Below are 61,428 nucleotides of genomic sequence, written 5' to 3'. Positions count from 1 at the left end.
GTACATTTTTATGAAAACGTGTCTATCTCTTAAACTTCAATCAGAAGTAAGCAGAAAAGTTGCCAGAGGAGGAGGAGAAGAAGATTACAAAGAGAAGAAAAAAAAAAAAAAAGACCTGAAATGCTTTCAACTGATGTGTAATCAGCTGCATCTATTCTAATGACCGCTAATTAAACTGTCTCTTGTAGGCTCCCAGAGAACCTCGCTTGCCCAAACAGGTAGACTATGAAATGAATATTATAAGACCTTCAGCGTTTAAACCGAGTTTCATTTTTACCATAACTCAGGGAGCCATTTGGAAAGGTTAGGCTATTTTCTTCTAGCAGGCGGCCTTCACAAGTGACCATTTAAAATACCCATGTGTTTTTAGCTGTATTTTTAAGGAAAAGCGAACGCTATGTCAAGAACATTTCCTCCTCCCTTTCATTCGTGATGCCCTCTTTGGTTGACATAAAGGGATTGTGATCAGCGGTTTGGGCCATTTATTTATTAGTTTGGCTAGCAAACATGTATGTGGTTAATAATAAAAACGAGAGTTAAAAATTCTTCAGTGTGCACCTTTACCCTGTCGCACATCTATGTGCAATGCCTAATTTAATTTTCTCAACAACGTATTGGTAAATATCTTTTACATGACGAAACTGAGGTTTATAGAGATTATGTAACTTCGCATGGTCAAAAAGCTAGTAAGAAGTGAAGCAGGATTCGAATCTGGGTGTGACTGACTACTGAGGGCTTATATTTGACCACTACTATGACTGACAAACCTCACGATAAACCAGGTGAGGAAGGTATAGTTCTGGCCTAGGAAGACCTCATTATTCAATGAGAGAGACAGATAAGCAAACAAATAATTGTAAGACAGTATGTCACCTTGACATAATAGGCATGCTCTGGGAACCTAGATAAAAAGAACTGCCTACTCAGATCGATTGCACTGGGGAGATTTTTCCAGAAGTGATATTTAAGGTGGGTGTTGATGGATGAGTAGGAGTTTGTCTGGAAGCAAAGGGCAGGGCATGAAGGGAAGAGCATATTGAGCAAGCTTTCTCTGACGCTACAGCCCATGCTTTAAACACTAGGCTAGACTAACTACCTCCATTCATGTCATAATTAGTCAGACGTTCACTGACTATTTTTCTTGTACACTCAGGTTTTTTGGGCGAGAAAAAACAGAAACTGGCTTCAGTTCATATCAATAACCAACCTCGAGAATTCAGGTCTTACAAATGCATGTTCTCCTTGTAGATTCTGCCCTGGGGATTTTGAAATGAGTCATTTAGCTGAACTGCGCCCAAGGAGACAAGAAAGATCTCACCGGCAAGGTGCACGGCTCACTGGGCACTTGCCTGAGTATCCCAGAAACTGCTCACACTGGGCTCCAAGCCCTAAGCTCCTCAGTGAGGTGTCCTGCAAACCCTCCAGACACAAAAAAGTTAGTAACCGGGATCGGTTGACAACAGGGTTGATGCAGAAATCTCAGAACAAGTGGTCAGTGGGAACATAGTGAAAATCACTTGTGTTCTGGACTTGTATTTGTCTGTAGCGAGAGGAAAATGATGGCAATGGGAACCACTTAAGCCTTGTCCCCCCAAGGGGGTGGTTTATTATAATCAAGTCTTTCTGTTCTATGAGAAATGAGCGTGTTTGCATTTCCACTGAGTCTCACCCATCACAGAGCAGAGCTAGGCTCATTACAGATGTTCCTGTACTAAGGGCCGTAATCAAAATGAAAGCCCTTATGTAAATCTTGAAGCGATTGGGCTGGAGATTCGAAAGTCAAACAGGGGCAACATAACTTCTAGCCCAGGTCCAGGAACACAGCTTGTATTCAAGAAGCGTCTGCTGAATGAAGTAAATAAATAACACATTAAATAAATAAAACATAAGGTAACTAGATTGATCTGATCCTCTTTCAGTGTGGACATTGTAATTAAATTAATGGGTGATTTCTGATTACAAAAGCAGAAGGAATCAAACATCTGGAACCAGAGGGACAGCCCGTAGGTACAGTGGCCGTGGTGGGAGCATGGAAGTATTTCCCGAGGGGTGGAGGGGGAGATGGCTCGATGAGGCAGGGGAGAGTGGGAGATCCTGGCTCATAATTAAGGAGTTGAGAGCAATGCGAACATTCTTGGGTTTCAGGTAGGGGGTGATTTACGGGACCACTGGCTGCTAGGTGGAGAACCAACAGACTGTGGGGAGCAGCAGTTGATGCCTGGAGAGCTGGTTGGGAGACGCCTTCAGGCCCCACTGAGTGACGATGGACTAGGAGGTGATGGAGGAGTTGGGGCGCGGATGGGGGTTCGGGAGTGGGCAGGTGGGACCCACAGGACCTAAGGACAAGGGAGGAATTGTCATTGACTCCTGGGATTTTCACCGGAGCAACTAATGGGTGATGGTGTCATGTACTGAGATGGAGAAGAGAAGGTGACAATGTCTGGAGAGAAAGATCAAGAGGCTGGTCATACACCCACTAATTTTTTTTTTTGATCACTTGAGTGACATCCAAATGGAGACTGCAAGCACTGAATATGAGGGTGTAGCCCAGGGAGAAGGTTTAGACTCCAGAGTGTGTGTGTGTGTGTGTGTGTGTGTATTGTATCAAGCAAAAATAGATTATACTATCATACTATACAGCAACCTGTTATTATGATCCAGAATACCACTTGCCCATATTCCTCTGACGACCTGTACAATTTTTCAATTCTTTTATTTTAATTTTTTTAATGTTTTTATTTATTTTTGAGACAGAGAGAGACAGAGCATGAGCGGGGGAGGGGCAGAGAGAGAGAGGGAGACATAGAATCCGAAGCAGTCTCCAGCCTCCGAGCTGTCAGCACAGAGCCTGACGCGGGGCTCGAACTCACAGACTGTGAGATCATGACCTGAGCCGAAGTCGGACGCCCAACTGACTGAGCCACCCAGGCTCCCCCTTTTTTTTTTTTAATTTTTAAAATGCTTTTATTAAATTCTTTTTAATAGCTACATAATATTCCACCATATGAATATACCACTGTTTCCTAATTTAAAATTTTAAATGATGACATATTTGAAAAACAGAAAAGTACAAAACATATAACAGATACCCATGCACCCATCAGCTAGGTTTAATAGATGTTAACCTTTTAAGACATATTAGTCTCAGATCCCTTCACTGGACTTAAAGAAATAAAATAGTTCAGATACAAGTAAACCCCCCGCCCCTCTGCCTCCTTTCCTTTATCCCTTCTCCAGAGCCAATTAACTGCCCCGATGTTGGTATATGGGATTTCTGGGCACATTTTGTGTACCTGCCAACATGTGTTTGCATCTGTAAATAATATATAATACAGTCTTATTTTAAAACTCACATAAGGGGCGCCTGGGTGGCGCAGTCGGTTAAGCGTCCGACTTCAGCCAGGTCACGATCTCGCGGCCCGTGAGTTCGAGCCCCGCGTCAGGCTCTGGGCTGATGGCTCGGAGCCTGGAGCCTGTTTCCGATTCTGTGTCTCCCTCTCTCTCTGCCCCTCCCCCGTTCATGCTCTGTCTCTCTCTGTCCCAAAAATAAATAAAAAACGTTGAAAAAAAAAAAAAAAAATTTTAAAACTCACATAAATTGTTTCATGGAGTTGTATATGCCCTTTTGCCATGGCACAGATCACTTAACATTATATGTATGATATTTATCCATCTTTAAAAAGTCCTCTATTAGTGGACACTTTAATTTTATTTTTCACCTGTGTTCCTCCAACACAAATGTAGGGTGGTTTACCTGGATACATAAGCCTGAAGCTCTTCAGCCAGGTGCCATCTGTGAACACTGGCGTGAAAACCACTGCCAAGGTATTTCTACTGAGCCTAGCCCTGGAGTGGCGGCCTTGGATATTAACCCGCGGTGCCCGCAGCGGGCCATGCAGAGCAGGAGTTATGTAACGTCACGTTCTGCGAAGAATGCACGCAAAGCTGCTTTGTCATCACGTCAGCTCAGAACAGGAGCAAAGCTGTTGAATGAGAGGCTCAGAGCACAGCCTGGGCTGTTTTCTGGGTTGGGCGTTGATGGAGCTGTTTGCTTCTCTTCATCTTGGCCCTTTTAAACCTTTCTTAATTGCTTGACTCTGGAGCTGACCAGCCAGTTCTTACATCAAACACTCCTCCTGCATCCATAGGGCTTCTCTCCTCCACCTCCTCCTCCTCCTTTTTTTTTTTTTTTTTAATATACACCCAGCACCTCCCAGCTTTAAAAAAAAAAAAAAAAAAACAAAACAAAAAAACAAAAAAACACTTCTGAATGTTTTCAGTCTCAAACAAAGCTTTATAGATTTCTTGGCAGGAAATCCTGAATGGAATTTGCCATTAAACTTTACTAAAGCAACTCTTTAAACAACATGTACGGAACAATCAAACACGTTTAAATGCCGGTCCCCAACAAAAGCATGCATTGTCCCTGGAGAGCCCCGAGTGGCACTAACCTGCTCAGAGTTGGAAGAGTTTACAGAAACGTAACCTATTTCATTTCACAGTTTGCCTGTTGTACGGAACTTTCCACACCCCATCAAAAGTAAGGCTTCCTGATAGCACATTTCAGAAACCTCAAGTAGCTCCTTAATGGGAGACTTCTGCTCCTCTTGGGGCAACGCGACAGCACTTTTCTCCCCCCCCAATTGAGACAGCTTTTTCATAATGACAAAGTCAAACAGAAAGTGTAATTTTGCTCCAACTCTCATTCTCCTCAGCTTCTGGCAAGTCTTAGCTAATATTTATTGAGCACTAATTATGTGCCATGGACTGCTATCTCAAGCATCACGACAACCCTGTGAGATAGGTATTGCCACCGTGTCCGCTTTCCAGGTAGGGGAACTGGGGCGTAGCAAAGTTCATGAACACATTCAGGGTCATAGGGCTTGTAAGAGAGGGAAGCACGATTTGAGCTCAAGGAGCTGGACTTCAAAGCTCATGGTCCCAAGTTGCTGGACTGATTTAACGCGTTCTAAAAAGGCTTCCAAATTTTCAATGAGGTGGGAAAGAGGGCTTACCCCTAAGGAGCACCCACTAGGGGCTAACATTGCACACATGCTCTCGTTTTTTTAAGTCTCTTCACACCTTTAAGAGTTCTGTTATCTTCCGTGGTTTATGCGCGTGGAGGTGGAGCCTCCAAGGGCTCTCACCTGCAGAGGACGGTGTCTGGCTTAGGACTGAACCCAGGTTCAGTAGAGAGAACTAGAACTGTCTGACCCTCTAGAAAACGACTGAGCATCTAGAAGGTCTTCAGTAATGCTTTAGATTTATGGGTCTTTGCCCTCTTTGGCTTCTTCTTTCTGATGCAAAGGGTACACATATGGTTCAGTGGGAGAACGTCTGACTCTTCGAGTTTACAAGTTTGTTTAAATAAAGCATTCATTTATGGCCCAGATATAAAAACCTGCAAATAAATCAAAATGTCTGGCCATCGAAGATAATAAACAAGAAAGCAGCTGGTGGAGAAGACCCTCTGTGACCCCCAGGAGTTCCCCCTGTGACCGTCTAGTCTTCAGTGCCATCGGAGGGACGCCCGGCATACGCATCGCTAATGTGAGTCAGATATCCACGCACACGCGAAACCATCCTCCTGTCGCCTTAACCTTGGGCCCCCAGGAGCTGGTGCTCTGCAGCATTTTCTCAGAAGTTCCCAAATGCACGAGTTCAGAGTCCTCCCCGTGGGTTGCTGGGTACGTGAGCCAAAGTTATGTAAGTTAACCAAACAGAAGAAAGAGACTGTGTGAGCCGAGGTGACGGAATGACACAACCGGTATGGGAGCCGCTGGCCTCAGGTGGCTGGTTGGGCTCCAGCGCAGGTGAGGGAGGCAGATCTCCACCTTTGTTTTCTTCAGGCTCCAGGGCAGTCACCAAGGGAACCTGGTCAAGGGGAACTCTGATCGAGCCAAGCTGTGGGGGAGGCCCTGACCCCTGGCAAGGTCCTGGTGAACTCTTGGAAGAGGAGGAGGAGGGGGGGGGGGGGAGGTCCCCTAGGCAGCGGGTGGGGCCACCAAAGAGGCCGCGGCCTCCTCTTTCCACACGCAGGGAGGACAGGTCCTGTGTTGTTGGAGTCTCCAGGGCTGGCGCGGCGGTCAGGAGGAGAGATGGGAAAGGAGGGGCAGGTGAAGGAAAGAATCTGTTCCAGCTCCGGAGCGGGCTAGGAAACATTGCTGGAAGTGCAAAGAGAGGGAGTTTGTGCAATCAAGACTGCTCTCGTCATGTTTCAGAGGTGTGGATGTCCGGAATAAAAACACTCAGAGGAAGAAGCGGCCCCGCGTAGTGTGTTTCACATTGCTGTGGAAACAAGCCCTCAACGGCTCCCACTGTCTTCACCCAAGAAGCGGACCTGGCAGCCAGAACGTCTTTTAGAGGCTACCGAACCCCAGAATACACTCGACATGCTTTTTCTGGCGTGTGGGCACTAGCCGCGAGTCCCGCTCCCGCTTTCCTTTACCCCCCCCCCCCCCACAAGAGCTGAATACAGACTACTCTTGAATTCCAGCACACAAGCCCTGTTGAGGGCGTTGAGCAGAGTGAGAGCCCCCATGGAAGGGGGGAGGCATTTGGACAGCACATAAAAGCTGAGCTGACCCAGTTCTAAGATTCTCATTTTGCCAAGTACAGACTCAAGTCTCCCTCTTCCCCAGCAGCCGCGTGGCACTCAAGACATAGATGTCTTAAAGCAACTGCCTCCGAGACCCTTTCAGTCCACAGGAGGTGAGATTTTTCTACTTCTAAAAATCTGACACACAAAGCCAAGCACACAAGTGCCCACTGAGTTATGAAGTCAAACGTTTCAGGATTCGAATAGGGCTGCCTAGGCCCCTTGTGGCTATTAGAGAAAACTCCCAATTCCTGTACAGAGAAAGGGAAGTTCATCTTGACCAGGGGTCTGGGAAGCATGCAGGCTCCAAGCAAGATGATGTCTTAGGAGAGAATGTTGGTGCTTGCTGGCCCCCAGGCTGTCTTTTTCAAGTGTTTATAGGGCTTTGAACCTCAGGAGAAGGAAGCCATTCAAGGGTGAGGCCAGGGTAGTTCTCATTTCTTTTTCCCTTGGTGGGGGTGGGGGGAGAGGGAAGAGGGGGCAGTGTTTTTACTGCTCTTTAAAAAGCAGTGCGAAGCCTGCTTGGGATTCTCTCTCTCTCCCTCTCTCTCTCTCTCTCTCTCTGCCCCTCCCCTGCTTGTTCTCTCTGTCTCTCTCAAAATAAATAAATAAACTTAAAAAAAAAATACTCTTGATTAGACATTCGGGAACACGTTTCATGGTTGCTATTTTCCAGAAAAGGCCAGGCCCACCACCTGAACCCACTGACCAACCTCAGCATGGCCACGAGCGAGGCGGTCAGCACTGTTGCCTCCTGACGTGGGCTAAAGGGACACACGGAGCACCACCTCACAGAACCATCGTCAAAAAACCCAAAGCAGTCAAATGTTGAATGCCAATTTCTACCTGGGGGTGGGAAGCGGGGTACGGGGGGGTAAGCAAAGTTAAATTTTACCACAAGGAGACAAATAGACTAGTTTAAAATGGGGGACGTTCTCAGGACAACGGATCTACTTCTTTCAAAGCGTTGGCATGAAACATCAAGGAGACACTTGGGAAAGAGAAACTCCCTAGCTTAAAAGGTTTAAGAGACATAACCACCAAATGCAGCGTGAGGGGCTGGAATTGTGATTCAAGCGTACCAATTGTTTAAAAATAAAAATTAATGGGGCGCCTGGGTGGCTTGGTCGGTTAAGCATCCGACTTCGGCTCAGGTCATGATCTCACGGTCCGTGAGTTCGAGCCCCGCGTCTGGCTCTGTGCTGACAGCTCAGAGCCTGGAGCCTGCTTCGGATTCTGTGTCTCCCTCTCTCTCTGCTCCTCCCCTGTTCATGCTCTGTCTCTCTCTGTCTCAAAAATAAATAAACGTTAAAAAAAATTAAAAATAAAAATTAAGAAGGAAAAAAGAAGACCGAGAAATTTGAATATGGATTTGGTGTTAGGTGATACCAGGAGATTGTTGTCAAGCTCATTGGTATATAAAGATGGTCCTGTGTCTAGATTGAAAAAACAAAACAAAGCCCAGTTTAAAAAAAAAAATACATACTGAGGTGGGGAGTGAAATAACAGGAAGTCAGGAATTGCATTAGAAAAAAAAAAAAAAGATGAAGCCAATGCAGCAAAATCTTGCTAATTGTCAGGTACATGGGTTCATTATACCGGTTTTTTCTACTAGGTTATTATACAATTATACCACTGTAATTGTATGTTCAAAATTTTTCATTAAAATGTTAAGAAATTAAAAAAAAAAAAATGGGGCAGAAACTCCTAAAGCAGAAGAGTCAGGTTTTCCCTTGATCTTGTTATTCTTCCTTTTCTAGCTGCGGTCAACTTGGGCAACGGAACTCTCTGGGGCCTTTTCAACCACGCCAGAACTGGACCGTGACCTTCACTGGCTCAATGACAATTTACTGTCTTTAGGATTTTCATTTATTCTCTTTACATACTGGGTCTGAAAACAACTAGAAGGAAGCCTTTAAGCCTTGAGTTGTGCTAGACACTTTCATAAGGTCGGGGCGGGGCAGGAGGAAGAGGGGAGGACGATCCTGGTGGGGGGAAGGGCAAGCAGACCCGCGAGGCTTGGTGCCCTTGTGAGGCTTACACGGGGTGCTCCAGGCAGCGTGTCAGGGACTGGCTTAGAAACCCGCGGGGTTGAGCACTGGGTGTTGTATGGAAACCAATTTGATAATAAATTTCATATATTGAAAAAAAAAAAGAAATGCAAAAAAAAACCCAAAACCACAAGAAACCCGCAGAGAAGAGGAGGGGAAAACAGCGCAAAAGACAAAAGCAAAACCAGGTAGCTGGGAGATGGTGGGAAGACACTGATGTTGGACTGAAGGGTTGGCTTGGACGACTTGACCTCTCTGGGCTTTAGGAACTTCACCGCCCCCCCCCCCCCCCCCCCCCCCCCCCGCCTCCCAGCGTGGCACCGGTAAAAATCCCTCCCCGACAGCTACTCAGGGAAGAGGAATCGGGTCTGAGTGTTTAGAAAGCAAATATTTATTGAGAATCTACTCTGTGCCAGGTGCTGTTATAGGTAACAGCAACACAGGGATTAATAAAATAAGAGTTTTGCCTTTGAGAAACTCTTATTTCCGCGTGTACTTGGCCATGCTGACGAAGTGAGTGAGGATATAGAAACGAACTAAAAAAACAAACGTGTTGAAAGCCTTCTGTGTGACGGTCACTTTGTCCTGTGTTCTGTTACCTCATTTTAACCTCGTGAGGACACTCCAAGGTGTTGTTCGCTTTACAAAGGAGGAAACTGGCCCAAAGACGCTCACCACGTTTGCCAAAACCACGCAGCTTGTACGGAGTTTAGGATGTGAAATCTCCCCAGACCTCCAATCCTCTCTCCTTCTCCACGGTTAGAAGCCAGCCATCTGGAGCGTTCTCATCTTTCCACAGCCAAACCGCAGACCTGTCTATACCAGCATCTAGCCTGTCCTTTCCCCTCTTGTTCAATGGAGAAAGCGTGCTTCTCGGTATCACACGGATTCTGGATCCCAGAACTTCTCTTGGATCTGTTTGTAGGTATGGATTATCTTCTTTCACTCCCACTACTCCACCTGGGGCTTTTCCACCAGATCCTTCCCATCAGCGCTCAACACTCAAGCCCCACATGCCTTTCTAGCTCTCGTGCCATCCCTCTGTTCCCTTCCACAGGGACGCTTCTTGAAAGAATTGTCTGCCACCACGGTGTCCTCTGTTTGCTTCCTCACTTCCGGTTCCTCTGACCCAGTCCCTTCCCCTTGCTGCCTGTATTTCTCCAGCAAAGCCGCTCCTGCCAAGTTCAAATGGCCCCGTGATTCCCAATCCATTCTTGTGTGCGTGTGTGTGTGTGTTTTCTTTCTATATTCTTAAAAATTGCTCTTTGTAGAGAGGGATCACACTGCTAAATGTTGTTGCTACCCAGGTAATTGTATCTTAAATTTAAAGAACACTGAACTTTTATTTTATTTATTTTATTTTTTATTTGTAAAGTTTATTTTTATTTATTTTGAGAGAGAGAGAGAGAGAGAGAGAGAGACCGGGGTAGGGGTGGAGAGCGAGGGAGACAGAATTCCCAAGCAGGCTCCATGCTGTTAGCACAGAGTCACATGCGGAGCTCAGACTCATGAACCGTGAGACTGTGACCTGAGCTGAAGTCTAGAGTCGGTCGCTTAACCAACTGAGCCACCCAGGTGTCCCAACACCAAACTTTTTAAAACCATGATTATTGAAAGATAATTCACATACTTGAAAATTCACCCATTTAAAGTGTACGATTCAATTGTTTTCAGGATATTCACAGAATATCCACCACAGCCTAGAGTTTAGACATTTTTGCTGCCCCCAGATAAACCCTTCAGCTATTAGTAAGGGCTCCCCCTCTCTCCCCTAGTCCTTGGCAACCACCAATCCACCTTCTGTCTCTAGAGATTTGCCTGTTCTTGACATTTCATGTAAATGGAATCATACAATAGGTGGTCTTTTATGACATGTTTCTTTTACTTAGCTTGACGTTTGCACTTGACATTTCATGTAAATGGAATCATACAATAGGTGGTCTTTTATGACATGTTTCTTTTACTTAGCTTGACGTTTGCAAGGGCCATCCGTGTTGCAGCCTGAATTGGTGTTTCATTCTCTCCCACTGTGTGGATACACCCCTTTTTGTTCATCTGTTCCTTAGTTCATGGACATTTGCTTACTGGTCACCCTTCAGCTATTATGAATAATGCTGCTATTGACATTTATGTAAAACTTTTGATATGGACATGGGCTTTCATTTCTTTCGGTCATACCTGTAAAAAGGGAATTGTTGAGTCACATCATAACTCAACCTTTGGAGAACTGCACGGCTGTTCTCCAAAGGAGCTGTGCCAGGTTGCATGTCACTGGCCATGTATGAGGGCTCCAATGTCTGCACATCTTCCCTAACACTTGTTATTGTCTGTCTTTAGTCTTTGGTCTTTAGCCATAGCTTTTCTTTGTCTATTATGATATTAGCATTTTTGAAGAATTCAGCCCCTCTTCCCTTGGTGTTACTTGGACAGTCTTCATTTTAGGTTTATCTGATGTTTCCTCATGAGTAGATTCTGGTGACACGTCACGGGCCAGAACACTGCATAGATAGTACTGTGTCCTTCTTAGGGTGTCACATCTGGAGGCTCATGATGTCCATCTGTACCTCTTGGTGGCGCTAATTTTGGTCATCCGGTTGAGGTGTTGTTCAGTTCTCCACTCTATAATTACTATTTGTTTTTCTTCTTTGCAACTAATGGACATGTGTGGGGAAACCCTTTAAGATCGCTCAGATATTCTGCTCTTAGTCAAAATTTCCCCTAGATTTTCCTTCCATCGATGGCTCTTGCCTAATTCTATCTTTATCAGGATGGTTGCCAAGTGAGCATTTTCCAGCTACTGTCCTCCCTCTATATTTAGCAGCTGGTTCTTGGCATTAGGTTGTAAGCTAGATTTCTCCCTTATCCATTGATTGATTGATTGATTGATTGTAAGAACATATGAATTTCTATTTTTCCTAATGCTTTATAATTCATTACTGTACTTCACTGATTTGGCCAGTGGGAGTTTCTCTACTCTGTCTCCTTTGTCCTTGTGACAAACCCCAATCCTTCTCTCTTTCTCAGCTCCATCGAGGCATAATTGACTAAATTGTAAGATATTTAAAGTGTACACCATGGTGATTTGCTAAACATATATACATCAGGAAAGGATTTCCAGCATCTGGTTAATTAATACATCCATCATGTCAGATGCTCATCCATCCGTATTTGTATGCTCTTTCTTCTCTTGTGAAAACCCTGGATCTGTACATCAATCCAACCCCTCACTTCTCAATCTTACAATCATATACACTAGTTTCAGAAGGGCTTCCCCTGTACCATTACAATAAACAAACCTACAAAAACGAGTTTGAGATTTGTTTATAATTCTTAAAATTCATAGAAGTGTGTAATGCGTATCATGAGAAATCTGAAAAATATCCTAGGGACTCAGAAACTTTCAATAAAAATCTCTTATAAGCCTGAAATACAAGCTCAGTTCTTGGATTGGAGTTGGATTTGGGGGTATTTTCTTTCTAAGGTGGAAAGGCAACTGTAATTTCCTGAGAGTAGCCTTTAATTGAAGACATGTTTGCAAATCCACTGTGTGATCCCAGAACTCATTCAAATAGGCGTTTGTGCTCAATATGTCTCAGGTTTGGCCTTGTCGGAGCATGCCAACAGACAGCAGAATCACCAGCTACATTTTGCTAAGAGAGATTGTGCCAAACTGATGCACTTGACCGCCCGAGGAAACAACTCCCTGCTCTTCCAGGTGAGACTGAAACCTGCTTACCTTCTTCTTTCTTCAAAAAATCCACAGAAGCATCAAAAATTGTCTTAAATTAGACCCAGGCCAATCTGGAGATAAGCTCCATCCCTGTCTACTCCCCCTCATTATTCCATAATCACCAGTTTGCATTTTTTGACTCACTTCCTTTATCATAAATCCCTCTACATTTGTTGACTTCTGGCCTCGACAACAGGAATGCTTACCAATGAAGAAAAGACTTAGTGCTGTGAACTAGAAGAGGAGACCCTCCCAATCTAGACAGTACAGATTGGAATGGAGTTGAGAGTTCAGGGGCCTAATAAGTTCCTTTCCTCCTTTCTCACCCATGTAATATACTAGTTGAGAGATAGGAGTCAAGCAGATGGAAATTGACATCTCTTTATTAATGATATATCTAGGTTGGACTATGTTGGTGGATGCTATATTGTACAACCAAAAACCCATTTCAGGAAGGAAGGACTCATTCCCCCAGCTGTACATCTTCCAGAAGATCAGCTGACGGCCCTCTTTGGGGATGGTCTTGGCTGAAGGAAACCATCTTGCCCAATCTCACCTTCCAGAGGCAGCCTATACCCAATGACTGGCCCAACTTCAGAATACCAGGACTTCACCCCACTGCAATTTGGGACAGGTCTGTAGGGTTGCTGAGGCTTCTGCTGGGACTGCATTGCTGCTCAACCTCTCCCTCTACCCAGTTTGCTTCCTCCTCCCACTGTCCAGAGGTATCAATCCCAAGAGCACTGCCTTGTCAATTTCCTATAGGCTAATCTCCAAATTTGTCTGCAGAAGAACCCAGCCTGGGATGCATGCAGTCAGGGAAAGCGTCCTGGAGGTTGCATTTGACTGAGCTGTAAGACTAAAAGTGAGACAGGCAAACCAAGAGTATGTGTGATTCATCCCAGGGAACAACATAGGTGAAGGCCAGAGAACTTAAAATCTTGTGTTCTGAGTCCCAACTTCCTTCCCTGTTCCATTTAGACCTACCCAGGGCCTGACATCATTTTGGTTGTATGCATTAATAAGGATGAGTGAGCTTTTTCCATGTATTTCAGATTGTGGATTGTACCTCTTTGTTTGTTACAACAGAAGCACAGAAACAAACAATGCCAAACAGGAATAATAATGGCTCCCATTTATTGAGCTCTTACTATGCTCTAAGCACTGTATTAAGCACTTGATACATATTCTCTTATTTAGTTCTCCTAAGATCCTCTAAGGCAAATACTATTATTGTTTCTAATTTTATGAATAAGAAAACTGAGGCTTAGCCAAGTTAAGAGACCTTCCTGTTCTCCAGCATCCAGTAGGACTCTTGGCCACCTACTATAGACTCCCTTAGACAGAGAACCATGAGGGAGCATATATGAGGATGGCAGAATCCACAGCGGGTTGTGACCTCTCTTGGATGTGCACAGAGGGCCTGGCCTGAGGGCAGGACCTGCCTCAGGCAGCTTGAGGCTGGGAGACCTGACCTTGTGTGGCTTCCACCTCTCCAGCTCAGGTGGAGGTGGGTAGTAAGCAGAACGGCCTCAGCAATGAGGAGAGAGCCATGGTTCTGAGGCTGTAGACAGTTGCCTCTGCTCAAACTAAGAGAAACTTGATAGACCAGTTTTTCTTGCCTTTGGAAAAGAAGGTGCCAGCATAAGGCCAGTGCTTAGGGATCATTCAGAGATGTTTTTTCAGGAAACAGAAGGGAGTGGGGCCAGCAAGGCATAAGGGGAGGCGTTTAAAAAAAGAAGGCCTGTGTGTAGGTTTCCCTTGCAGGTGGGGTTTCATTAACAAAAGGCACACCATGCCTCTTGGTTCTTTTGCTCAACCATCCAATCATGCATTTAACAATATCTATTGGGTGCCTACTATATGCCAGGCACTGTTCAAGGCACTCGGGCACAGCAGTGAACAAGACATTCAAGGTCCCAGCTCTTCTTGAGCTAATATGCTAGTGGGAGAAGATAGACCTACTCTAGTCTCCTAGCTGTCACTGGCCCTGTCAACTCCTGCTAAGCTTTTTTGGCCCGTTGCCTGCTCAAGGGATGGTACCTGGGCTTCTGCATGGTCATGGTCAAGGACGGGCAGGGTGTGGAAGTGTTGCTTGTCACCCCCACTACAACCTCCCTGTGGTAGGAAGGCTGGATTCCACATTATTCTCTTAATGGAAAGAGCTAATGCCAAAGCCATTAGCCTAGGCCTGTGGGTAAGAGGGCCCCAGGAGGCCAGCCCTAATCCCTCTGTGCCCCATCCCTGGCAAGAGGGGTGAGATGAGTCCAGATGGCCCTTACCCATGCATCAGGAGCTACTCTATGGCCAGTTCTCTAAAACCTAGGAGCCTGTTGGGTTGGCACCTATAATGAGTTGGGGCCTCCAGGCCCTGCTGCATGAAACCGAGTTCTTACTTCTCATCAAGGACTTTCTCTTGAGTGGGCAAGTCTGCTGAACTTGGGGCCCCTTTGTTTAAAGCAAGAACTACCACTGGAGAAACAGGTGTAGTGTAGAAAACAGCACTTGGTCTGAAGCAGGAGGAAAGCATGTTCTAATTCCAGGATTGCCACCTTTTAGCTGAGTGATTGGGCAAGTTGCTTGACTTCTCTCAATGAGCGTTTTGGAATATGTTATCATCCCTAACTCACAAGACTAAATAAGGTAATGGGTAAGAAAGGCTCAGGCTTGGAACACTTAGTAAACACTGGCTAGATATCAAATATTAATTGAATATGAAGTGATCTCAAATCAAAGTAGTAACTTTTTTGCTGAGCACTTGAGGGAATTGAAGGAAGTATAAAGCAACATGCCTGTCCCCAAGGAATTTTCCCTAGAGTTCAGTTGTAGTCTTGTAGAGTTCTCTGATGACAATATCGAGTGCTCAAAATTGCTAATAACTAGCATGTGGGTAAGTGTGCAAGTGTTACAAATGGGTTTCATCTACATATACAGAGAGAATTACAGACTAAGCAGGAAAAAACACCGAGGGAGCAAGTGGGCAGTTTTAAGTTCCCATACTGTATCTGGTAGGACACTTACTGGTGGGACGTAGGCACTATTCAAAGTAAAACCTTCTGAATAATGGGATGGGGGAGTGGAGGCACCCAGCCTGGGATTTGCCCTCTTCCAGGGAGTCTAACGGAGGGCTGGGTTCAGCACTGATGACAAGTGGACCTTCACTGACCCTTGGCAGTAGTCACCTGATCAAGTGGATTTTCACTGGAGAAGAACTACAGCTTACACATGAGTTTGTTGTCCAAATAGAAACAAAACCATAGATGGCCAGAGTTATGGAAGATGAAGACTCTGCAGGTGGAAGAACCCACAGCTCACTGATTATTATTGTTTCAGTCCTCGTACAATGAGAGGACAGGCCTTCGGGAGCCAGACGGGATCATGGTGGAACAGGGCCCAGTATAGCATGCAGGAGATCACGGAAGAATCACAAAGATAAGCAAGGAGAGGCATATAGAACAGAAACAGGGAAGAGGCTGTTCTTGTGGCTTGTCCTAGTGGGGAGGGACAGGTAGTGAACACCAGACCCATGTGGTTGTTTTAATTGTATACTTTATTTTCCTACTATAACTATATTTGTGCTTAACAGTTTTGTAATGTAATGTGTGTATAGTTTATCGTAGAGGGTGGGCTCAGTCATTTTAAACAAACCATTTTGCTGATATAACCTCCGTAGATATTGCCAAGGAGGGGAAGTGAATGGGCAGTTCCCATGTCCATGGCAGTCACCCGGTGCCCACCATGGGTACACTGGTTGAGCTATTCCTTAGAGGGTGGTTCTGACTGAGAAGGTTGAGTATGGGCACCTCTCTCTAAAATGGAGAACAGAATGATTGCTGGAGGAATCCACCATACTGGCCGCTCCTTAAATTTCCTCCTATATTTTCTGCACTTGTGAAAACTGTCATCAGCCATATTTGTGGGGGCTTCAGGAATGTGACCCACTCAACCCTGTATCCACTGGTTGCTTGGTTTTAGAAACATCGCTGAGATTTTTGACAAGTGATTTCATGGTTCCTTTATTCCTGTGTGTCAGAGACAGAATATTAACTTTACACTCTAACTCGGATGCACAGAGAAAATATACCTTATTTTTCTTATATCTAGGGTAGCCTTCCCCGCTTCAATCCCACAGCCAACTCATTAGCAAAGAGAAAATGTAAGTGTTCAAATTTAAGCATAACTCAATATTAAATCTGAAAGTTTATTTAGAGTAACCTCTTTGGGATAAAATTGCTCAGTCCCCCAGATATAATTCCTCCTCTGTCTTTTTTGCTCCCAAAGATGCGTCCACATGTGTACATGAGAGGTGGTGGTGGTTTATGTGACGTCACAGCCATAGGGAAGATTCAGGGTCTTTGTTCCTTCTCGTGTACTCCTCACCGTCCCTGGAAGTATGACTCCTGACCTGGCCTTGCTCAGTTCGGTTAGGGCCTTCAAGCACCCGCTGGCTGACTCCCCCTCACCTTGGCCCTCTTAAGCTTTGGCAACTCCTCTGAAGAGACTCCCATTTGGCTTTGGCTAGAGTGTTTCCCTCAGTAGCCTGGGTACTGAGATCCCTCATCCTTCCCATGGTGATCCTTCTGGAAAGTTCTTCCACTGGACTCTCAGGCATTTCTGAAACCTGTCTATGCCACACTAGGAACAAAGATGACTCAGGAAAGCTTGAGCCATACGGTCTGCCTCTGCCTGACTGTGCTGGAGTATCAGGGTGAGGAGGTGGTCCCCTCAGCTCAGTGTGGACAGCCTGGAAATTAGCCTCCTCCTCCCAGTCTTCAATGGCTTGCAGAACAGAGCCTCCGGCCTTCTTGGCTCTCTTAGACTTATCTAACCCATGGCCCTCCTAAGTTCACTGGGCAGTAACCAGCTAGAGCAAAAGCTTTGTTCTGCTACCTCCATATGCTTCTTCTGTCTCCTGCTATATCCTGGGCTAGAACGTGGAGGGCTTGTCTTTTGCTTCTATTCCATTTCTTCTTGCACAGAGTGCAATTTGTTCCTATAAGGGCAAGAGTATCTTCTCCATACCATGGAAGCGCTCTCTGAGCCGGGTCCTCCAGGCTTAGATGTTGATACCTAAGGAGAAAGACAAAAGAATTTGGAAAACCATCTCTCAAGACAGTAGCCTTGGGTGCAAAGCTATTATCCTGCTACCTAAATTGTGATTGCTGGAGCTGATTACTACCTTGGTAATTCTTTTTACGCTCTCTCTGTCACAATACCTAATCTTCTGGAAGCATTTGATAATAAAGGTCATGTACTTGGGGAGGTAAGAAAGAAGAACAATTTTAGAGATTTCAAAATGTGAGTTACCCTTCTTAGACCTGCTTCTCTGGAAAGGTCCTTCTACTTGGGCACACTGCAGTGGTGTGGGATGGAAATACCTCCAAGTGGAAAATGTCTTTGTCCCAGTCAGCCTGATAAATCTTGGTCCCAGCCAAAGACGGGATGACAGCAGCTGTAGCTGATGACAGAGGGAGATAAGAGTCCCTGAATTGAAAAACAAGAGGGGACAGTACCTCACCCAATGGGCATCTTGAAGGAGGGAAAAAAAAGAAGATACTTAAAGCATAGCACATAAAGAACTGAAATAGACTTCGTCAAATAAGAACTATTTGCTACTCTACTACTAAATAGCTACTAAATAGCCAGCCGACTGGCAGTCACCCTTCATTTAATAGATATATTTTAATAACATCTTAATTAGCACTTTCTTGTCTACCTCCCCCAACCTCAACCTTGTCTAAATAGTCATTTTCATGTATTTGAACTGTTTCCACTGCTCTGCCTTCCCAAGTGTCACCTGCATGAATGAGGCACCCTCTGTCCTCAAGGTGGAAAATTTAAGCACTAGCATATTGCCCCTTGTTATTCGTTAAGCTTTCTATGAGGAGCCTGGGTTTCTGCAGGGTCCTGGTTTCAGGAAAGCTCACAGTTCAGCAGGGTCATATAGTTCTTGCCCATTTTCTGTGTTGGGTAAATTTGCAACTGGCCGCTGGCAGAAGGCTCTGTCTGCTAGGACTATGCTCTCTTTCACAGGAGCATGTTAGGGGTCAACTTCAAGCACTATTAGCTAGGACTTACTCTCTTCATCTTCCCCATTTCCTCAGCAAGGTATCATCTTGACTGCTAGGTGCAGTACCATATATCTCCTGGAAACAGGGACACCTGAGACTTCAAACCTGTAAGGAGAGATCAAGCCTAATAGCTCAACACAAGTTTTCTGAAATCGCTGACGTAAATACATAAGGATCGCGTGCCTACTTTGTGCTCACACCATGCTCAGCACTGGAAACATAAGTGTGCAAGACAGACATCGTCTCCCCTCTCAATGGAGTTTATGGGCTGGTGGAGGAGACAGGCTTTGTTAAAATATTTGCTCAAACAAATACATAATTACAAGTGGTGATAAATGCTGTGGAAAAAAACGCAAAGTGCGGTGAGTGGAAAGAGCTGACCTAGCTTGAGGGAGGAGGTGGAATAGAAAAGTCTGTCTAAGGAGAATGAGTTTTCAACTGGGATCAAGAGGAGGACAGGCGTGGATAGGAGACCAGAGTCTGTGGACAGGATATACAAAAGACCTGAAGCAAAATGAGCGTGGCTGCTTTCAGGGACCAAATCACACCAGTGTTACAGATTAAATTGTGTCCCCTTCAAAAAAGATATATTGGGGGAAAAAAATACGTTGAGGTCCTAACCCCGGGTACCTCAGAATACGATCTTATTTAGAAATAGGGTTGTTGTGGTTGCAATTACTTAAGATGAGGTCCTACTGGAGACCAGTAGGCTTCTAATGCAATGTGCCATCCTTATAAGAAGGTGGCCACGCGAAGACAGAGACCTGGCGAGAATGCCATGGGACGATGGAAGATTGGAGCAACGCACCTACAAGCCAAGGAATGCCCACGATGCCTGCAAACCACCAAAAGCGAGGCGGAAGCAAGGAAGGCTTCCCTCACAGTTCTGGGGAGAAGCCTGGCCCTGCCAACACCTTGTGTTTGTAGCCTTCTAGCCAGAACTGTGAGACAATGAGTTTCTGTTGTTTAAGGCACTGGGTCTGTGGTACTTGGTTACAGCAGCCCCAGGGAACTTTCAGAGCGGGTGTGGCCGAGTTGTAAAACGGAGCGCAAGGGAGGAGTGTGAGATGAGAGGGGAAGAGTAGGAAGGGCCATAGATCTGTGCTCAGGATTCGGGGCTCTAGCCTCAAAGCAGTGGGGCAGCAGTGAGGAGTTTAACTGCTATCATTCAAGTCACAGTGCACACAGATCGCCGTGGTTGCGGGGTGCAAAACGACTGGAGACGGGATGAGGGGTGTTGTAGTTTGAGTTCTCCAGGAGGAGACACTGCGATAAAGCCTGAGCTGACAATGCCTCCGCTAACCTGCTGAAGAGCTCTGGAGCGAGGACCGTCAAAGTTGTGCTACCACCTCTCAAATGATCAGACATTCCGGCTTCCCAGGGTGGCCACCTGTACGGGATGCCCTGGGAAAGGCATGACCTGAGGCGAGGTGGCCCGTCAGCAGCGGAGGCAGCCTCGGCAGGAACAGTGAAGCTGTCTGCGGTCTACATGCCCCACGGCTGGTCAGTAAGTCCTTCCTTGAAGGGTTCTGGGCTGCTCATCTCCTCTTCTGCCACAAGACATCATGGGGACCCCAGAAATGAAGGGCTCCAGGGGAGAGGTGACAGTGGATTGAGCCGGTGTGGTGGCAGTGAAGAGAGAGAATGTGGCCTGGTTCCGAGATGGGTTAGTAGGTGAAATGCTACATATTGCAGAGATTGAGAGGATTGAGGCTTTAAGGGAAAAGGAGGCATCAAGAAGGGCTTCCAGGCATCTGCCTTTGCCCCACCGAATGGATGATTGGTGCCATTCACCAAGTTAAAGAGCTCTGGAGAAGATCGAATATGAGAAAGTAGAAGGTCGTGCTTTCAGATGTGAAATACTATTGGATGAACTGGATATACCGAGGAATAAAAACCCTGAGAGAAACACACACGCACGCACACGCACGCGTGCACGCACATTTTGGTTCCAAGAAGAGTCCTGTGTGCTCACCTCTCATTCTTGAAAATGCCATCTGTTGTTGTACCACTATGGATTTTACCCTTTTTGCTGGAACCTGAATCAGCATCCATAATTTACCTGATAAGCACGCTGAAAAGCTGTAGTGCAGAAAGATATGAAAAGGAACTCAGACATCTGAGGAGTGAGGATGGCCCCACACACTGCACAGGAAATAATTAGCCAACTCCTGAGCCAGCGGTACCACCCCACCGATGGTATCACTTGCTAATCCAGGACTGTAGTAACTCCAAGGGTGAGGCGGGTAGGTTTGAGAGGTGAGAGAGAGCGGCGACATGAAAGACTGAAGATTAATTTAAGACCGGGAAAGAGTTTTCACCAGAAAACCACTTTGCTAAGCAGAATCTGCGGACAAGTCCAAGCAGAACTTTCCATCCAATCGAAGTTCATCAGCTGAACTGGGCTCATAATTATGCTCCATCCCACCACCAGCTGGGGCTGCCTCCTGTACCGCCCCTTTGAGATGTCAAGTTTTCCGTGGATATGTTCATTGCCTTTGACTCAGTGAGTCCAAATTCTGAAGCTGATCCTAAAGAAAATAGCCAATAAAAGGAAGATGCTGTAGGCATGATGATGTTATCAGCACATTTTATGATAGCGATATATTAGAAAACTCCTTTCATGCCAAGAATGCATCTTCACTTCGTGAAAGGTGTTGACTGTGGTCATTATGAGGGCTGTGTTACAACAGGAGAAGATGCTCGCCTAGTCTCTTTGCTGAGCGGCCGCCCTTGGGAAGCACTGTGATACATCCGAACATAAAAGTAGGCTCTGATGTGGGGAGTAAACCACAAAGATGATACGTAGCCTCTAGGAGGTCACACAGTAAGAGGGAGAGCTGAGATTCTAACCCAGATCAGTCCTTCTACAAAGCCCGACTATCCAGCCACTCATACATTTAACCAACAAATATTTATTGAGTCTCTAATATGTGCCAAGAGCTGTGTGAGGCCATGCTGTTTTGGTGATATCATCTTCCCTGGAAAGAAAGGGAAAAGTGCAGCTTTTCATATGCAGATGCAACTTCTTGTCTGAGAACTGCAATGTTTTAGATGGTGTCTTATAGTTTTTAGAAACTCATAGTCTTTATCCTCCAACTGTTTATCACCTACCCATCTTCAAGACTTCTCTCAGACCCCTTTCCCCATTTCCTCCAGCCACAACAGCTCTCTCCCCGCACTGGGTCCCTTTACCACACAGTTCACACCTAACTAGATCTTGATGAATCCTGATGGCCAGCCCTGGAGATTTATTCTTTGGTATATACTGTCTTACTCTTTACTTAATAGATGCACATGTGTGTGCATGCTCTTCTGCGTGTGTGTGTGTGTGTGTGTGTGTGTGTGTGTGTGTGTTCTTTCCAATAAGGCTGTAAACAGCTCCATTAATTGAAAATTGTTGAGGCTGGGAGTTCTCTGATTCATAGGCTTCACGTGCTATTGCCTCACCAAAAAGATGGCCGTATTCAAACTAAATAATTTATGTCTTCTTTGCATATTTCAACCCAGCCACGTCAAGCCTGCAAAGACTTAAAAATTGACCCAGACATTTTAAAAACGTCTCACTTAATTATTTCAACAACCTATGAATATGTGTATCAGTAAGACTGTGCTTCGTTAAGCTGTAATAGCAAACAACCCCCTGATCTTCGTTGCTCAAAACAACAATAGGTTATTTTTATTTAGGTCGGTAGGGAATCTGTTGTACTTTAAACCCACTCAGAAGCCCGGATGATGAAGATTTCTGAAATGTTCCCAATCTTTATAGGGTGAGAGGAAGAAACAGGAGCAATTCTTGCACTAGCTTACAGGTTTCCATATTTTATTGGCCAAAGTCAATAGTATGGCCATGCCTAAAATCAAGGGAGAAGGGAAGTGTAGTCTCACCAAATACCCAAAGAAGAAATAGAAATATTTGGTGAAGAGCATTAATAATTACTATGTTTTTTTAGTATTACTATTACTATTTTTTTTTCCTTTTTAGTTTTTAAATACCACGAAACTCAGATGGGTTTAACAACAGGTCCAAGGTCATACATTTAACCACAGAAGAGCTAGGATTTGAACTGAAGTCCGTCTGATAGTGGAGACTACGCCTCTTTCGCTTATTTCAGAGCTGCTTTCCGGAAAGGATGCCTTGCACATTCTTTGGGTTCTGGCTGGCCTCACTTAAATTATTCTTCTCTGTAGGGCTCTTCATTGGCTACTTCAGGTGTATCCTCACCAAACATGATGTCTGTTTGCTCTTCTAGTAGTCGATTCATTGTTATTTCAATTTTTTTAGATTTTTTTAATGTTTATTTATTTTTGAGAGAAGAGAGCGAGGGAGGGACAGAGAGAGAGGATCTGAAGCGGGCTCTTGCTACCTTTTCTTTGACAGAGCAGATGTCAGTAATATCAAGGTGAATAATATTTAGTCCTAGCTTATAAGGGTTTCATCTTTAACTGGAACAATCGCTAAAGGTAGCAAATAATTCCCAAAGCAATGTGACAAGTACTATAATGAAGACCTGCCCAGTCTTTGGATACAGGCTGTCTCCCAAAGTGGAATTAGGAAAATGGAAATGGCACACGTGAGAGTCACCATCACTGGAAGTAACCCAGACCAAGTCTGCAAAGAAAAAGTTGCAGAGATTGTGGAACACGCCTGAGCCTGGCAAGCCTGGATTTTTTTGCAAATAAGAAAGCTCAAAGCTAAACAACAATAAACTGCAGCATGGGACAGGACTGCTAACAGAAAGTAGATTGTTTGATTGGGATTTCTGAGAGGGAGGTATCCCCGATGGAAGTTTATTACTTGAGATGTAGCACTGTCAAAGTCATAGAAAAATATAGCCTGGGGAAACTGAGGCTCAGGGAGAACCAGTGATGGGTCCCAGCTCACAGAAAAATGGTGATGTTGAGATTTCACCCCAAGGCTGTCTTCCCTAAAAGTTGAATGTCCACACGTGTTCCATGTTGCCACCTGCCACTAAGTGAACCACCCAAACCAGCGGCCTGCAAGCCAGAACGTTGACGGCACTTCCAGGGGCCCCGGGAAGACTTTAATCTTGGGTTCTCCCAACCCAGCTGCCACCTTTGATTATTTGAAGTAAAAATTATACCTGTATTGGTATCTTTCAAGCCACTGCTCTAAATCTCTGAAGATAAGCATTACAGATAAATGTATGCTGCTCTGTTTATCAGTCTTTTGAAATCTCCAGTTTAGGAATGAATATGTTGGGTTGTATGTCCCTTTCAGGCTCCACCCTACCCTCCTCTCAGCCCATAGGCTGCAGGGAGAGATGCTACATCCACTTACAAACAGGATGACAGAGTAGTTAATTCTTGCTAGAGCCATTTATTAATATAGCCATGGCTCCATTACAGTGTGAGTTTCTGGAGGTCAGTAGCCAAGTGTTGTGCCTTTAAAATTCCTCAGGCTTCTAGAAGAGTCAAGAGAGTTTTTTCATTTGTTTCATTTCTTAAATGCTGTCATATTATTAAAGTAATCTGGGTCAATGGAGAGTGACATGATCTTTTTGGCAGTTTATGGATAATTTCTAAGGAATCTTCCTACACTGTAGGAATCTTTCCTACATTGTAGAAAAAAGGAAATAAAATGGAGAAAGACTCCACTTTTGATCCAGATGGCATAATAATAGGGACTGGGGTTGAAATAACTAAGAAAAGACAAAATATAGAAAATAAAAGTTTTTAAGACACTGATAAGCAGGCAAAGAAAGACAGTGGTCCCGGAGATACAAGGAACAAACGTGGTGAGCCCTATGGTTGCCCAAAGTTACTGACCTGAGCTTCTAGGCCATTACTCAGGGAAGGGAACCCAAGCAAAGCCCAGCAGACTCCTTCAGTTGGGAGATGAAATTGAGAAAGCAGGGAGATCAAGGCAGCTAGAATATACATTGGGAAAAGTACCATAGAGGCGAGAGCTGCACGAAGAGAAAGACCCTTGGATCCGCAAAGAGGTCCTCTTGAGTTTTTAGCAGGGTATGATCAGCACATATGTGCAAGAGAACCACCAAAGGTCAGAGAAGGAAGCATTCAAAACGATTAAAGAGGGGCGCTTGGGAGGCTCAGTCAGTTAAGCATCCGACTTCAGCTCAGGTCATGATCTCATGGTTCATGGGTTCGAGCCCCACATCAGGCTCTGTGCTGACAGCTCAGATCCTGAAGCCTGATTCAGATTGTGTGTCTCCCTCACTCTCTTCCCCTCCCCTGCTCATGCTCACTCTCTCTCTCTCTCTCTCAAAATAAATATACCTTTAAAAAATCTATTAAAAAAAAGATTAAAGGAATAGTTCCTAATGCCCATCTAGGGACAGAAATAGTCCTGCTCCTATGAGCCACACAGGAAAAACTTGTAATTCATGGGGCATTGAATAGAATATTCTAGAAGGTCTTGCCTCAGTAGTGAAGAATAATTATCCCTAAACTGATTATTGCTCTGGACCATAAAATATCACTGGATATTTTATGAATCATAAAAGCAAACCCTGAGAGGATTGAACTGTTTCCAAGTAACCGTATCCTAAAACAAAGCTCAAAAATATTTACAGGAATATAAAAATATCCTGTCCCCAACACAATAAAATTCATAGTATCTGGCATCCAATACAGAAGAGTTCTCACTTGGATACCCATCCTGAGTTCTCTCCACCTCTGCAAGACCTCTGCAAATGAAGTGTGCCCTCCCTTAGTCTCTCAGACTGCCATCAACAGAAATCGAGAAAGCAGCCTACAGCAACCCTTGTTGTCTATGAGAGGCTCTCCTCCAGCCTTCCATATGACCATCAGTCAGGAGTCCAGAGAGCAGTCAAGAGCTCTGTGTGCTCCTGACACCCCTTCCTACCCTTCTGTGATAGATAATTTTACATGTCAACTTGACTGCATCATGGGATGTCTAGATAGCTGGTCAAACATTACTTCTGGATGTGTCTGTGAGGGTGTTTCTTGAAGAGATTAGCATTTGAATCTGTAGTCTGCGTAGAGCAGGTGGCCCTCTCAAATGTGTCTGGGCTTCAGTCTGAATAGAACAAAAGGCCAGAGGAAAGTTGACTTTGCTCTCTGCCTGGCTGCTTGAGCTGGGACAGAGATTTGCCCTCATTGCTCCCAGTACTCAGGCCTTCCAGCTACACCACTGGCTTTCCTGGGGCTCCAGTTTGCAGACAGCAGATTATAGGACTTCTCAGCTTCCACAATCAAATGAGTTAAACCTTCTCATAAATCTTGTGTGTGTGTGTGTGTGTGTGTGTGTGTGTGTGTGTGTGTGTCTGGTATAGATAGAAAGATAGATACGTAAATAGATAGATAGATGATAGATGATAGATAGACAGACATAAAAATAAAATAGGATATATCCTATTGGTTCTGTTTCTCTTGAAAACCTTAGGCGAATACATCTTGTCTGCCTTCAACATTCCAGCTCTACCACCATTGTCTGCTTTGAGACCATCAGAACTTATCTCATTAGTCCTTCTTTATATCAGTCACCGCAAGAGGCCCAAGGTGTCCTGGTTATTCATCATCCCTTAGACTCTCATCCCCACGTGGCTCAGATGTCCCCTTTTTTGGTGAGGCCTTCCTAACCATGCTAATTCACATTGCAATCCAACCCCTCTACACCCCGAGCCCCTTTCCCTATTTTATTTTTTTCCGTAGCACTTACCCCAACTGAATATACTATATATCACTTATTGACTTGCCCACTAGAATACGAGCTCCATAAGGGCAGGGAATTGTACCCATTCACTGCTGCACGCCCAGTGTTTAGAACAGTGCTGGGTACATAGTAAGCAGCCAGTAATTATTTGAGGAATGAGGGACACATGCTGTGTCAGCATTTAACGGCATATCTATGAGTTCCTTCTTCAGAAAAGGCGGGCCCTAGTTTCTGAATGTAACCTGATGCTCAGTGAATTGCTCACAGGGTCCTTTTTGGCCAAGCATTTTACACCATCTCAAGGATCATGTGTAAGCTGCGTCTGAGCACTCACCCAGATCCACCCCCACCACTGAAGTCTCCCGGAGGACCCAAAAGGCGGGACTGTCCCATGGCCAAGAACGTGCTCCCAGATCTGTGGCTCCTGCAGTTCCCCTGGCTCCGTAAATGGCACCACTTTTCACCCAGATGCTTGGTCTAAACACTAGGAATTACCTGTGATCTCTGACTGCTCACATCGGGTCCATCTCCAAAACCACTCGGAACCGGAATACTTTCCGCCATGCCAGGGCCACCGTCTCCCTGAAGCGGCCTGAGATCTGCTGCTTCTACGTCTGCTCTTGACCCCTACTGTTCATTCTCACAGAACAGAGATCTTTCCGTTTGTTTACTTCTTGTATTTCAAAAAATATTTCGGTGACTTAGGAAATTGATAAAGTGGAGTACTTGATGAATAAGAATACAATAGAATAGAATAAATAGAATAGAATAGAATACGATCCAAATGTGAAATAGGTACTGAGAAAAAAGCCTAGAAGGAAACACGTGGGTATTTTAAGTGTAATTATCTCTGAGTGGCAGGATTATGGTTTGAATTTCCTTCTTTATGCTATTTAGTATTTCACAAATACTCTACAGTGAGTATGTATAGTTGCTAAGAAAACAGTAAGAAAAATGCTGAGTGACCAGTGAGGCAGCACTAATGTAGGTCAGATTTATTTAATAGATTCAGAATTGTTAATTTATGAATGTAACGAAATTTGGAGTCTGCTCATTTTGTAGATCTCCTCGTGCATCCCAGTCACTGCGCTACTAGGCGCTTTTCCCATACTTTACTTCTGTGGAAAGGGAGCCTTCTTCAAAGAGGCTAAGTGGTTTGGCCAAAGTCACTTAGCTGATAAGAGACATGGCAGATGCTAACGAGGTCTCCAGACCAGACATCCAGGCTCTACTCACTACCCCACATTCTCTTCTCTTACCCAAAGGCTGGGGTCCAGGGCAGACATGGCTGGCGAATGACTGGGTCAAAGATGGCAGGATTGAGGTTATCAGCCTAACTAAGGGGGTGAAATGGTTTGGTGAAGACACCGTCAGCCAATGTAAATCAAGTGACTAGAGCATCGTTTTACAGGCATACTTGAACTTGGAACTTATTAGCAACATGGATTTAATGTCGCCTGTAAAAGCAGCATAAAGGTAAACCTTTATTTATTCTGCTTCCTCGTGCTATAAAAACAGAGCTCATGCTCTGGGAGTTGATGAGTCTGGAAAAAGGGGTGGGGCTAGGCGCTGGCATCTCCACATAAGTCCTGACCTCTTGAGGAGAGAGGGGAGGAGCTGGGGGGGTGGGGGGTGGGAAGGGGCAACTGTGGTTTCCCTCAGTGGTCCTGAGAGACTAATCTTGTAATAAAAAAACCCGCTTCCCATTACACTCAGAATAACACCCACATGCTCTGCACGCAAGGTCCGTGCTTCTTATGTGGCCCACCTTCTTTCTTCTCTTTGTCCAGAGCTCTCAGTCCCTGGGCTCTGGGCTCACCAGCCTCTGTGCTTCTGGAACTTTCCGGTATTCTGGCAGGGTCTTCACCGACTCCTCTGCTGCCCCGTTGCTTCTCCTTCATGCCGGTGCTCTGTAGACTCCCTCTCGTCCTTCGGATTTCAGCTGAAATATACACCTGAGGAGAGGCCTTCCCTGGTGACTTCATGTGAGAGACCCCCACTCCACATCACAATCACTCTCTGTGCCCTTAACCCCAGTCTTTTTTATAAGCATAACTTTTAACTGATATAATTTCAAATTCAAAGAATGTGCAAAGGATATATGGAAAAAATAGGTAAGTTGTGAAGCATGATAACATAATAAACACTTATGAACCCACCAATCAATTTAAGATCTAGAATATTAACAATACCTGCTTTTTTTTTAAGTTTATGTATTTATTTCTGAGAGAGAGAGAGAGAGAGAGAGCACACGAGCAGGGCAGGGGCAGAGAGAGAGAGAGAGAGGGGGACAGAGGATCCGAAGCAGGCTCCATGCTGACAGCAGAGAGCCAAATGTGGGGCTCAAACCCATGAACCATGAGATCATGGCCTGAGTTGAAGGCAAACACTTAACCAAATGAGCCACCCGGGCACCCCCACAATACCTGATTATTTTCTGCATAGCACTTATCAACTATCTAAAACTATATTATGTACTTATTTCTGTATGTATTTTCTTTCGTATCTACTGGAAGGTAAGGTCCGATGCCTGTCTTGTTGATTGCTGTATCCCAGAGCTTAGAATGCTGCCTAGAAAATAAATATTTGAGAATGGATGAGCAACGAGGGTGAGGCAGAGAGGTCAGAGGAGTGGGACGTTACTGTCAGTGGTGAGGGGCGGCCTGCACTGTCTCCATGCAGAGATCCACAAGCCCACCAGACACAGCCCACCCCCTATTTCTCTGAAGGCTAGTCACATAACGTAAAGTGTAATGTCTAGCTATGTAGACAAAGGCACGCAAGGCCAGTTATTTTGCCATTTTGAGACTCCATTTCCGTCTCTGATAAAATGGACCATAATAGCTACATGCGGGATGCCTGGGGTAGAGATACAAACATTCTCACCTTCCTCTGTAATACCTGAGAGAGCAGGGCCACGGAGGTACAGGCAGCTGCTGGCAGCAGGCAGCTTCAGACCTGGAGACTGACAGGCAGACAGACAGACAGACAGATAGACTCTGGGTGGGCAGAACTGTGGCAGACAGATGCCCAGGCCACCTGGGAAGCAGTGGAAAGCCTCTCCTGCCTTCTAAAGGGCCTGCTGCATGTGCTTTGAGCCCTGCACTGATGCCCGAGGCCAGGCGCAGACCCCTAGAGTGGTGGGATGGCTGGGCCTTGAACTGCCTGCTGGCAGGGATCATACAGGGTCTTGGTGCCCGAGTGGAGGATGCATCATAACTGAAAAGAACAATGAAATCTCTTTTCTCTTCAGTGAATCAGGGGAAAACTTCAGTCGAGCCTCAGTTTTTCCCCCCCCAGTGCAAGTGTCCTGATTAAGCCAGTCTGTACTAAAATTATATCCAGGGGAACCAGGCCCTCAGGACAGTCTTCAATGTCTTCCTTTGCCTAGCAGGCTAATTAATTAATTCAACCAGCAGTCACCAAGCGACTAGTATGTGTCAGGAGGCTTTTTGCAGGGCCAGGGTGAGGAGGGGTAAATGCATGGGGGCAGAATAGCGCAGTCAGTATTCTCCCCCCTGGGGAAAGTGGAAGCTGGAGGGTGGTGGGGGGCGTGGGGAGGGGGGTGCAGCCGGCTCTGTGAGGGCCAGGCGGAGTGACAGCGAGCTGCTCCTTGCAGAAGGGGGCTTTTGCATTGCACCTGAAGGATGATGGAGGCACAGGCCCACCCACGGATGGTGGAAAGCAGTACACGTGTGGGCATGGGTGCAGCAGGGAATCATTTCAGAGACATGGGCTGCAGCCACATGTTGACGGCCTTGCTCACTGGGTCCTGAAGGCAGTGGAGCAACACGATCAGGTTTGTGCCTCAGACAACCCTCGCAGGGAACAGCTACTCCTCTGCCTCTCCCACCTTCACTCACCCTTCAGCTGATCAGAACATGTCCGGTTTCCTTTGGGGGCTCGCCCCGCCCCCACTCGCAGCTCGCGTAGTTCCTTCTGGTTCCTGAGTCCTGCCTATGATTCAGGCCTGGCCCGTCAGTGTATTTCATTATTTTATCCCGAGGGATCGATTCAGAGCTGGGCAGATTCTCCCGGTGGTCCGGTGAGACCCCGTTCGTGGACAGTCATTGGCTCTGTCGGGGAGAGGTCTCCTGTCTGCCAGTCTTGAAGCAGGAAGCCTGCCAACCTGTGGCTGCGGGGCCACCGGTGGGAGAGGACCGGCTTGAGAACGACACCAGCACAAGGGGAAGCAGAATGAAGACCTGGATTGATCAATGATGCCTCCGTGCTCTCCCTGCCCATCCTGAGGATCCTGCCAGACCCATGGCAGGAGCAGGTCCCGTGCTTCTGAAACCACCTAATGGGTAGAAACGGGCTTTTTTCCCCTGCTCTGTCTACCGGACACTGACCTTCTTTTTTTTTTTTTTTTAAGTTTTATTTATTTATTTTTAGGAGCGAGAGAGCGTGCACAAGTGGGGACGGGGCAGAGAGAGAGAGAGAGAGAAGGAGAGAATTCCAAGCAGGCTCTGCACTGTCCGTGCAGAGCCTCCCATGGGGCTCAGACTCATGAACTGTGAGATCACGGTGTGAGCCTGAATCAAGAGTCTCATGCTAAACCAACTGAGCCACCCACGCACCCCGGGGGATTGACCTTCTTGTATGACTCTGGTTCCATAAGGACTGTGAAAACAAACCCCTCTGAAAACAAATGGGCCATTAGGGAGGGACTTCCAGTTCCTGTAATCATTCATTCATTCATTCATTCCACAAGTATTTGAGATTCTACTTTATGCCACACTCTGCGATAAGCTTATAATTGTGAGCAAAATAAACATTAGGCCCTGTTCTCATGGAGTTTGCAGCCTATTAAAAAAGACAGATGATAGGGGCGCCTAGGTGGCTCAGCCGGTTAAGCCTCCTACTACGGCTCAGGTCATGATCTCACGGTTCGTGAGTTCCAGCCCCTCACTGGGCTCTGTGCTGACAACTGAAAGCCTGGAGCCTGCTTCGGATTCTGTGTCTCCCTCTCTCTGCGCTCCTCCTCTGCTCACGCTGTCTCTCTCAAAACTAAATAAACATCAAAAAATTTTAGATATGACGGATGATAAAATATGTAATTAGAATGGATATGTAGTTAAAAATTGTGAAAAGTATCACGAAGGAAAAGTACAGGTAGCTATGAAATGTATTCTGGGGTATCCGATCTTACGGGGGTAGGATGGGTAGGGATCGGGGGAGTTTTCTTTAGGAACCAACAAATGAAATAGGAGCAAAAAAGAGGTGTAGGAGTTGGCTGGGTGAAGGACTGGGAGCAAGGAACTTTCCAGGCAGAGGGAAGATTATGTTCAAAGGCCCTGGTGTTCTGTCAGCCATCTTGAAGAGCTTCCTCATCCCCACAGGCCCTCCTGGGTGGGAAACGGGGAGGGGAGGGTGGAAAAGTTGGCCTAGGAATCCAGACTTGGCTTTGCTTGGCCCTTGGACACAAATGCAGCATATATAACTGCCTTGCTTCACTCCTTCATCTCTCAGTCCCAGGACACCTTCACTCTTTCTTCCTTAAAGAAAGTCCCTGTGCAAGTATCTTGCATTGGCGACGGTAAGGGGAGGAGGCACATTGCTAGCCTGCCTCGACCATCCTTTCCTCATTTCTTCCACAGCAAGAAGGTTTCAACTGGGCTTATTCAGTTACTATAACTTAAGATTATAGTGATGATTCACTGCTTTTTTTTTTCTTGATTTGGAAATCATGCTGGATATTTAATCTCGAAGCTTTGTTGAAATAACAGACACACAGAAGTTTAAAAGTAGACGTTACATGACACTGAAAACGTAAGCAGAAAAAGAAAAAAGTGGATAAATTGACTTCATCGAATTTCATCGAAATTTAAATTTTTTGTGCTGCAAACAATACCATCAAGAAAGGGAATAAAGAGGGGTGCCTGGGTGGCTCAGTCGGTTAAGCGTCTGACTTCAGCTCAGGTCATGATCTTGAAGTCCGTGAGTTCGAGCTCCACATCGGGCTCTGTGCTGACAGCTCAGAGCCTGGAGCCTGGCTCAGATTCTGTGTCTCCCTTTCTCTGCCCCTCCCCTGCTTGTTCTCTCTCACTGTCCCTTTCTCAAAGAATAAATAAACATTAAAAAATATTGAAAGAAAGAAAGAAAGAAAGAAAGAAAGAAAGAAAGAAAGAAAGAAAGAAAAGGAAGGAAGAAAAAAGAGAAAAAAAGACAAGTCGAAGAACGGGAGAAAAATATTTGAAAATCATATATTGGATAAGGGGCTTGTATCCAAAATATATAAAGAACTCTCAGGTCATCATAAAAAGAGAAAGGCCACAGGGGCACCTGGGTGGCTCAGTCAGTTAAGCGTCCGACTTCGGCTCAGGTCATGATCTCGCGGTTCGTGAGTTCAAGCCCCGCATCGGGCTCTGTGCTGACAGCTCGGAGCCTGGAGCCTGTTTCCGATTCTGTGTCTCCCTCTCTCTCTCTGACCCTCCCCCGTTCATGCTCTGTCTCTCTCTGTCTCAAAAATAAATAAACGTTTAAAAAAAAAAGAGAGAGAAAGGCCACAATCTAAAATGGGGCAGAGGATTTGAATAGACATTTCGGCAAGATCTAGAGATGGCCAATAAGCACATGAAAAGATGGGCAACATCATTAGTCATTAGGGAAATGCAATCAAGGCTCTAAGGAGCGATCACTTCACATCTACTAGGATGACTTTAAGCAAAAAGATAGCAAGTGTTGGTGAGGGCGTGGACAAGTTGGAACACTCAAACACTGCTGGTGGGGATGTAAAATGCTGCCGCTGCTTTGAAAAACGGTGTGGCGGTTCCTCCAAACGCTAAACACAGAGCTACTATACGAGTCAGCCGTTCCTTTCCCAGGTACATACCTAAGAGAAAGGAAGACGCAGGTCTATACAGAAACTTGTATTCTAATGTTCACAACAGCATCGTTCATAAGAGCCAAAAGGTGGAAATAACCTAATGTCTACTAACTGATGATGAAATGAATAGTTGCTTTATCTATGAAATGGAGTATTATTTAGCAATGAAAAGAAAGGCAATATTGATACATGCTACAACGTAAGCCCTGAAAGCACTATGTTGTGTAAAAGAAGCCAGCACATTCAATGATTCCATTTATATGAAATGTCCAGAAGAGACAAATCTCTAGAGACAAAAAGACTCATGTTTGCTTATGGTGGGTTGATGGGAGTGAACGGGAGTGACTGCTTATGGCTATGGAGTTTCTTTTAGGTGGAATGAAAGTGTTCTAAAATTAGATGCAGCAATGGTTATACAACCCTGTGAATATACTAAAAAACATTGAACTTTAAGTGGGTGAATTTTACAGTACATGAGTTTGTGCTTTTTTTTTTAAGTAGGTTAATGATCTCAAGTAGATCAATCAATATTGTCAGAGCCTGCGGTTGAAGTAAATTTTATCCAGATTCTGGCACAAGACACAGGTCAGTCAGAGAAAACCTCCCCAGGGGAAAAGTGTAGCGATAATAATGGTCACATTATTCACAGTGGTAACTGAAATTGATATGACCTTTATGGTTAGCAAAGAACGTCTGCATTTGCTTGTTTAAATCCTTTCACTCACATGAATCACAGGAGGGAGGCATCATCACACATATCTGACACCCAAGGGAACTGTGGTTCATGGGGTTTAGGAACAGGTAAGATCATATGGGTAGTAAATTCTGGGGCTTGAGGCAGAGCCCTGGTCCACCTGCCCCAGATCTCATGTCACTTCACTAAGCTTGGGAGGGCAGAGGCCATGCTCTGTCTTTTTACAATAGTAGCCCAGTGCCTGGCAGGATGAATACATGAATGAATGAATGAGTAATAAGTTACTTCTCTTTGGACTCTGTGACCATGTAATGCAAAGTGTGTTTCCATCTCCTCCTAGGAAAAGGAGACCAAGAAAGACAAGCTACAGGGGCCATCCTCGGAACACAACTTCGCAAAGTGCTGGCCGGCAGCCTGGTCTCCAGAAGTCACACTGACTTTATCCTTTTATGGGCATAGAGAACAAGGTGGGAATATCTCAGAGCTGAAGGCTTCCCATTTCCCGGGGCCTAGTATATGGTCCTCAGTCACCCAGTGCCCTACTGAGATCATCCTGAGGGGCACATGGATTGCTTCAGCCCCACTCCCCACGTCCTGCCATCTTGAATTCCTGATCAGCATTTGCCCTCCAGAGAAAGGTTGAACCTCCCAAGGCTGAGGTAACCCATAGCTAGTCTGTGCTGTCCAGAAGATGGCATGGGATCCCACAAAGGAGGTACAATCTCACGCAGCCAAAGGAGTCTTTACGGATGAAACCTGAACGGGACAGAGAGAGCTTTGACCTTCTGCCTAACACGTTGAGTCAGCTGGTAGTTGAGTTCGGTTGGTTGGCTGTGTCTCAGATGTCAGTAGGAGACGAAGCAAAGATGTCCTGTTTGCTGAAGTTATCCTTTCTCCATGGACCAGATGTTCTTTTGGCAAGAGCCTTGGATTTGGAATCGCAAAAACCTGGATTTAAACCCTTTTCTGTCATTTACCCTAGTGACCTCCCTAAGCCTAGTGCCCTCGCCTAACCAGTGAAAATCTCACAGTCCCCAGCTGGTAAATGGCAGAGCTTGGATTTGAATCCAGGACTCTTGACTCCACCTCCACCTGCGGTCGAATGATAGATGGCAAAGAGATGTCTAAACTGCACGCAAAAGGGCAGGCTGTGGTAAATGTGAACACCTCCTCCCGGTGGCTAAAAGCCAGGAAGGAGTGAGAGAGCAGACTGAGAGAGCAGATGCTAATGTTCTCCCATTAATCAAGCCAGAGTGTGTGCTCTGTGCCCTTAAGAGGGCTTAGGACTTGGAATTGCTTCTGCTTCACAGCCTGTCTCTGGCACAGCCTGGGCTAGAGCCCTGGGGGTACTGGAGACACTGCCCAGATACGTGTCTGCTCACCTACACCCTCGGCCTGACTCCTTTCATGGCCCTTCCATTTCACAACCGTCACTGTGTCCGGGCCACACCCAGGAGGAATGGGATACACATCCCGCCAGTCTGGGTTATCTAGGTCTAAAACATACTTTGTTGCTTTGGTGATTCCATCTGGAAGTCCCCATGGAACTGAATGACTGACTTTCCTCCTTTAGCTTTAATCAAAGGGACGGCCGCTCCTACCCGTCCAAGGATGGGAGTTTCCATGAGATTGTCGGGGTCAGAGGCAAGGGCCCGGATTTTTGAATCAGACAGTGCCCTATTTAATCCTGGTCTCTGGTTATTTCTGTAGGACCTTCAGTCATGCCACTTGACCTCTCTATACTTCATTTTACCTTTCCTATAAAGTGAGGCAACGATCCCTTCGTCTAGGGCTGTGAGGTAGTGTAGTGATGTGGTAGGTGCTGAGAAGACCTCAGAAACCAGAAGGTTCTCTCTCCTTCCCGATTCTGTCTCTTCTCTTGACAGTAGAGTAGATCCACTCAAAGAAGGAAGTAGACTCCACCTGGAACCTGGGGCGGTTTGATCAGACCTCCACTGAGTCCTCAGGTGTATGTGGGGGAGGATTAACGATCTTAGACAAGTCTTCCCGGGAGGAGAGGGGCTGGGAAGTATTGGAGGTATTGAAGGCAAGGGGAGAAAAGACCAGATGGGGATGTGCTAAGTATAGTAATAAGCAGTAATAGTGATAGAGTGCCTCATTTAATTGAACACTTACTATGTGCCAACATTGTACTTGGAAATTTACATGTGTTTCTTAATCCTCCTCTCGTCATCCCCATTTCACAGATGAAGCAACCAGCTGACAAGCGTCTGGATACGCCAGTAACTGCGACTTGAAACTACATGTCACCCAGTGCTCTGGGGAAGGGTGGGAGACGTAGAGGTGGTGGTAACTCAGGCTGGCCTGGAGGTCCCTGCCCTGGGGGAGGCTCAAGTCCTCTGTGGTTTGTGACCCAGCCCGGGTGAGGCAGGAAGTATGGGGCCTCCTCAGGCAGAGGGCCTGTCTCCCCAGTTCAAATGTGAGCACCTCCAAACCAGGGCCCCGTCTGCCTGCTCCCTCTGGTAGGGGCGCAATCTGTGTTTAATGGAAGCAAGAAACACTACCGTTTTCCCCTTTTCCTTGTGGGGTCGCCCTGTGTGGAATGACGTCTTTGACAACGTAGAGCTTGTCACAGTTGACAAACCACTTTCCTATCCGTTATTCTGGAGACCACCTGCCACCCAGGAAGTCTCTCCTCCTCCCCACTGCTGACATCTAAGTGGTCACCAAGTCTGGCCAATTCTTCCCTTTATAGTCGAACTCGTCTGTCCTTCTGCACCTTCCTCACTGCCATCACCTAGATGCAGGCCTCTGTCGCTTCCTCCCACGACGGCTCCATGTGCTTGCCCTGTGCTAAGCCCCCAGCTTGCCCTGTGCTAAGCTCCCAGCTTGCCCTGTGCTAAGCCCCCTTTCCATCCAAGAGTCAGAGAGATCTCTCTATCTCTCTTTTTTTAAGTGCATTCATTTATTTTGAGAGAGAGAGAGAGAGAGAGCACAAGCCAGGGAGGGGCAAAGAGAGAGGGAGAGAGAGAATCCCAAGCAGGCTCTGCGCTTTCAGGGCAGAGCCTGATGCAGAGCTCGAACTCATGAACCGTGAGATTATGACCTGAGCCGAAACCAAGAGTCAGATGCTTAACCGACTGCGCCCCCCAGGTGGCCCCAGAGAGATGGCTCTTAAATAAAACTCTGCTCATTTCTCTCCTGTTGCCTTAGCACCAAGTCAGCCCCTGCACAGAGCCTGAGCCACCTGCCCCCCCCCCATCCTGTCCTTATCTCCTCAGACCCACTTGTCCTCCCCCTGCCTGCCTGGCCAGGAGTGACCCGTGTGGCCACGTGCCTGAATCACCTGGCAGGGGAAACAGGGACCTGGAGGCACATTTCATCCCTCCCTTCATGTCATCCCCTTGTCCGCACACGCACGTCTGTCCCGCCTGGTGATGTCACGGGCCCGGGTACATGTGCAGTAGCTCGCACCAGGGCTCCGAGGCGGGGGCGGGGTGCGGAGTGATGAACGCCCGGTCTCACTTCTGAGAGATGATGACAGCACGGAGGAAGGTGAGGCAAGACTTGGCACAAGGCACAGTGGGGACGCAGAGTCCCCAGAGCCTCCTGACTGAGAAATATGAACACGCAAACTTGGGTAAATAATGTCACTATTAGCTACCATAGCACTTGCTAAATAAGATACTTACGTGGTACTCTCTTCATGCTGGACACCGTTGTAAGCAGCCTACGTGCACTTATTTGATTTGTCTGATGAGTTATCCCCATGACAACTCACTTTACAGACAAGAAAAACAAAAACAAAAAACCTGAGGCACAGAGAAGTTAAGTAACTTTCCTAAAGCAACACAGCTTGGAAGTAGTAAAGCCAAGATTTGGCTCCTGAGTCTGTGCTCTTAACCCCTATGCTCTTTTGTCAGCCTGTAAAAGTCAGGCCTGCCCCCCTGCCCGGGGGAGCGCTGTCCTCCTGCGGCCCCTCACTCACCCGGGCGTGACAAGCGTCTGTAGAATCTCCAGCCCAGAGGCCTCACCTCGCTCTGCTGTCATTCATTATTTCATCGCTGTGAGGCCTCATCCTATTTCTCAGCTGGGTTTTGATCTCCCCATTGCGGGGGGAGCAAACTGAAAGAAGATTCCTGTGAGGCATCGCACCGCAGCATTCCCAGGAATCAAAGCTGAGGGCATCTATCCGCGGAAACACTCCTGTAGGAGAAGGGTCGGTCTGAGGGTGCCCCGGGGGGCACTCCCCAGGCCTCGGTGGGCACACTGGGTCCGCGGCGCCACAGGGGCACGCGGCTCCAGGCAGATGCCATCCTGTGAGCCATCGGTTGTGGGCAGTGTTGAGTCCACAGAAAGAGAAGTGAAGGAGTGAGGAGTTGATAGGAGCAAAGACGAGCCTTGGGGAAGGCCTGGTCGGAGGAGATGAGATAAAGAGCAGGGGTGGGGGGGAGGAGAGGGACAGAAAAAAGTGATAGGAGGAGCACACGCACGAAGCAAGAACTCCTATTTGTGCATCATTTTCTCTTATCCCTTATCACACCTACACACACACACACACACACACACACCCCAAAACCTCCGAGTCCAGTGCTGGAAGCAGGTGAGGTATGATTAGTACCACCAGTTTCCGGATGTGAAAACTGAAAACAGCACAGGCTCGTGCCCCCCCCCAACACTGCACCACCACCCCCGCCCCGTGTGGCAGGTGGTAGCTAGCACCCTTCCCCACCCCCACCCCCCACCGTCCGGGAGCTTGTATCCCTCACGCAAGCCACCACGGGAGAGGAAGCAAGGGGGCCACCTGTCACATGTGCCCTTGATCCAAGCAGGAGGCACATGGAAGGAGCAGGCCCAGTGGGAGTGGGTCTCTAGATGGAGGTGTGGGTCGGGTGAGGAGTGGTGGGGGGTACAGAGCAGGTGGAGGAAGCCAGCATACACCCTAGTTAGAGAAACTGGTTCTGGGGAAGGAGAAGCAGGGGGCCCTGGGAGGGGGTTGTGCCCTCTCTCTCTCCCCCTGGTGTCTCCCTCCTCTGGCACTTACGGTCTGCCCGCCCCTCACTGTCTCCCCGCCTGCACCACCCCCTTCTCGTTCCCCCCCTGTCTGTCTGTCTCTCCCCTTTCTCATGGCTTCTTCTCTATTTTCAGGGCCCATTCTGTCTCCATGTTTCCTCTTCCCCAACTCAACTATTCTGTACCTGGAAATCTAAAACATATCTGGCATGAGGTTTGCTTACTGAATAAAGTTTTATGCTACTTGTTTTCATTTGAAAAGCAGGAGGGCAGAAACGTTTTCTTCCTTTCTCTTTGAAGAAGAAAAACCGTCTCTCCAAGGGGGATGCTTTTTAAACACCATCCTTGATGGATTCTGTGGGCAAACTAGTGTCTCCCAAGAGAGAAGACACAGGCTCGCCATCTCTGTGTGAAGGTGCCAGAGACAGACAGTTTCTGAATGAGACAGAAGGGAGACTCTTTCTCACTTTTCCTCCGAGTGACACAGACACCCGTGGGCTCTTCCCCGTGATGAGATCACCCAGCATGCCCAGCAAGGTGCTAAAAAATAATTACCCTCAGCGAAGACATACAAATAAATCATTCTGCCTGGCAGAGAAAAAATGTGAGCGTGTCAACAAAACAGGCAGGCAGAGCATTCCTCCAGCTCCTGGGCTCTGAGGACAGACCCACCCCATGCCCCCGGGGCCAGGAGACATGCTGCTGCCGGCAGACCCTCACGACAGTCCCCTGGGCCCCCAGCTCACTCTGGGAGCACAAGTGGAAGTCACTGCACAGCTTTCCTCCCGGAAAGCACGCACACAGTGCGCAGAAGTGTGGCTCCACCTGCTCAGTGGGGAGTTTGTCCAGGGCTGAGCTGTCGCGGGGAGACTTGCGCCTTCATCCCGCAGCCCAAGGGCTACAAGGCCATGCCGTCAGTCATAGCGGCTCTCCATGGCTGTGATTCGGCTTCAGGAACAGGCCCTTCCGGCCACCTACACCTCGGTCAGTGGGCATCCTCGAGCCCTTGAGTTTCCCCACGTGAACTCTTGGACAGATGGAAAGAGAAGCACGTGTGATTCCGACGCCCTTGGAGGGAGGACCGGGTCCCTTCTCCCTCCCCCGTCACTGCTGTAATAGGCACTCTTACTAGCTTCCAGCTAAAGCCCTTAAATCACTTTTGCCAATATTAAATAATGAGTTGGCTGCTTTCTTGACACAGCTGACACAGAGATAAGAGATTTCCCATCATCGAATAGGAAAAAAAAAAAAAAAGGCCTAGGTTTGACTCTGGATTTATTTCCTAAGACCAGATTCTTTCATCAGTGAATCATTTTGCTGACTTCCTTCTAAAGCACCTGAGACAAAGGCTGGCATTTTGGGGCATGCTCACAGATGATGGAGACGGGATGGCGTGAGGGCCTCTCGCTCTCAGGGCGGAGGGAGGAGACAAACACCTGAATCCGGGTCAGCTGGCGGTGGGGGCTGGGAAGGGAGGGAGGAGTTATAAAGACTGTTCCGGGCAGAGGTAGGCACAGCCTGGGGTCGTATTCTACAGGTGGGAGGCAGTGGAGAGGGAGGTAAAGGAAGTAAGAGGGTGAAGAAAGGGGGCAGAAGAAGAGCAGAGTGAAGACTAAATTCTCACCTCTTCCTGGGTGCCTGCTTCTAAATTTATTCTGTTAAAGATGTCCCGTCTAGGGGTGCCTTAAGCGTCCGACTCTTGATTTCCTCTCATGTCATGACCTTGGGGTTCGTCAGTTTGAGCCCAGTGCAGAGCCTGCCTGGGATTCTCTCTGTCTCTCTCTCAAAATAAATAAGCATTAAAAGAAAGAAAAAAGATGTCCCATGTAAACATAGCTTTACATTGAGAGATGCGGTACAGACTTGGCATACAGCTCAAGGTCTTTTCAGTCTTGTCGGAGTCTGTTTGGGCTTTCCAATCTGCTCCCATATTTGCACTTCTGGGAAACTTTCTTGGTCTGGATTCCCCCGGAAGCGTACCCTGAGACAACACTGTGAGTGCTGGGGCGGGGGGAGCTGGGGTGAGGAAGGCAGCCACTAAGTGTGGGGCAACTGACCCTTCCTCCCACCGAGCAAGTCTAGGAGCCAGTGTAGAATATGCATTTGGGAGTTAACTACTGCAGGAGCAAGGGGAATAGGTTCCCATTATGATTGGGTGGGAGCTGCTCCTCGGGGAGAGAGAGGGAGGGTGTTCATCCCCAGCACCTGACCTGCCCCAGGTTTGCTCAGCAGTTGGCGCAAGCCTCTGGGCTCAGCGGCCAGCCGGGTGCCGCAGTTGGAAAGGCTGGTACACATGGGGATGGAAAGAGTAGAGGCCATGGGGGTGGGACATCAACAGACTTTGCCAAAGTGACTACAGCAAGCAAGTGACCCAAAGCTGGGCATAGGGCACCTGATCCAGCCAGAAGAAACAAAACCTTACAGGGTTTGGCACCCACTGATGTGACCACTTTGAGCTTGTCGTCGGGGCTCCAGAGACATCTTTGGTCGTGAGGGACGCCAGCACTGGTGGGAAGAAGGAAGAAAAACCAGAAAGAGATAGTCAACCGGACGTGAAAGGGGAGGGCAACGAGAAAAAGGAGCAAGACGTAGGTAAGCCACTGCAAAGGAAGCATGAAATACACAATCCGCAAAACTCCAACGGGACGTGAGGTGAGCCACGCAGGTGGTGTAGCTGGTCAGCTTTTGGGAAGGTGACACAGGAAGCAGCCACAGAGAGATGGGGTTCTGAGTAGGTGGCAAAAGATTCTAGGCAGAATTCAGTCTGGAACACTGCTCTCTTTTTTTTATTTTCTTGTTCTTTCTTTGTTTTTTTGTTTTTTGGGTTTTTTTTGGCTAAATCCAGGAAGATCTACTAAGACTTATTATAAAGACAAGGCTACAGCTCTCACCTATCTATGATGGGACAATTAGCAATTAAGAATAGAAACATTAGAGCAAGAACAATAAGAATCACAACAGTCGATGTGGTTGAGAAGTCAGGTCAGGGTGGCGCCCGGTGTGACGCAGCCAGCAGTGGCTGCGGGGGACACAGATCATTGTGGTTTCCGATGTGTGTCTGCAGACACGGCCCAGGCAGCGTATGATCACAGAGGAAGGTCTGGGTGGGTGGGTCCGCACTGTTACAACCTCCAGCTGTTCCCTGTTTGAGGGCCCCAGGGAGGCGGCTCTGGTAATATAAAATGATATTAAATGCAACTCTTCCTGTTGATCCAAAACGTTGGCCAGGAAACCCTAACGTGAAGACTAGGTGAGAAGTGGCACATTGTCTGGGGGGAAGTACTAAACATATCCATGCAGGACGTCTACGGTGTTAACAAAAATAGCTCTAGCAGGCGTCGAGCTATCCAGCTTTATAGGGACAAAGAGCTTGGGAGGGGCTCCCTAGGAGAGTCATGGAGGTAAGTAGTTGCCAGCCGAGCCAGGCGTGCTGAGCTGTTTCTCTTGTTCCCATTACCCTAAACCAAGTGAAGGGGCACTGACAACACTGGGGAGGAAAAAAAAAAAAGAGAAGGGTCCTAACTTACAGTCCTGAGATGAGCTGCAGAAAGTGTGGGTCTATGGTGAGAGAGACACTGAGAGCAATGTTTGTTTCGTTGGAGTTTGGAGGTATATTTGAACGTAGAGACGGGTCCCTCCTCCCAGCCTTGCCCTCTGCTAAGTTGGGAAGGTAAGAAGGTCGCTGAAGTCCCCCACTAAGGCAGGGTAAAAATAGTGAGCAGGGTGCCTGGGTGGCTCAGTTGGTTGGGTGTCTGACTCTTGATTCCAGCTCAGGTTGTGATCTCCCAGTTGGTGAGTTCGAGCCCTGCATCAAGCTCTGTGCTGACAGCATGGAGCCTGCTTGGAATTCTCTCTCTCCCTCTCTCTCTCTGTCCCTCCCCTGCTCATGTTCGCTCTCTCTCTGTCTCTCTCAAAATAAATAAACATTAAAAATATTTTTAGGGGTGCCTGGATGGCTCAGTCGGTTGAGCATCTGACTCGGCTCAGGTCATGATCTCACAGCTCATGAGTTTGAGCCCTGCATCGGGCTCTGTGCTGACAGTTTGGAGCCTGGAGCCTGCTTCGGATTCTGTGTCTCCCTCTCTCTCTGCCCCTAGCCCACTCGTATTCTCTGTCTCTCTCAAAGATAAATCAACATTAAAAAAATTTTTTTTAAATATTTTTAGAAGAGTGAGCAGAAAAACATCAGCTTTGGTGTGAAAAGGAAGCATGATTTTCCTTTGGGATAAACACACAAATCTTGGGGAAGATTAGGCTTGAAACATGGATTTGGGACCCTGCCAGAGAGTGTCACCTGCCAGTTGAGAGGCAACAGGAAAAGGTTGCAGAGAGGGTCGTTGCAGAAAGTGGCTAAGTGGGTTGCAAGGTTGATAGGAAAGCGCTTCCCCCTGTCATCGGGGAACTGCAGCGGGGCCAGCCATGAACATCTAGAGGCTCCCAGAGGGTGTGGACACGTGAGAGAGAAACCGTACTTGTGGGACAGGTAAGAATAAAGACACGCTTCCCCTGCCCAAGGGAGACACCTTGAAGTGGGTGTATGATTGTTTTATGTTTTAAATTGGAGAAGACCCTTTATATTCACCAAAGTCACCAGAAAGCCCTGAAGGGAAGGACGGCAGTGTGCCTGAATGCCACATCCCCTTTCCTATTTATACAACCATAGAATTTAGGCCATTCAATAAACTAGTTTACAGGCATTAACACCAGATTCACACCATAGTTACACCTTATCATTGGGGTGTGTGTATTTGGGGGTGTGCAATATTTATAAACGCCATACATAGCTCACCCCATAGTGTGGGTTTATTCCTTAGCAATAGGTGGTTTTGTTGTCTCTAATTTATGGTCCTCCGTAAAGAATCCTTCTGGCTATCTTAAAGAGGAGAACCTCAGCCAGTTGACCCCAGTCAATGTTATAGTCCCTGTTGGGGGGCCGCAGGTGGGCAGGGTAGGTTAAGAGCAGTCCTGAGTGAACTAAGTAGCTTCGTGAGAAGGTTAATGTATTTCTGGTGTCTGTGGAAGGGAAGGCAAGGGGAACCTCCTGCAATAATTTCAGGTGGCTTGGGTTCCCACTTGGGAAGAAAAGGCCCATATTTTTACTTTGACTTTTGATTCACAAGTCTTAAAGAACCTGGACTCTGCAGGAATCTGGGTGAACTTGCCCCCCTTCTCTCCCAACCCCCCCACCCCCCCACTGTGTCCAGGCTCCCTACCCCATTCCCGTTTTGTCCTTGGGGAGCCATCCTTCTCCTGTCTAGAGCAGTGGTTTTCAGCCTCAGCTGCATATGAGAATCACCGATTTTTCACTGGTATTTCAAAAATACACCCATGCTAAGCTCTTACCTCCAACCATGTTTCTGGAAGTGGGGTGTGGACACAAGTATTTATTCATTTATTATTATTTTTTTTTTTTTAGAAACTCTTACGGTAACTCTTGTGTTTAATTAAGGTCTTGAAGATTGAGGAAGGTATTAAGCAGAGGCCAAGTGGGTCCGATTGTAGGAGACAGGGGAGGCAACGTTCTGTAGAAAGCATGGCTCCAGGCTGACACCTCTGGGCCTGGCTTTGTGAAATAGAGAAATTCATTCATTCCTCAGATATTCATGGACTATCTACTATGTGCCCTGTACGGTGGGTATAACAGTGAACAAGACAATTAAAACTCTGTGCCCTGGTGGTGCTTACATTTCAGTAGAGGGGGCTTTCCTGATGGGGAAACACAGGTGAGGCCCGCAGAAACCCCTCTCGGGCTCTCAGGTGGGTGAGGCTGGCGAGCATGCGTCAGAGTGCTAACTGGTTGTCTGGTTTGATTAAACACATTTGCAGCGGACTGTAGGCTCACACAGCTGATCCACATCCGGCTGCTGGTCTCCCGTGTCTGGGCCAATACAGTCCCAAAGGCTCAGAGCAGCAGGAGAGACGTGTGGAGCAGGTGCTCATAGCCCTGCACACTGGGGACGATCCCAAGGCTGTGGGATGATGTTGCGGATGGTGATGATGAGCGTGCTCATTTTCACTTTAGTTTATTGTCTCACATGAGGAATCTGAGGCAGAGCCAGCCCCTGAACCAGAATCTTCCAATGTCTAGTCTAGACAGGGCCCTCTCCTGCCTCTCATCACGGCCATACTTAAGTTACCTTGAGACGAGAGGAAGGACGTCCTAGGAACCTGCTTTGGGCCCTTTTTTGCCCCAGGCTTCATGACCTGACAAATCCCTTCTGCTCGTCTTCCTCAGGATGAGATTTCAGAGGCTGGGATCAGAGGCAGCTTTGATGCAGCACAAGGCAAATGGTTCTTATCACCACCCCCACCTGTGAAATGTGTTTCTGGTGGGAAATGTAATTAGAGCCTCAGGAAGCCTTGGGGGTGGGGGGTTGCTGATGAGAGCTTGGCCACGTGCTAAGCAGGTAGTGTCGAGATGACCATCTGCCCAGCCCTGTCCTGCAGGCCCACAGGTCTTGAACCTGTGGAACAGAATGGATGGAGAAGCAGCCTGGCTTCTGTGTGCTTCCAGGTCCCCTTATCCTGGCACAGAAGAGCCTTTAGGTCCGTCTCTGCCCTATTTGTGGGGAGGCCCATTGCTGAGTGTCCCCATTCTCATTTCTAGGGTCCTCTTTCTTCTTCCACCTCTCTCCCTCCCTTGTCCTCTTTCTTCCCTGGTTTGTGCGCATGCCTACTGCCTTTAGGCTGTAGAGTCCTGAGCGGCGTCCACATCTTTGGTGGCCAAGAGGTGGCTGGACCACCAGGCCACTCTGCTCAGTACCTTGGAGCCTTTCGGACTCTCCCTTGGGTTCCGAACACTAGTTGCGGACCATGTGAACTGCACAGAGAAGGGAGAAATGAGCAACATGTGAGCACAAAACTACATGCCCTGAAATGGACAGATAGCCTTTCATCTCATTGCTTGAAACACTTCCGTGGTGTCTTTGTTGCTGGCGTCGACTGAGCCAGTCCTTGTACTCAGTGCTCTACCTGTATTACCTCATGATAAGCCCATGAGCTACGTCTTATTTTCCACTCTACACTTGAGAAAACTGGGGCGTAGAAATCTTAACTTTCCCAAGGTCACACCACTAGCAGGTGCTGGATTCTCCAAAGCCCGTGTGTCTGGACTGGGTGGCCTAGGCATTGGAGGAACTGGCCTGATACAGAGACCCCCGGAACCCAAACCCAAGTGGTTTAATTGGCCCCAAGGGTAATAGAAGGAAAATAGTGGCAAATAGACAATTTCCGGATTCAGCCTGGGAGGCGAGCAGGGGGCAGATCTAACCAGATGAGCCAAGGATAAGCAAATGGAGTGGTGGGAAGGGTGGGAAAGAGGCTTCAGCCTTGAGGGGGAGGATTCAGAATCCAGGTCAGGAACTGGGCCTTGGCCACTGGCTGAGATGGGGTGGGGGTTGGGGGGGGGGCGGCTGGCCCAGGGAGGAGGTGTGGCCCTGCCTGGGAATTAAGGAGAAGAAACAGGCAGAGGCCCAGTCTTTGGGGTGGGTCAGCACGGGAAGAGGAGTGGGTGGCTGTGATGTGATAGGATGTGGCAGATACGCAGATGCCCAGTATGATCCCCAATGCAGTGGTTGTTGGGTCCACTGGCACAAAAGGAGACCTGGAGCAGGGGGCACAAGGGATGCCGCTGCATGGGGCTAGACCCCAGATTTAAAGCTGAATTAACAACTACATCCCTGCAAGTCAGAGGGTCAGAGGCCCCTGGTAAATATCCTGATTCATTTTAGATGCGCTCATGAACTCGGGGAGCATGCGGATGCCCAGTTTGAGAACTGGGGAGGGAAGGGTATCAGGCAATGTGCTAATATCCCCAAAGCAAGTGCCTCTGAAATCCTACTTCATCTCTACCTAAATGATGAGGCCCCACTGTTCCTGGCAAAAAAGAGAGCAAGATGGGAGACCACCTAACCAGAGTCTGGGCTACTCCGTTGACACGGAGAAGTCAAAGACTTTTTATTCTTCCTGCCTTATTGCCTGAGAATTATAGGCTTCTTTGTTTTGTGGTGGGGAGTGGTTGGTAATGAGAGTGGGATCAGCATAAGATAAAATAATAACCAACAGATATTGAACAGTTACCATAGGCCAAGCCTAACAACGCCCCCTGAATTAGGTACTGTTATCATTTGTCCTTTTTACTTATGAGGAAAATGAGGCTCAGCAAGTTAATAATTCAAAATCTTACAGCTCATGAGTACAAATTTCACGATTTGAACGCAAGCGTAAGCCTACACGGTAGCCACAGTGTAAAACGGCTATATTCTGTGGAAGCCACGAGCTCCAGGCCAGGATGTCAGATGTAGCAGATCATCGGAATTACATATTGAATGAATGAATCAATGAATACGTGGATGAATAGGCCCTCAAGATATATTATCCAGACCTTGAGGCCGAGGCAGCTCCAGAAGGGGAGGGAGTTAAAATGAAAACTGGGTGTAGGTCCCCCTTGTCACATTAGAATTTACTTGGGAGGATGTCCCAAGATGAGGCCAAAGGCCAAAAGTCTATCAATTGCCGTGAAATGAGGAAGCCAGGCTACCCTACCTCCTTTATGCTCTTAGGTATGATTAGAGAGCATAGATGCGGTCGTTCTCGGGAATGTCACTGCTCTCTTCCTGATGTTTCAAGTCTCGTTTCCAACGTTCTATATTGTTAAATATGAATGCTGAAACAGAGTCCTTACCTGAGTTTTAGAAGCAAGTTTTTGGTTCCAGAATAGACAAATGAGGGAAACAATCCCCTGGACAAACTTGGGCCTGCAGGAGACTTTCTCTTTCACAGACGTAGCATTGAAGAATGGTAAGCGCCCAGGACAGAGGAGATAAAGAGCACTGGGGATCCAGGTCGTGGCTGAACACTGGGGAGGCAGATAATCAGAACCCAGCCCCAAGAAGGGGATGGACAAGCATATGCAGAGCCTGGGGTTCAGGGTAGGGAATGGAGTAGCAGGAGGTGTAATTGATCCAAGACTTTGGGAGGGAGGCAGATGGGGCTCAGCCTTATGGACTGCTTCAACATGGCAGCCCAATGGGGACAGAAGTGCTTGGAGGCAGGGATGTATGATGTCATACACTGCCTCCACTACCACTGAGAAGAGTGGTACTCAGGATGGGGTCCAATTTTCACCAAGTTACAATATCACAGATAAGGGGCCAAGGACAATGACCCATATCTTTCTGGGTTAGGATTACTACACAGTCTGGATCTGCAGGAGGGAGATGGGGGGGCCCAGCTGCCCATTGCCGGGGCATCTTGAGGCTACATGGGAGGAGGGGGTCACCCTCTCCTATATGCCTCTCACTACTCTTGACCCACTTAGTTTGAAGCATGTGCATGGCCAGTTTATGCTTCAGAAACTTAGTCCCACCAAAACAGTCCTCTTGATTGTTGCTTGTTATGCCTAAGACAGCAGGATGATGCTGCCTCTTACTAGTTCTATACTGGCTTTGGGTCTCCATATTCTTTGTGGACTGTGTTGTGGGATACATAATAGCAATGAAAAGGGTGTTTACCCTGTTTTAATTGTGAAGGGTCACTTCCTTCTTGGATCTGAGGCATCCAAGATGCCTTGCAAGATGGCTTGCTCCATCATCCTCCATGTACCCTAACAGTTCCTCTGAAGGCTCCAGATAGTACCTCAATGCCCGGGGATGGCTGCCCAGTTCCTCCCTCTTTAATAGGTGTCCATCCAGGACTGTGTGGGGCACACCTACATTGCCCAGGTGCTTTCCTCTGCGCTGCTTCCAAGGGCAGGTTGCTCCCTTGGTTGTCCTCTCTACTTTACATTCTTTGCCCAGAATGGGCTCCCTCCCTTCCCTCCTCTCCCTGTTGTCAAGGCACCAGAAAGCTTCAAATTCAGAACAGGATGATTAAGTAGTAGAGGAAATCACAAGAGCCTCCAAGTGTCCCAGTGCCGGATCTTTTGGGATCCTCTTTCCCTCCTTTCCTTCACTCTTCTATGCTGATTGGAGACTCTAGGTAGCCCATCCCTCAATTCCTCGCAACTTACGCAACATCCTGATTATTTGTTCAGAAACACATCTAACATCTGGTCACACCTTTTCCTCCCACCCTCTTTGCACCTCCCTTTCCTTTTCCTCCTCCTTGCTGGATCACCACCTGAGTCTCCTCTCTAGGTTGGATGGAGGGCAAGTCAAAATTCCCAGGCCAGGCAACTGCAGGAGTGAAAGCTACAATAAGGAGCTAAAGAATTTGCAAGCCCGGGACTTCTTTTTGTTTTACAACTAATCACCCTATGACTTGATTAGCTGATTTGCTAATGCCAATACATTCAGTATGGTTAATTATAGACTGTGCTATTCAGGTCAGAACACATGCAGGTAAATGAGGTGTTGGGACAATTGCTCTCCCTGAGACCTGTTTTGGATTCCAAACAATCCTAGGGTTGGTTCCTTAGGACTCCTATTAGGCTACTAACTCTTGGTGTAGTCTTGAGGGGGGGGGTTGTCCTTTCTTCTTTCTGAGGGTCAGTTTGCCATGACAGAGGTGTCTTGTGGCATTGATGGGATCCAAAGTGCTTAAAAGGCCTAATCCATTCTACCACTCTGAGGAGCCTTAACCTCCTTTGGCTCCATAACTCAATAAGCCCTAATGCTAATAAAAATGCTTCTGTAGCAGGAAAGGATGGACCTTGTAAATCCTTCGTATTTTGGGTTTGGACTTTCATCAGGCAGGATGTGGTTCAAGAATATATAAGCTTTAACAACAACACCTGGACCCAGACCTTGCATTGGCACCCTCAGTGGCCTGCACAGGACAGATATCTTGATTTATCTCAGCATGAAGAAACTCCTGGCTGCCTGCCTGCTAGTCAGCCTGGTTCTTGCTTGACCCACTTTTTTTTTTTTTAATGTTTATTTATTTTGAGAGAGAGCACAAGCAGGGGAGAAGCAAAGAGAGAGGGAGAGAGAATCCCAAGCAGGCTCCACACTGTCAACATGAAGCCCAATGTGGGGCTTGATCTCATGAACCATGAGATCATGACCTGAGCCAAGGGTCAGAGGCCTAACCGACTGAGCCCCCCAGGTACCCCTTGCTTGACCCACTTTGCCAACTCTCTGGCTACCTAGCCTCTCTCTCCCCTGCCACCTCTCTTACACACACACACACACCCTAGGCTACCTCCTTGCATCACCCATACCACACTCCTCACAGATGTTTTCTTCCTTCACAGCACAGTCTATATAAGAAGATTGAGAAAAAACTTCTAAATATTTTCTTCTTCTCCATTTCCTCTTTCCTCCAACCCCTTTGTCCCCTCTTTCTTCTTCTTTTTTTAAAAATGTTTATTCATTTTTGAGAGAGCATGAGTGGGGGAGGGGTAGAGAGAAAAGGACAGAGGATCTGAAGCAGGCTCTGTGCTGACAGCAGTGAGCCCGATGTGGGGCTCGAACTCACAAACTGTGAGATCATGACCTGGATGACGTTGGACACTCACCTGACTGAGCCGGCCAGACAACAGGGAGATGCAGTCAGACCACGTGCCCAGAAAGAGAACCAGGATGTTTGTAGACAGCACGTCCTGCCTTACTCCACAGCTGTCTGAGCCCCCAGCCTTCAAGAGCCCCTGGAAGTGCTATCCAGCTGACAGTCCCCTCCTCAGTTCACTCCCACCCCAGGCTGCTTGCTGCTCTAAGAGTCCCTTGCACAGGTACCTGTGGAAAATGGATCAATTTAGGTTACAATTATTGCTAAGTGTTGTGAGAACTCCCCCATAGAGGGCAGCTGGATTTGTAGGTCAGAGTGAATCTGCCAGGAGATAGAGAGGACATGGATGGGGAAGCAGGGCAAGGAAGGGAGGACCATTGGGTGGAATGACTGGACATTTGGGATGCCGGAATGTGCTTCTGGCCTGTGGGACACCAACCCCACTCCTTCTTGGGGAGGATGTGTGTTGATATCCCACTGCTTCTGGGTTCACAGGGACTGCTGGATTTGCCCACTAAGACTTGAGCCCCAGGAGTGGCCACACTTGATCTAGACTTTCTTACATGCCCCTGCTGTCCCCAGGCTTCTCTGCTCCAGGGGCCAGCTCCTCTGCCACCAGCTCTCTGCCAGGACCACCTTCATCTCACCAGTGCTGACTGCTCAGGACCAAAGAGTTTCTCTTTGTCCAGCAGGTGCCACAGAGCCAAGGTAAGGTCTTACCCTTCTAGAAATCTATTGGCCTTGTGATATAAGCCCCATGGAGACATAACGCTCTAACCCAAAGGCTACACTCGGTGGGGAAAATTCCAGATTTGGAATCCATAAGCATTTATAGAGTACCTACTTTAATCTGAGCCCTGGGCCAAAAATTCTCTCAACCATTATTTTATTTGAGATAACAAACTTATCAAGTACATCTAATTGTTCCCATTTTAAGACGGAGGAGCCCAAACTCAAATTAAATACCCAAGGATGCAGAGCTGGCAAATGGAAGAGACAGGATTAAAGTTCATGTCTGTCTGACTCCAAGTCAGAAGTTCAGTTGGCTTCCCTTCCCCTTGCAGTAACCGAAGCTCCCTCCCCCAGTCCATGCCATGCCCCAGCTGCCTGTCACTAGCTGCCTCAGTCTAGGTACTCTCAAATGATGGAGGCTCAGGCTACTGATTCAACTTCAGCAAAAGTAGATGGAGCACCCTGCTATAGGCTGGTCTCCTTTCTCTCTCACGCTTTGCCTCATGTGATGCTCAGAGCATCCCTGTTATGGACCCCTTCTATCTGGGCTTTTCAAAGTGGGTATGCAGTGGTGGGCAAAGAGTAGGTAACACCACAGGGAGCCATCCTACATTTTCCTAGCCAGTCAATTTTATTTAAATATTGTTTTACACAAATTACGTGCAAATGCATGTGTTGATATGTATTTTTCTGATATATACGTATTTCTGATATATACGTATATTTGTAGTATTTGTATATGTAAATATATTTATAATATATAATATATTATAATAAATTTTCTTTTTTTTAATATTAAATTTATTGTCAAATTGGTTTCCATACAACACCCAGTGCTTGTCTCAACAGGTCCCCTCCTCAATGCCCATCACCCACTTTCCCCTCCCTCCCACCCCCATCAACCCTCAGTTTATTCTCAGTTTTTAAAAGTCTCTTATGGTTTGCCTCCCTTCCTCTCTAACTTTTTTTCCCCTCTTCCCCTCCCCCATGGTCTTCTGTTAAGTTTCTCAGGATCCACATAAGAGTGAAAACATAGGGTATCTGTCTTTCCCTGTCTGACTTATTTCACTTAGCATAACACTCTCCAGTTCCATCCACGTTACTACAAAAGGCCATATTTCATTCTTTCGCATTGCCTAGTATTCAATTGTATATATAAACCACAACTTCTTTATCCATTCATCAGCTGATGGACATTTAGGCTCTTTCCATAATTTTGCTATTATTGAAAGTGCTACTATAAACATTGGGATTCAAGTGCCCCTATGTATCAGCACTCCTGTATCCCTTGGGTAAATTCCTAGCAGTGCTATTGCTGGGTCATAAGGTAGATCTATTTCTAATTTTTTGAGGAACTTCCACACTGTTTTCCAGAGCGGCTGCACCAGTTTGCATTCCCACCAACAGTGCAAGAGGGTTGCCGTTTCTCCACATCCTCTCCAGCATCTATAGTCTCCTGATTTGTTCATTTTAGCCACTCTGACTGACGTGAGGTGATATCTGAGTGTGGTTTTGATTTGTATTTCCCTGATGAGGAGTGACGTTGAACATCTTTTCATGTGCCTGTTGGCCATCTGGATGTCTTCTTTAGAGAAGTGTCTATTCATGTCTTCTGCCCATTTCTTCACTGGATTGTTTCTCGGGTGTGAAGTTTGGCGTGTTCTTTCTAGACTTTGGATACTAGCCTTTGTCCGATATGTCATTTGCAAATATCTTTTCCCATTCTGTCGGTTGCCTTTTAGTTTTGTTGATTGTTTCCTTTGCAGTGCAGAAGCTTTTTATCTTGATGAGGTCCCAGTAGTTCATTTTTGCTTTTAATTCCCTTGCCTTTGGGGATGTGTCAAGTAAGAAATTGCTGTGGCTGAGGTCAGAGAGGTTTTTTCCTGCTTTCTCCTCTACGGTTTTGATGGTTTCCTATCTCACATTCAGGTCCTTTATCCATTTTGAGTTTATTTTTGTGAATGGTGTAAGAAAGTGGTCTAGTTTCATTCTTCTGCATGTTGCTGTCCAGTTCTCCCAACACCATTTGTTAAAGAGACTGTCTTTTTTCCATTGGATATTCTTTCCTGCTTTGTCAAAGATTAGTTGGCCATACATTTGTGGGTCCAATTCTGGAGTCTCTATTCTATTCCATTGGTCTATGTGTCTGTTTTTGTGCCAATGCCATACTGTCTTGATGATTACAGCTTTGTAGTAGAGGCTAAAATCTGGGATTGTGATGCCTGCCGCTTTGGTCTTCTTCAGTATTACTTTGGCTATTCGGGGTCTTTTGTGGTTCCATACAAATTTTAGGATTGCTTGTTCTAGCTTTGAGAAGAATGCTGGTGCAATTTTGATTGGGATTGCATTGAATGTGTAGATTGCTTTGGGTAGTATTGACATTTTAACAATATTTATTCTTCTAATCCATAAGCATGGAATGTTTTTCAATTTCTTTATATCTTATTCAATTTCCTTCATACGCTTTCTATAGTTTTCAGCATACAGATCCTTTACATCTTTGGTTAGGTTTATTCCCAGGTATTTTATGATTCTTGGTGCAACTGTGAATGGGATCAGTTTCTTTATTTGTCTTTCTGTTGCTCTGTTAATAGTGTATAAGAATGCAACTGATTTCTGTACATTAATTTTGTTTCCTGCAACTTTGCTGAATTCATGTATCAGTTCTAGCAGACTTTTGGTGGAGTCTATCGGATTTTCCATGTATAATATCATGTCATCTTCAAAAAGTGAAACTTGACTTCATCTTTGCCAATTTTGATGCCTTTGATTTCCTTTTGTTGTCTGATTGCTGATGCTAGAACTTCCAACACTATGTTAAACAACAACAGTGAGAGTGGACATCCCTGTCGTGTTCCCGATCTCAGGGGGAAAGCTCTCAGTTTTTCCCCATTGAGGATGATATTAGCTGTGGGCTTTTCATAAATGGCTTTATGATGTTTAAGTATGTTCCTTCTCTCCTGACTTTCTTGAGGGTTTTTATTAAGAAAGGATGTTGAATTTTGTCAAATGCTTTTTCTGCATCGATTGACAGGATCATGTGGTTCTTATCTTTTCTTTTATTAATGTGATGTATCACATTTATTGATTGGTGAATACTGAACCAGCCCTGCAGCCCAGGAATGAATCCCACTTGATCACGGTGAATAATTCTTTTTATATGCTGTTGAATTCGATTTGCTAGTATCTTGTTGAGAATTTTTGCATCCATATTCATCAGGGATATTGGCCTGTAGTTCTCTTTTTTTTGCTTGATATAATTATTTTCATGTAATACAGCATATTAAGTATATAACTTGATATAATAAACAATATATACAAACATAAAATACATATTTGTACTTTTACAAATATAAGTAAAAATTTATCAAAACAAATTACTATGTGATAAAGTAGGCAGGAAAATGAAATTGACCATGGTAGAAAGAATTCTAGGATGTCCCCAAAGATTTCTTGGCCCTAGTGTATGTAGGTTATGTCACATGGCCAGTTGACCTTAAGATAAGGAGCTTATCTAGGGGGGCATGATGCAATCACCTGAATCTCTTAAAAGCAAAGCATTTTCTCTGGTTGGTAGCAGAAGGGAAGTCCAAGAGATTCAAAGCATGAGAAGAATGGGCTGTGTGGGGTGTTCTCCATAGCTGAGGTGGAGGGGGCCACATCACAAGAAGTTGACAGCAGCCTCCAGCAGCTAAGATCATTGCCATTCTATAGCTAGAAAGACAGCAGGGACTTCAGTCCTACAACCACAAGGAACTGAACTCTGTCAACAAGCAGGGGGAATGTAAAAACATACCTTTCCCCAGTCAAGCCTCCAGATGAAGACACAGCCAGCTGACATCTTCATTACATTATGAGACTCTGGGCAGGGGACTCAGCTAAAACATTCCACATTCCTGGGGTGCCTGGGTGGCTTTGTCGGTTAAGCGTCCAACTTCAGCTCAGGTCATGATCTTGCGGTTTGTAAGTTTGAGCCCCATGTCAAGCTCTGTGCTGACAGCTCAGAGACTGGAGCTGCCTTCAGAATCTGTGTCTCCCTCTCTCTCTGCCTTCCCCCACTTGAATTCTGTCTGTTTCTCTCAAAAATAAATAAACATTAAAAAAGAAAAAACATACCACACTCCTGACTCGTGGAAACTGAGGTCATAAATCTAGGTTGCTTTAAGCTGCTAAGTTTCTGGTAATTCGTTAATACAGCAATAGAAAACCTATACATTGACTTTTCAGCATAAAAAATATTTCGTATTAATTTTTGGCTTGCTGTCAGCTACTATTTGGGCTTATGTTTCATGACTCTGTGAGGTTTGCTGTTTATGCTTCTACAGAGAGAAACTTTAGAGAAATTTTTTTTCTTTTGTGTTTGGTAACAAATGTTTATTGCAAATGTCTGCTCTTTGTCAGGTATGACTAGGCTGTCGTGATAGGTGAGACAAGTAAAATTCTCTGCTCTCAAAAAGTTCTGGTCTAGAGGAAAGTCTGACAATAAGAGAACAAATAAATACACAAGATACTCTGAGGAGTCTGAAGTGCCATGAAGACGGTGAAGGAGTGTGGGAATGTAAATAAGCCTGGAGGTGAGGCTGCAAGCTGTGGCCTTAGCTGGGTGGTCAGGGACAGCCTCTGAGAGGATGACTTTGGAGCTGAGACCTGGGTAATAAGGAGCAGCCCCAAGTGAAGAGGGAGAAATGTCAGCTCCAGGGCGTTGTGAGCCTTCCTGAAGGTAGCCCCGCCCCTGGGCATCACCACCAGGAAGGAGCTGGTCAGAACCTCCAGCACCCCAGGGCTGCCTCTGAGGCTTCCCTGAGGGCCAGCACTGCTAAGTCTCCAAGGAGGCTGCTTGGTACAGCCCAGGCTGGGATCCCGGAGACTAGTGCCACCCCAAGCCCCCTTCAGGATATTAGGGAAGGCTTGAAGGACCCGAGGTCCCCCCCAAGAGTTTTCCAGATAATCTGCACCAGTTGGGGTCTGGCCATCAGATCCTCACCACGGTGAAAGTGCTTTGTTCTCACTGGGACCTGTCCTTACGTGTGAGAGGTTTTCCTGAAAAGTGTTTGTTTTCTCTCAGGGCCTACTGCTCAAGGGCCTTCTGAGTGATCTCAGTCCAGATTCTTGCCAATCTTCCCATACCCTGCTCATATTGTTGTAGGGTCTGGTCTTTCCATTGTTTAGGGAGCCCCTTCTGCCCCTGCCCCACCCCAAGCCTTTAATGAGGACCAAGAGGAGAGGCAGTGCCGAATCTGTACAGGCAGGCTTCTCTAGGCTTCCCATCCCTGGTCACACGTGTAACATTGCAGGGCCTGGGAAAGAACTTGAATTCAGGTCCACATACCATATGGCTAAATACTTTAAAGCGATACATCAGGCTGGCAAAGTATATTTAAAATGGGTTGTATTGTCAGACTTAAACAGACCTTCACAAAGACTTCTCAGACTCCTTGGAGCTCTATGCTGAATAGGTGGTGTAGGGGGGCAGGCCTCTGGCTCCCAGGCTGCAGAAGGCTGACTTCTCTCCCCCACCAATCCCCTGTTCCACCCTGAACCACAAGGGGCGTCCCTTGAATGCATGTAGACACCCTGGCCCGCATGTCCAAGCTTCACGCAATGCTCCCTGCAAACCTCTGTCCCTCAGGCCTTACAGTGTGCACCCCTTCCATGTGGTCCACTCTCAGGAAGATGGATCCAGGCAACAGGCACATGCACATCTAGAAGTGGATTCAGGGTCAGAGGGCAGGGAATTGTAAGGTTCTGGGTGCTTGGAGGCTCTAGAATGGGGTTGGTGGGCTCTGGGTGGACGCAGCCCTGTGGCCCTGTAGGCTCCTTGGCCTGTTGAGAAGGGACAGGATGCGGATGTCTGAAGTGCAAAGCCCAGTGCGAGAGCCCCTCTTGCCTGGATCTAAGAATGAGAACTTTCTGGCACTTTCCACGGTGCTGCCTGTCAGAAGCTTTTTAAAAAATTTGTCCTTAAAGAAACATTTAACACTCTCAAAATTTCTCAAATTTATGGAAAAGATGCCAAAAGAGTTCGATGAACTCCCCTTTGCTTTCTCTATAAATAACCTACAAAAATTGTGCCGAACTGTTTGAGAGTAGTTGTAGACACTGTGATTCTTACCCTCTAAATACTCTAGTGTGTGTATAGTTTCTAGTGTCTATCTTTGTCTTTTATGAATTGATAGATTTGGAGAGTACAGGCTACACTGTCCCTTGGTTTGGGTTTGTCTGGTGTTTCCTTCTGATTAGGTTGGGCCCATATATTTGGGGTAGGAATACTTCCTGAGTGATGTGCTCTTTTCGGTATATCTCATCCGGAGGCCCATGATGTCAGTTTGCCCATTACAATTCTACATGCTGATTTGCAGGTAATGTTAAACCATAAAAACATCCTGTCTCATCACACTGTTGGAAAGCATACCTTTCCCCATCTTGTAATTTTTATCAAGAACAGTATTGCCCAGGGGTGCCCGGGTGGTTCAGTAGGTTAAGCGTCTGACTTCAGCTCAGGTCATGATCTCATAGTCTGAGTTCGAGTCCCATGTCGGGCTCTGTGCTGACAGCTCAGAGCTTGGAGCCTGCTTCGGATTCTGTGTCCCCCCTCTCTCTGACCCTCCCCTGGTCATGCTCTGTCTCCCCCTGTCTCAAAAATAAACATTAAAAAAAATTAAAAAAAAAAAAAAAGAACAGTATTGCCCAGTAGATATATATACTGTAAGTCACATCTTATTTTAAATTTTCTAATAGCTACATCAAGAAGGTAAGAGAAATCAGGTCAAATTAATTTTAATAATGTATTTTATGTCATACAACCTATCTAAAATATGATCTCAAACATGTAATCGATATAAAAAAATTGCCAAGGAGACATTTTAAGGTTTTTTTATTCCAACTCTTTATAACGCTAGAGAATTAATATTAATTCCTAGAAACAGTACAATAACATTTTCTACAGTAAAAGGCAGTCATGGGACTTAGAACAGAAAGGCTCTGTGAGCTCATGAACAAGGTGAACACCAAAACCCCACACCTGAGACACTGTAAAAACTTCTGAAGAAACAAAACAGTCCTAGACAAAGGAATGAAAATCAGTCCAGCCTAGAACTTCCCAACAGCAATGATGGATACTAGGAGATAATGGATTTGGCATTTGATAAAAAGCTGCTCATTATTTTGCAGGGGATAATACAAGTCCCACCCCATTCCGAGAGCTTGAGAAGGCTGATGGCACAGTCCTACTGAAAATCAACCATCTTTCTGCATGCACCTGCTCCATCTTGATGAAAGGCACCACTTCCTACCTAGTGACCCAAGCCAGGCTCCTTCAGGGTGCCTTCCTCAGCTCTGCTATCCAAAGGGACACCAATTCCTGTAGCTGTTACCTCCTAAAAATCGCTCCACTCAGGTGCTCCTCCCCATCCGCCACCCAACTGCTCTTCTCCAGATTATTTTTTAAATTTTTTTTAACGTTTATTTATTTTTGAGACAGAGAGAGACATAGCACGACGGGTTAGGGTCAGAGAGAGGGAGACACAGAATCCGAAACAGGCTCCAGGCTCTGAGCTGTCAGCACAGAGCCCGACGCGGGGCTCGAACTCACAGACGGCGAGATCATGACCTGAGCTGAAGTCGGCCGCTCAACCGACTAAGCCACCCAGGTGCCCCTGTTCTACCCCAGATTATAATCATAAAAGGTTCTCAGCCTCAGCATGCCGTGGTCCACTCTGCAACCCGCGCGATCTTTCTTAAGTTCAAATATCACCATGTTGCTGTGCTGCTCGCAAACTTTTGTGACGGTTCTCTTCAGCTTTACGACAAGGTCTGAGTCTTGGGTTCAGTTCACAGGACTCTTCCTGATCTGGCCCAGAACAGCCTCTCCTGCCTCCCTCTGCTCCTTCACCCTGTGCTGCTCCTTGACAAAGCTCCTTGCAGTTGGCCGGACGCGTAGGTTGTGTCATGCCTCGGTGCGTTGACAAATGCACCTCTTCCCAGTAAACTCCTTCTCCTGTTTCCTCTAGCTGAGCACCCCCCGACCCTCCACAACTCAGCTGGAGCATCACTTTTTCGGCCAGCCCTCATCAGATTTAAATTTGAGAATGGATCCCTTTGGCAGCCGTGAGGAAGGTGGGTTCCTCATAAGCCATGGGCTGATGGTTGGCTTCAGTCTTAAAATGCTACATCAGACATCTGGGATGTAAATTTGAAGAGCTGCCCTGATAGTCACTGCAGACAGATGGTCACCACAGAGAAAAGCTGAGTCATGGTGGTCTGGAAATGGACTACTCCATTCTCCTCACTGAGTCAAGCTTAATCAGGGACGTCATGAGAATTTTGTGTTATCTTTATCTCGAGATGAACTTCCTTTTCTTATCTAGGATCAAGACTTTTCAGCACATTCATTTGCCAGGTTACTTGGGCTGATCTTTCACAGAATAATCAAGAGTGTCAAACGATTTCCTTGTACATGAAACTGTTATAAGAGACCTCAGCTAAGACACCTGTGGCCGCTAAGGGCACACATTCTTCGGGATCCTGTGATCTCATTGGCTACCACCACACTCTTTCAGACATGGTGAGAACTATCTCCTCTCCTCATGACTCCCACGTCAGAGTTAGCTTCCCTTTCGTTGCAGGGTGAGGAGAGAGAACGAAAATCATTTCACACAGCCTTCTCACCTTACTGCTTTCCTCCACACGAACCTAAAGAGGGACTTCTGAAATCTGAGATTTCTCCTCTGTCTTAATGAGTAGAAATTGATGAAAAAATACCAACGTTGGAGGACTAAACCATTGCATTTCAGGATTGGTACCTAGCAGGGCCTGGACACGATACAGAAATATATTTGTTCCAGTAAGCTCCTCTCTAACTTTGGTTTTTGTTTTTTGAACATCTGTCCTTTTCTTGGTGGGATGTGTTCGTTAAAACAATTCGCCCTCGGGGTGCCTGGGTGGCTCAGTCTGTTAAGCGTCTGACTTTGGCTCAAGTCATGATCTCGTGGTTTGTGAGTTGGAGCCCCGCGTTGGGCCCTGTGCTGACAGTTCAGAGCCTGGAGCCTGCTTCGGATTCTGTGTCTCCCTCTTCCTCTGCCCCTCCCCTGCTCACGCTCTGACTCTCTCTGTCTTTTAATAATAAATAAATGTTAAAAACAAAATTTAAAAACAATTTGCCCTCCTCCAGGCACGGGTCACTTCTCGAGGGCTACTGGTTGTCGCCCTAATGTTGGATTTTTTTCTTACCAGCTGCTTCCAAATATCTGCCCCCTTCCTTTTCTCCCTTAAACTGGGGGTCCACAAACTTTCTTTGCAGAGGGCCCGGTAGCAAATACTTCCAGTTTTGTGGCCATATGATCTGTTGCACTTACTCAATTCTGTTGTTGTAGCAAAAGTAGCTATACACACTATATAAATGAATGGGTGTAGCTGTGTTCTAATAGGATTTTGTTTACAAAAACAGTCACCAAGCCAGATTTGGCCCAGGGGCCATCCTTTGCCAAACCATGCTTTAGAATATTCCATGCAACAATGTACCCTTACAAAAATTCTCACCTTTCAGGCTCCTTGCACTTAGGGGTAGTCATGGCCAATGAGGCATTGGCGGACTACCACAATGGATTTCTGGAAAAGCTTCTTCTGTTTTCCAAACAAAGGTGTCGCCATTTCCTCTTTCATTGTTTTCTTCCTTTCGTTCAATATAAGCATGAAGCCTGGAGGGACAGAGCAGCCATCTTGTGACAGTGAGGGTATGAGAGTGAAGATGAAGGCCTATATCTAAGATGGAAAGTGTGAGTTCTGACAGCACTGGGGGTCTGGCTCAGCCCTGCGCTCTCTCCCCGGTGACTCCTTTACTTAGTTAAGCCACTGTTAGTCACGTCTTCCGCCCTTGTACTTGAACTCACTCCTAACAGCTACATATCTGAAAGCAACATACGCACACTATAAAAAATTCAGAAAATACAGACAAGCTGAAAGGAGAGGGGAAATCATACCCAGTTTAACCACCCATAAACACATATCACAGAATGGAGAGGATGTCATCAGTTACCCTCAAACTTACCTTGCTTGGGCCATTGCAAGGTAACTGTGATTATATTTCTGAGTACAAAACCCCAAAAGAATGAGTTTTATTTGCTTTTATCAGTTTCTTCCAAGAAATCTGGATGTTGTAAACCAAAGTTTTTATAGCACTGGAGTGACAGCTCTTGCAACATGTGGTCCATATCATAAATCTTTAAAAGGGGCAGCCTTCTAGTAGCCAAGAAAACCTTTCAGACCTGAAACTCTACCTCAGGATCAAACCCCACCCTTCTCTGTCAAACATACACATGCACACACACATACAAGTGTGTGCATGCACAACCCTCCCTGGTATGGGGCGAGATGCCTTTAGATGAAGGAAAAGACCAGTAGGTTGAAAGAATAGGGTATAAAGCATGGACACTAAAATGCAAGCGGATGGAGTCTAGTATAAAACAATAGAGGGGATACAGCAGTGCAAAAAGGACACGATAGTGAATAAATGGTGTTGGGACAATTGGATTCCTAAATGTAAACAAATGAAATTAGATTCCTACTTCACCCTCTATCCAAAGTAATTTCCAGAAGGATTAAAGACCCAAATGTAAAATGCAAAACTTTAAACCTATTTAAACA

At 46.5% G+C, this 61,428-nt stretch overlaps 1 long non-coding RNA gene across 2 annotated transcripts; it reads left to right on the top strand.

The window, feature by feature from the left end:
• The first annotated feature begins 8,995 nt into the window (after positions 1–8,995).
• Positions 8,996–36,425, top strand: LOC109271156 (uncharacterized). 2 transcript variants are annotated; one of them, XR_002081844.2, is made up of 6 exons: positions 8,996–9,574; positions 12,246–12,364; positions 33,441–33,524; positions 33,974–34,100; positions 34,192–34,674; positions 35,841–36,425. It is a non-coding gene; the product is annotated as an uncharacterized LOC109271156 (long non-coding RNA). The 2 variants fall into 2 exon arrangements; XR_002081845.2 differs by lacking the exon at positions 33,441–33,524 and having other exon boundaries at positions 9,010–9,574.
• Positions 36,426–61,428: the final 25,003 nt, after the last annotated feature.

This window comes from Panthera pardus, unplaced genomic scaffold (genome assembly GCF_024362965.1).
Source record: "Panthera pardus isolate Hobbes unplaced genomic scaffold, ASM2436296v1 HiC_scaffold_12, whole genome shotgun sequence".
Taxonomy (NCBI): Eukaryota; Metazoa; Chordata; class Mammalia; order Carnivora; family Felidae; genus Panthera; species Panthera pardus.
Note: the sequence above shows the minus strand (reverse complement) of the source record. Positions and strands in the feature narration are given on the sequence as shown.